At 40.8% G+C, this 72089-nt stretch overlaps 2 pseudogenes; both read right to left on the bottom strand.

The window, feature by feature from the left end:
• Positions 1-29728: 29728 nt before the first annotated feature.
• On the bottom strand, positions 29729-49636 carry LOC115930141 (zinc finger protein 100-like; annotated as a pseudogene).
• Positions 49637-53482: 3846 nt separating this feature from the next.
• Positions 53483-54596, bottom strand: LOC129528783 (uncharacterized; annotated as a pseudogene).
• Between the last annotated feature and the right edge of the window lie 17493 nt (positions 54597-72089).

The following is a 72089-nucleotide window of genomic DNA, read 5'->3' as shown; positions in this document are numbered from 1 at the left end:
ATTCGGAGTGACACAGAGTAATTAGCTTTCCTTTCCTGATTTCTATACCAAGATCATGGCCCCTTGCTCTAACTTCTTTGAAATTACTCATAAGGAGAGATAGGGGAGTGCTCTGGGTATTACCCATCCTGTAATAATTTGTAGTCTCTTCCTATAAAGGAATGTGGGTTTGAATCCCTGTAAAGGAAATCTGATTTGACTTATTGATATCTAATCGCAAGCGCACTTTGGCAGCCTTGGTCAGAGTTAGCTGCCTAGATTGTAGTCGCGCTGGGGCAGCCCAGATCAGCGACAGCCGCTGCCCGCCAAACTGGGGCAGTTCAGATCGCAAGCGTGCACCGGAAGCCCGGGTCAGAGTTAGCTGCCTGGGTCGCGGTCACGCTGGGGCAGCCCAGATCAGAAACAGCTGCTGCCTGCCAAACCGGGGCAGTTCAGATCGCAAGCGCGCACCAGAAGCCCAGGTCACAGTTAGCTGCCTGGGTCGCGGTCGCGCTGAGGCAGCCCAGATCAGAGACAGCTGCTGCCCGCCAAACCGGGGCAGCTCAGATCAGAGACAGCTGCTGCCTGCCAAACCGGGGCAGCTCAGACCGCAATATAGATCAGATGAGAGCCAGGGGACGTCTCCCACCGGTCTCCGCTGGCTGTCCTATAGCGCGTCTGCCAGGACTGTGCCAGCTCCAGTTTCAGACCTCGCGAGTCACAGATTCGGATTCAGAACAGACACAGACAGACAAACGGAGACGAGCCAGCTCACCTATCGGTAGATCGATCCTAGCAGATCCATTGACCAGGGGTCTGGTGGGCTTGGGGAATCCCGGACAGGCCCCCAGATGTTATGCCAAGATCATTAATTCCCCAAAGAAGACCACCAGAGTCCAGAGTCAAAGCCAAGCGGCAAGGATCTTTACTACAAGTTCGAACCTGGTCCCTCCATTCCACAGCATACAAGAGGGCCTTGAACAATGCGAGTGTTTGCTTTTTATAGCCTGAGAGTTACAGGGGAACAAAGGAATTCTTTTGGTTCCCGCTTTTTCAGTAAAACTTTGAACGGCTGTCTCCTTATCGGAGACTTTCCTGGTGGTGTTTGTACTGGGCTCAGGAAGTTTGAGAGATATATGGCGATATGTGGTGAGATGGGAGGAGGGGATGTGTTTGTACTTGGCTCAGGAAGTTTGAGAGATATATGGCGATATGTGGTGAGATGGGAGGATGGGATGTGTTTGTACTGGGCTTGTTTGTTTTGAGCCCGGGGCTGAGGAATGTGCCCAGCTCCTTTCAGCAGGAGAATTGGCTTCAACCCGGGAGGTGGAGGTTGCAGTGAACCAAGATTGGGCCACTGCACTCCAGCCTGGGCAACAGAGCAAGACTCTATCTAAAAAAAAAAAAGTATTTCCTTTTCCATTCATCTGCAGAGCTATTGGGGTTCCAAGGGTTGTCAAGAGGAACTGCTTCACTTCCTATTGGAAATGGTGTTTCTGCTATTTTTTCACTTTCCCTATATCCCTTTTTTCCTTTTTGGTGTATTACAGGAGTTATGTTGCTCATCTCCAAAATCCTCTGCTGCCTGCAGAGCTGCCTGCTTTTCAGCTGTGGTTGGGGTTTGGTTTAGAAGCAGCATAACATCCTTTCATGTGAGGTGAAACACCTGAGTTAAATTCAGAAATGCTTCTATATACCTATTGGGGTTGTCAGAAAATCAGCCTGTCTTCCTTTACTTGCCTAAGGTCTTGTAATGAGAAGGAAAGTTGAGGTGGCCCCAAATAAGGGACGCTCTTAGATGGTTCCACCAGAAGTTGCTTTCTAATTTGGGGGAGTTATTCTCTATGAGCCTGCCTGATATGACTATTAAAAAAAACATGGGTTGAGCCAGGCACGGTGCCTCATGCCTGTAATCCCAGCACTTTGGAAGGCCAAGGTGGGTAGATCTCCTGAGGTCAGGAGTTCAAGACCAGCCTGGTCAACATGGTGAAACCCATCTCTACTAAAAATACAAAAATTAGCTGGGCGTGGATGTGGGTTCCTGTAATCCCAGCTACTCAGGAGGCCAAGGAAGAGAATCACTTGAACCTGGGAGGCAGAGGTTGCAGTCAGGCGAGATCACACCATTGCACTCCAGCCTGGGCAACAAAAGTGAAACTCAAAGTCAGAACAAACAAACAAAAAAAAACTGGGTCGATCTTATGACACTTGCAAAAGTTTAGTATAAATACCATGCCCCATGCAAAAAATAAAAAAATAAATAAATAAAATAAAGTCACTTTTCTCTTCAAAGTTCTGAGGTTAAAGGAGTTCTGGTGTTTCAGAGTGCACTCCAGAGAGTTGCTGAAGTTGGTCTGTTACCCATCTAGATAAAGAAGTGAGAATAGGCTGGGCATGGTGGCTCATGCCTGTAATCCCAGCACTTTGGGAGGCCAAGGCAGGCAGATCACTTGAGGTCAGGAGATTGAGACCAGCCTGGCCAACATGGTGAAACCCCATCTCTTCTAAAAATACAAAAATTAGCTGGGCATGGTGGCACGTGCCTGTAATCCCAGTTACTTGAGAGGCTGAGGCAGGAGAATCGCTTGAACCCAGGAGGCAGAGGCTGCAGTGAGTCAAGATCAAGCCACTGCACTCCAGCCTGGCCAACAGAGTGAGACTGTGTCTCAAGGAAAAAAAAAAAGTAAAATAAGTGAGAATAAAAGCATTCTTTTAGTCTCCCTCCTTTCGATGTGACCCAGGGTGGAGGAAAAAACAGTTGAAGCATCTCCCTGACTGTTTTTTCTCCTTTGTTCCTGGGTCCCAGCACCATGTTAAATGTGCCACCCATGGTTATAGGTATGGCCCTCCAAGCCATGGAACTGGATGAATGAAGTGATGAGATTTAACAACAATTACCCACACAGCCTTAGTTATCCACTATGACTACCCTTTGACTTTCTAAACTTGTGTGATCTGCCTGGCACCCCAAAGAATGGATCTCTGGAGAAACTGTGTAATGGTAGCATGTAGGCAATGGTTACACCTTCCTCCTTAATGGAGGAAGTATGCTGGTTTGAACTCTATATCCTGCTATTACGGCCCATGCTAAAACATTTTCCCTTAGAAAACAGTTCCAATTAACTTCTGGACTTAAAATCGCCTTACTAATTAAGTACTCTTCTAATTGGAGACAGAATAACGGCTTTTATTTTATTTATTTTTTTTGCTAATGGGATAGCATTGGAACAAAATTTGGTTATGGAGGATATTTCTCTTTTTCTTTTTCTTTTCTTTTTTTTTGACATGGATTTTTTTTTTATTTTTTATTTTATTATTATTATACTTTAAGTTTTAGGGTACATGTGCACAATGTGCAGGTTAGTTACATATGTATACATGTGCCATCCTGGTGCACTGCACCCATTAACTCAGCATTTAGCATTAGGTATATCTCCTAATGCTATCCCTCCCCCCTTCCCCCACCCCACAGCAGTCCCCAGAATGTGATGTTCCCCTTCCTGTGTCCATGTGTTCTCATTGTTCAATTCCCACCTATGAGTGAGAACATGCGGTGTTTGGTTTTTTGTCCTTGCGATAGTTTACTGAGAATGATGATTTCCAATCTCATCCATGTCCCTACAAAGGACATGAACTCATCATTTTTTATGGCTGCATAGTATTCCATGGTGCATATGTGCCACATTTTCTTAATCCAGTCTATCATTGTTGGACATTTGGCTTGGTTCCAAGTCTTTGCTATTGTGAATAGTGCTGCCATAAACATACGTGTGCATGTGTCTTTATAGCAGCATGATTTATAGTCCTTTGGGTATATACCCAGTAATGGGATGGCTGGGTCAAATGGTATTTCTAGTTCTAGATCCCTGAGGAGTTGCCGCACTGACTTCCACAAGGGTTGAACTAGTTTACAGTCCCACCAACAGTGTAAAAGTGTTCCTATTTCTCCACATCCTCTCCAGCACCTGTTGTTTCCTGACTTTTTAATGATTGCCATTCTAACTGGTGTGAGATGATATCTCATAGTGGTTTTGATTTGCATTTCTCTGATGGCCAGTGATGATGAGCATTTCTTCATGTGTCTTTTGGCTGCATAAATGTCTTCTTTTGAGAAGCATCTGTTCATATCCTTCACCCACTTTTTGATGGGGTTGTTTGTTTTTTCTTGTAAATTTGTTTGAGTTCATTATAGATTCTGGATATTAGCCCTTTGTCAGATGAATAGGTTGTGAAAATTTTCTCCCATTTTGTAGGTTGCCTGTTCACTCTGATGGTAGTTTCTTTTGCTGTGCAGAAGCTCTTTAGTTTAATTAGATCCCATTTGTCAATTTTGGCTTTTGTTGCCATTGCTTTTGGTGTTTTAGACATGAAGTCCTTGCCCATGCCTATGTCCTGAATGGTAATGCCTAGGTTTTCTTCTAGGGTTTTTATGGTTTTAGGTCTAACATTTAAGTCTTTAATCCATCTTGAATTAATTTTTGTATAAGGTGTAAGGAAGGGATCCAGTTTCAGCTTTCTACATATGGCTAGCCAGTTTTCCCAGCACCATTTATTAAATAGGGAATCGTTTCCCCATTTCTTGTTTTTGTCAGGTTTGTCAAAGATCAGATAGTTGTAGATATGCGGCATTATTTCTGAGGGCTCTGTTCTGTTCCATTGATCTATATCTCTGTTTTGGTACCAGTACCATGCTGTTTTGGTTACTGTAGCCTTGTAGTATAGTTTGAGGTCAGGTAGCGTGATGCCTCCAGCTTTGTTCTTTTGGCTTAAGATTGACTTTGTGATGCGGGCTCTTTTTTGGTTCCATATGAACTTTAAAGTAGTTTTTTCCAATTCTGTGAAGAAAGTCATTGGTAGCTTGATGGGGATGGCTTGACATGGATTCTTGCTCTGTCACCCAGGCTAGAGTGCAGTGGCATGATCTCAGCTCACTGCAACCTCCGTCTCTAGGGTTCAAATGATTCTCCTGCCTCAGTCTCCCAAGTGCCTGGGAATACAGGCACCCACCACTGCGACTGGCTAATTTTTGTATTTTTAGTAGAGATGGGGTTTCACCATCTTGGCCAGGCTGGTCTTGAAATCCTGACCTCATGACCCACCGGGCATAGCATCCCAAAGTACTGGGATTACAGGCGTGAGCCACCATGCCTGGCTGACATTTTTCTTTTAATTGTTGAAGGTGGACCTTTCCCATTCACAGAAGAGGCATAGAGCCTGATTTTTAGCAGTGCAAAAAGGGAGGAGAATTGGGAAACTACAGTGCACGGCAAACGACTGACAATGTGCCTCATTAAGAGGATTTCTATTGCCACTTGGTTTCACTGTTGGCTTGGAAATACCACGTGCTCCCCATTACTGCAGGATTTACCAAGACTTCCTACACATTGCATACACAGATAGGATAGAAGACACAGTAACCACAGACAGGAAAGAAGAAAAATTTTGTGACAAGATAGTTGGAGATCCTTTACCAACATGTAGATGAGCTGTCAAAAGCTGGATTCAGTCCAGAAGACTTGAATAGCACCAGGATGTGCCCTGGCCAGAAATCCTCAGTTGTTCCGGGACTTCTCCCAGCCTCATGCAATGGTTAGGTTCTCTGTGAAAAGAAACTGGTCCAAAGCATTTTAACATGGAGGCTGAGAGCCTTGAAATTAAAGGACAGATTTGATGATCACTCCATACTCACCATTCCAATGATTCTATATTTTGTTCTGATCCTGGACAAGCCTCCAAATGAAATGGCTGCATTGTCTGGGGTAAATACCTGGGGTTTGTTTTCTCATGCCAGGAAAATTTATGACACAAACACACAAGAGGAATGGGTTGAGGAGCAGAAAGTTTAATAGACAAAAAGAAGAGAGAGAGAAAGCTACCTCATCCTGAGAAAGCAGGTTGCCCAGAAGAGTTTCTGGGTTTGGGGCAGAACATGATTGATTTTGTAGAGAGCCTTGAGGAGGCAGTGATTGATTTACATAGGGCCCGGGGTATTGGTTGAAGAGGCGTGCCATTTACATAGCCAGTGAGAAGACTGGCTCCCCGACCCTAGCCTTTTATTATGCAAATGTGGCTACTACCTAGCTGTCACCATGACATCTGCACTCATGGTGAAAAAGAAAAGAGGGGAAAGTTGCCATGTTGAAATATACCTGGCTTTTAGTACAGGAGCTTCCATTTACATATGCAACCCTGTAGCTTGCTTATAAGCTTGCAGATTGACTTTTTAGGCTGCTTTCTGTTAGGAATAAAATCATTTGGGGGCTGCTTTTTATTAAAGGAAAATTCCAGTAAGAACTCTTTTACCCTCTTTAACTGCCTAAAATAATTTCTTAATAACTCCTGTATTAACTCCTCATGAACTTCATTTCTATTGTGGCATGAATGATTTTGCAGTGCTTTAGCATCTGCCTTTAACTTCTGCTAATTTTCTTTGACTTTTTATTATTCTTGTCCATCTCTGATGGTTGCTTTGCTGTACCAGATTGAGAAGTGCAGGTGGCCTCACCCTGAGCTGCTCCAGCAGTCCGTTCATTTGGCTCAAGCTCTTGGGCAGTTTCTCCCCGTTCTTCTGTTTGTGGCATCTCATATTTGTCAGCAGGGCCTGGTTTTCAGGAACCATGGCTACCACCTCGTTCCACCTGCAGGGTGGCTCTTGCACTTCTGGGGGGTGCTGATTCTACAGAAACAACAGCAGCAGCCAGACCACCCACATCTGGGGTCACCCAGCTCAGGGATGCCCTGGCTGTAACCCTGGGATGAGGTCCAGCTAACTGCATAGAAATCCAAGGTCATCCAGAGCATTTCCCATAGCTGGGTGAACCCTCCTCAGTTTATGGAGCCAGGCTCTTCCACCAGCTTCCTGCTACCACCTCCTCTACCATCAGAAGGATGCACAGGATGACGCAGGGGCACGGAGTGACCACGGAAGAGTCCGGGGGAGTGAGGATGAGCTGGACCAGGCAGCCTCAGGCCCAGTGCATGGTGGTGCTCCTCACACCTGAGCAGAGATCAGATCAACCACTACCACTGCAGGGAGGACAGAGAAGCCCAGGCTTCCCAGCCAGCCTCCCTCTGCTCTAGTAGAGATGAAAACTATTTCCTAACAAAAAAGTATGGAATAGAACTTGCATATCTTACTCAATCACATTTTCATCTTTTTTTCTTTTTGTTTTGCTTTTTCCTCTTAGATTGTGCTCTCCTGAAGTCAGATTGGGGTAGGAGGTTTAAAGGAAACTTCAGAGGTATCCACTTCTCAGGAATGTATGAGGATTTTATGAAGTTAGACTGAAAGTTTCATGAGAGTAGAGATCAAAACTTTCCTTTCTCTATTTTATTTTCTAAGGCTACCAAAATGATGGCATATCATGTGTGCTCAACACACATTTATTGGTTAAAGGAATGAATACATATTCTTTGTAAACTGTGAAACTATGCAAATCAAGCCTTTATTATTTTTATTTTCTATAGTTTAGTTAACAGGATCAAATAGAAAATAATGAAGTGTAGAATTGAGAAAGCACTATTGAAAATTTAATGTTAACCTAGCACTCATGGGTAAAATACATTAACATTTTTAGTTTCTAAATTTGGGAACATTATAATTACATTTAAATTGCCACGTGAGGATGGAACATGAAATCTGACTTCAGGAGAGCACAATTTAAGAGAAAACGGCCAAAAAAAAAAAAAAATGAAAGAAAAAGAATGAAAATTTGATTGGGTCAGATCTGCAAGTTCTTCTCCATACTTATTTATTTATTTATTTTTAGAAAATAATTTTTTCCTCTGCTGGTGCAGAGTGAGGCTGGCTGGGGGAGCCTGGGCCCCTCTGTCCTCTCCGAGGTGGCAGTGGCTGATTTCTGCTCAGGCGTGAGGGGGCGCCACCATGCGCTGGGCCTGAGGCTGCCCGGCCCAGCCCCTCCTCACTCCCCTGGACTCTTCCACGGTGTCTCCGGGCCCCTGCACCATCCTGTGTAACTCTCTGATGAAAGCGGAGGTGGCAGCATAAAGATGATGGGGGAACTGCCCCGCATGCCGAGAAAAGCTCGCCCAGCTGCGCAAAATGCTCTGATTGACGTCGGGTTTCTGCGCACCAAGCTGCGCCATGACCGAGGGTTAGAGCCGAGGCGACCCCAGACGTGGGCGCTCCATCTGCTGCTGCGGTTCCCCCTGTGCTCGGCTAAACCGTGGCTGGAACCGGTGCCCGCCAGAGGTGCAGGAGCCGCCCCGCGGGCAGGAGGAGGCGGTAGCCGTGGTCCCTGAAAACCAGGCCCTGCTGACAAATCTCAGACGCCAGGAACAGAAGAACCAGGAAAAATGCCCGATAGCTTGAGCCAGATGGACGGACGGTTGGAACACCTGAGGGTGAAGCTGCGCAAACTCCTCAAAGAGGAACAGCAAAGCAGCCACCAAAATGGACCAGAAAGATGAACAAAGAAAATTAGCAGAAATCAAAGGCATATGCTAAAGCAGTGCAAAACCGTTCACACAACGATAGAGACGGAAATGAAGAAGTCTGAGAAATGAATGACAGAGAGAAAGGACAGCAGTGACCATGGTAAGGTGCTGACGATTCTGATCCACTGGATCCCATCATCCCTAGGACAGTAAATCTCATCACAGTCACCACTCAGCAAGTTACCACCGCAGCATTTCCTGTTTGTTCCAAAATGAATAAAAGTGATTCTCATCACAAGGGCAAATACAGAGTAGTTTATTATTATTATTTTTAACTAAACTGTAGCTGTAGCTGTTTAGTTTACTTATTCTAAGTTCTTATAATTTTGAAAATACAGTTGACACTTGTATGGCTTATGAGGTTTTTGATAGTCTAATGTCATTTGATGTTCAAAGAACAGTATATTTTAAATTAAGAAGAATAAACTGTGTGTATTTGTTTTATATATTTAAGGCTTAGAGGCACAATGCTTCTGCTTATAATTTTAAAACTTCAAAGGTTGGTTTTCCATCTGGTCATACACAAAACAGTGTATCATGGTGAAATGTTTGTTTTTTTTAAAGTGGCAGCCACAGTTCCTGTCTGTCTGGATATATTTTGGACTTTTGTATGTTAAGCAGAAGAAAGAAACTTCGTTTTGTTTTAGGTAATCTAAGATTGTTGTACACACACACAAAAACTTCACAGATTACTGTAGGGTTCAGCAAACTGTTTATATAATGTAACGTTAGTATCTCTATTTTCTGATGTCTAGATTTTTTTTAGAAAAGATTGTTTTCGTTTTTGTTTTTTTAACAAATGTCTCCACAAATTCTGGCTTATTTTATAAAATTACAGAATACTAAAGAAATGGGTGCTTTGCCATACTATATGAATACTGGCACTCAAAATACCAAATATTTTAATCAAAATTTAGTAGATTTAAATAATGTCTTGATTTTTCACTACAGTGATAGACATTCACAAATATTTCATATATTAAAGCTATCAGTGTTAGGTTTTACTTAGTAGTAATATATATATAAGATCAAGAATCTGTTCAAAAGGATATCTTTCATCAATAATTTGGTGCTTTCAAATACCCAGAAGTCTTGTTTTAATCAGATTGAGAATAATATACTAATTTCATTTTTGGAATAATGTGTTCAAAATTTTCCAGTTTAACCTAGTATTGACTGATGACGGGTAAACAAATCGATTTACTTTTCAAATCTCATTGGCCTATTATGTTGTTGAAGATGTTTTCAATTAAAATTCTCCCTTTCAATATTGTTTACAGGAATGCAGGTCTAGTCCAATCTGCTCAACCTGTTAATCAGTGTCAGCTGCCAGATTCCAATTCGTTTTTAGTGTGCCCGTACTTTTCTTTCCATAACCTCTGAATTAATTTCATTTACTGATTTAAATGTGATATAATACAGCTCATACATTTAAAACTAAACCATCAGGTAAAATGAGTTCTGGCTTAGTATAAAGAAGCTGTTACTGAGTTACATCATATGGGTGGATGCAGCTCCACAAAATTTTTGACAAAAAAAGTTGGACTGAACTATATTGTGTGTTGCTATGACTTAGCCTCTAGCGCCTTTAAGAATAAAGACAAATTTCAGCAAATTTATCCAGTTGCTTTCAGTATGTCTAAAGGTAACATATCAAGAATTCTTATGCTACTGTCTGAGAAAACAGATTCTACTGTTACCTAATAAATCAAAATCAACTGGATGGCATTTTTGTAACCTTGCACCACATAAAGAAAAACTGCAAGGTAGGACTAATAAACGCAGACTCCATCACAAGGAAAAGGGTAATCCAGAATGTCACTTTCAAAATTTAAGTATTTAAACTTTTAGTTGAAAAATGCGGTAAAAGAGTGCTTTTGGTAAGCTTCGTGTAGTTGAACATCAGCATAAAGTAGAAAAAATCTTTAAAAATGTAAACAAACAAAATCATACACCAAAAAAACTAATATTCACCAATGCATACATATTGATCTTTGTGTTGGGAGAGTCTAAAGGAGAACATTTGGTGAACTTGATAAAATTATTTTAATCACATTGGCATACTGATAAAATTATTTATATTTGGCCAGGCGCTGGGGCTCACACCTGTAATCCCAGCACTTTGGGAGGCTGAGGTGGGTGGATCACGAGGTCAGGAGTTCGAGACCAACCTGAACAAATGGTGAAACATCGTCTCTACTAAAAATACAAAAATTAGCTGGGCATGGTGGCTCATGCCTGTAATCCCAGCTACTCAGGAGGCTGAGGCAGGAGAATCCCTTGAACCCAGGAGTCGGAGGGTGCAGTAAGCTGAGATCACACCACTGCACTCCAGCCTGGGTGGCAGAGTGAGACTATGTCATAACAAAAACAATTATTTATATTTAATTTGACTAAAACATGTTCACATCTTAAAAATACTGCTTTGTACCATGAATAATAAATGTAAAGTCTTTATCCTCAAACGGATTCTGATTGTCAAATCAATACTTATGGCAACCCATTTCTCTGGTTTCTCCAAACTGAAGTCTCATGAAGGCTCAAATATGGAGTGAGAGGGACTCAACAACAGAGCATGAGAAGCAAGAAGGATGAGGTAGGATGGTCAGCTCTAAGGCTCAGGGATTCCTGGGGACCCCAATATAATGACATCAACTATGAAGTTTACTAGCTAAAAATAAACATAAACAGCTGAAAACTCCATGGCTTTGCTTCGGTGGGAAGGAGTCTCTGGAATTACAGTCATGCCAAAAGGATTGAGCCAGAATGACATGTATCTAAAGATTATTAGACGGGACTGTTCGTAAGCACATAAACATTTGTTCCAAATCTTATTACAGTAGCAATATCCTTTTCTGTAATATCAGCTTCCCCAAGATAGGGTTGCCATAAACAAATTAAGACAAGTGCCTAATATGTTGTAGGTAATTGGTTTCTAAATTTAAAAAACTTGCAATAATTTCATGAATCTCATTAAACTCTGTTTCATGTATAAATCTCACTGAAAGGCAGTATCCAGTAGGTATTTTCCTTAGTCCTTTTGGGATTTTCTGTTGCTTGATTCCAAACCAACCTTATTTTAATCCTAGTTGTTTCTAAATCCCCAGATGTAATAACAGAAAGACAGCAGAAATGAACCCAAGTTACCGCAAACAGTCAACGTCTAATATATTTTGTTCCCCAAATGAGCCAAAAACCACACAAGCTAAAAAACAGTGGGTTTAAAATTTAACCTAAATTTAACAGTAGCAGTTTTACCATATGTAAAAATTAGCAAAGTCATAACTTAAATATCCGTAGCCTGTTATTCTGGAAAAAATACAATTATTATGGCATTTTTTAGAAAAGAAAAATATATTAAATATGACAAAATGCACCCACTCACATCATATCTTTGAAATAAAAATGATTTTATTCTTACTCTTAAATATTTAATATTTAGATGAGACTTTCAAGTGTTATAGCTACCATTCATGAATTAAAGTAGCCTTGTGGGAAATAGTATTTTATATTAATAATTAAGATTGAAGCTCCTGGGATGTCAAATAATTTCTCTTGGATACACAGCTAGTGACCCAACAAGCTCATATATGTTTGATTTAAAAATTTTAATTTTCCCACTGTTGACAACGTTGACATAACAGCTAAATCTGAGTCTCAGAGTTGATTTTGGAATAAATCAAGCCAAGTACTACTGAGGCAAACTAGGTAGTCAAGAAAGTGACGATGTCCTTGGGATGTGGCAGCCATGGTGATTGCACGGTGACTGCATATTTTCAACACAATAAACCCCAGCATTTACACTATATTTCAGCCATTGAAGCAAAGCTCTCTTCAGTAGGGAAATTGCCCTGTAGAGAGCATGCACATTTTGATTTTACTTGTCCTCTAACTGACCTTTTACTCATTATAATAGTAAAAAACACACACGTGGGTAAAGATTTAAGATGTTAATGAGATATGTGACATATAAGCATGTACAGCCACTGTGTCTGTGCACCAAAAGGACCACCCAGAACATGCTTACTACTAACACCTCTTCCCACCTCCTTATAATTAATTATGTAAGACTCCCATAAATGGAGTCTCCCTAGTTCCAGTCTTTGCTGTCTCATTCTTATGGCAGCCTGCCCTGAATTCCTTCTTTCTCAGCAAATACTGGCTATTTTTCACCTAACTTTTAAAATAGTATTTCTACTCTGCAATAAATCACTCTATGCTGCATCTTCATTGTTTTGTGTCTCTTGTTTAAATATTTTGAAAGTGAGAAGAACCAAGGTCTTACAACAGCCATCAACACTATAATGCTTTGTTTTGTATTCTTTATTATTTCTTCTCTGATATGTCACCATTCACATTTAAAACCCAGACAACACTGCTGTTGGGAGCAAGACCCCCAAAATCTGGCCATAAACTGGCCCCAAGACTGGCCATAAATAAAAGCTCTGCAGGACTGTAACATGTTCATAATGGCCCTAACACACACCCTTGAAGGTTGTGGGCTTATGGGAATGAGGGCAAGGAACACCTGGCCTGCTCAGGGCAGAAAATCACTTAAAGGCATTCTTAAGCCATAAACAATAGCATGAGCAATTTAGGCCTTAAGGACATGCTCCTGCTGCAGTTAACTGGCCCAACATATTCCTTTAATTCAGCCCAGCCCTTAGTTTGCCATAAGGAATACTTTTAGTTAATTTAATGTCTATAGAAACAATGCTAATGACTGGTTTGCTGTTAATAAATATCTGGGTAAATCTCTGTTCACAGCTTTCAGCTCTGAAGTCTGTGAGACACCTGATTTCCCACTTCATACCTCTATATTTCTGTGTGTGTCTTTAATTCCTCTAGTGCCACTGGGTTAGGGTCTCCCTGACCAAACTGGTCTCGGCAAGTGGCGTCCATTTGTGGGGGCTTCAATCCAGGTCAAAGGGTCACTGGAGTGATGGTTGGAATGGAAAACTAGCTGGAGGACACCCGAGTACTCTTAAAGCAATCCCCATGGTGAGTAAGAAGGGGAGCTCAGAAGTGTCAGGGTAACAATGGGACAGGCATGGGGTCTGGTTCATTTTACCTTGGAACTTTTTCACAATGATGAGAAGGAGGAATGAGAGTATAGCAAAGTAACAGTAGAGGTTACAGACCAGGTTTATTTGCCAGCTAAAGCTAAAGTGGCAAAGGAAGGAGAGGTTCATCCCTACCCTTCTGCAGCCCCTCATTATTATTTTGAAGAAAAAGACCCTTCAGATCTTTCTTTTCCAGAGGACACTGGGTGAAAACTAGTTGCCCCAGTGACTGTTCGAGCAGCACCTCGAGCGACCGCTCTTAGTTCTATTCAGGCAGGAATTCAGCAAGCTAGATGAGAGGGTGACTTAGAGGCTTGGCAGTTCCTTGTTAGAATACACCCCCCAGATCAACAGGGAAATATTACAGCTACATTTGAGCCTTTTCCTTTGAAATTACTCAAAGAATTAAAACAAGTTATAAATCAGTATGGACCAAGTTCTCCTTTTGTAATGGGACTATTAAAGAATGTTACTGTTTCCAGTCAGATGATTCCTACTGACTGGGACACTCTTACTTGAGTTTGTCTAACTCCTGCTCAGTTCTTACAATTGAAAACTTGGTGGGCAGATGAAGCTTCCATTCAGGCTGCTTGCAATACCCAGGCCCATCCTCAAATTAATATAACTCAGACCAACTTTTGGGGGTTGGCGGCTGGGCTGGTTTAGATGCACAACGGGTCATGCAGGATGATGTCATAGAACAGCTTAGAGGGGTGTGCATTAGAGCTTGGGAAAAAAATCACTTCAGGTGGAGAACAATACCCTTCCTTTAGTGCTATAAAACAGGGACCAAGAGAACTATACATTGATTTTATAGCTCAGTTACAGGAGTCTCTTAAAAAGATGATTGCAGATTCAGCTGATCAGGTTATAGTATTGCAGTTATTAGCATTTGACAATGCTAATCCCGATTGCCAGGCTGCTCTGTGAACCTATCTGAGGGAAAGCACATTTAGTTGATTATATCAAGGCCTGTGATGGTATCAGGGGTAATCTGCATAAAGCTACCTTGTTGGCACAGGCAATGGCAGGACTGAGAGTGGATAAAGGAAATACTCCATTTCCTGGAGCTTAACTGTGGGAAGCATGGTCATACTAAAAAAGAATTTAGAAAAAATCACCGAGTCAGGCCACCAGATAGGGGAAAAAAGAAAACTGCTGATCCTGAAATAAGTCCAAAAGGAAAACAATGGGCTAATCAATGTCATTCTAAGTTTGATAAAGATGGGAACCCAATTTCTGGAAATGCCATGAGGGTCCCATCCCAGGCCCTGTTCTAAACTGGGGCATTTCCAGCTCAGGCCATTCCCTCACCCCTGTACAATGTCTGTCCTCTGCCACAGCCAGTAGTGCTGCAGTAGATTTATGCTGCAGAAAAGCTGTGAGCCTTCTGCCTGGGGAACCCCTGCAAAGTGTCCCAACAGGAGTCTGTGGACCCTTGCCAGCAGGGACAATAGGATTACTTTTAGGAAGGTCTAGTTTAAGTTTAAAAGGGGTACAAATATATACAGGAGTCATGGATTCGGATTACAATGGGGAAATTCAAATTGTTATATCTACCTCTGTTTCCTGGAAAGCAGAGCCAGGAGAGCGCATAGCACAGCTCCTGATTGTGCCATATGTGGGAATGGGAAAAAGTGAAATTAAACAAACAGGAGGATTTGGAAGCACAAATAAATAAGGCAAAGCAGCTTACTGGGTTAATCAAATTACTGATAAACGTCCTACCTGTGAAATAACTATTCAAGGAAAGAAATGTAAAGGTTTGGTAGATACAGGAGCAGACATTTCAATCATTTCTCTACAGCACTGGCTGTCCAGGTGGCCAACTCAACCCACTCAATTTAACATAGTTGGAGTTGGTAAAGCTGCTGAAGTATATCAAAGTAGTTATATTTTGCATTGTGAGGGGCCCGATGGACAACCTGGGAGTTTTCAACCAATAATAACTTCTGTACTTATAAATTTATGGGGAAGAGATTTATTACAACAATGGGGAGCACAATTTCTAATTCCAGAACAGTTATATAGCCCTCAAAGTCAACATACAATGCATGAAATGGGGTATGTCCCTGGCATGGGACTAGAAAAAAATTTGCAAGGTTTGAAAGAACTGCTTCAAGTGGAAAAACAAAGTTCCCACCAAAGATTAGGAAATAATTTTTGATGGTGGCCATTGTTAAGCCTCCAGAGCCTACACCTTTAAAATGGTTAACAGATAAGCCAATTCGGATAGAATGGTGGCTGCTAAGTAAAGAAAAACTGGAGGCTTTAGAGACTTTAGTTACTGAACAATTAGAAAATGGGCACATAGCTCCAATATTTTCCCCTTGGAATTCTCCAGTTTTTGTAATTAAGAAAAAATCAGGTAAATGGAGAATGTTAACTGACTTAAGAGCCATCAATTCAGTTATGCAGCCTATGGGAGCATTACAGCCAGGATTGCCTTCTCTTGCTATAATTCCAAAAAATTGGCCTTTAGTAGTCATAGATTTAAAAGACTGTTTCTTTACTATCCCTTTAGCTGAGCAAGACTGTGAAGGGTGTGCATTTACAATTCCTGCAGTAAACAACCTGCAGCCTGCTGAGCGTTATCATTGGAAAGTGTTGCCAAAGGGCATGTTAAACAGTGCAACAATTTGCCAGATGTATTTTGGGCAAGCAATTGAACATACTCATAAAAAATTTTCAGTGTTACATTATTCACTATATGGATGATATATTTTGTGCTGCCCCTACTTGAGAAATATTACTCCAATGTTATAATCACTTGTAAAATTCAATTTCTCCCACTTGTTTAATTAAAGCTCCTGACAAAATTCAGACTGCTAATCCTTACTCCTACTTGGGGACATTGGTAAATGACACTACCATTGTGGCACAGAAAGTAACCATACATAGGGATCAACTAAAAACATTAAATTTCTTACAAAAATTATTAGGGGACATTAATTGGATATGACCTGCTCTAGGCATTCCTACCTATGCCATGAGTAATCTGTTTTCTATCCTTAGAGGAAATCATAGTCTCACTAACCCTCAGCATTTAACAAAGGAGACTGAGGGAGAGTTACAACTGACTGAGAAGCAAGTCCATAAAGCTCAGATAAATAGAATAGATCCAGAGAAGACTCTGGATTTGCTAATTTTTTCAACTCAGCATTCACATACTGGTGTTATTGTTCAAGAACAGGACTTAGTAGAGTGGCTTTTCCTTTCACATACTAATTCACAGACTCTAACTCCTTATTTAGATCAAATTGCTACTATGATAGGGATGGGGAGAACTCAGATTGTTAAATTACATGGATATGAACCTGGAAATAGTATTGTCCCTCTCACAAAGGCACAAATATAGCAAGCTTTTATAAATAGTCTTACTTGGCAAACCCATTTAGCTGACTTTGTGGGTATTCTTGATAATCATTTTCCTAAAATGAAGCTGTTTCCGTTTTTGAAATTAACTAATTGGATTCTCCCTAAAATAACTAAATTTAAACCAATTGAAGGTGCTGAGAATGTTTTTACAGATGGGTCTAGTAATAGTAAAGCTTCTTATTCTGGCTCAAAAAGTGAAGTTTTCCAGACATCCTATACTTCAGCTCAAAAAGCAGAGCTTGTAGCTGTAATTGAGGTATTGACTGCTTTTGATATGCCTATTAATGTGATTTCTGATTCCTCATACCTGGTTCATTCCACACAGTTAATTGAAAATGCTCAGTTACAATTTCATACAGATGAACAACTGATGACTTTCTTTACCCAATTGCAAACAGCAGTTAGGAGTAGAATGCACCCTTTTTACATCACTCACATTAGAGCTCATACACCTCTTCCAGGACCTTTGACTGAAGGGAATCAAATGGCTGATTGCCTAGTTGCTACTGCAATATCTAATGCTGGACACTTTCACAATTTAACCTATGTTAAAGCCTCTGGTCTCAAACGCAGATGCAGCATTACCTGGAAGGAAGCTAAAGCTATTATCCAGCAACGCCCAACTTGCCAAATGGTATATTCCTCATCTTTTACAGGAGGAGTTAATCCTCAAGGACTGGAACCTAACTCTATTTGGCAAATGGATGTCACACATGTTCCCTCATTTGGGAGACTAGCTTATTTACATGTATGTGTGGACACCTTTTCTCACTTTGTCTGGGCTACATGCCAAACAGGAGAGTTTTCTGCCTGTGTTAAACGTCATCTTTTGCAGTGTTTCACAGTGATGGGCATTCCAGCTTCTATTAAAACAGATAATTCCCCAGGCTATACTAGCCAAACTCTAGCTACATTTTTCTCTATGTGGAATATTAAACACATTACTGGTATCTCATACAATTCTCAAGGACAAGCCATAGTGGAAAGAATGAATCTTTCCCTAAAACAGCAGTCACAAAAGCAGAAAGGGAAAAATGGAGAATATGGAACACCACAGATACAACTGAATCTAGCATTATTAACTTTAAATTTTTTGAGCCTTCCCAAAGGCCAGATGTTATCAGCAGCTGAACAGCATCTACAGAAACCAGCTGCAAAGACAGAAACAGAACATCTGATTTGGTGGAGAGATCCGACTACAAAAAGTTGGGAAATAGGTAAAATAATAACTTGGGGTAGAGGTTATACTTGTATTTCTCCAGGCCAAAATCAACAGCTGATTTGGATACCATCAAGACATCTGAAACCTTATCATGAGCCAGATGCTGAGGAAGAGATTCCGGGAGGATCCTGAGGAACCGCCAGTTGCAGCCATGTCCAGGCTGACACTGAGGAGGACCCCAACTGTCACAAGCAACACCCATCAAACACAGCCACCCACCTGGGGACAGATCAAGAAGCTGTCACAGATGGTGGAAGAAAACCTGAGGAAAGCAGGACAACCAGTCACAATGAATAACTTAATGGTAGCTATGATAGTGGTTATCACCATTGCTGTGAGTATTCCTTCAATAAGGGCTGGTAATAATGCCTGCATGCAATCACTCTATGACACAGTTACACATGCTTTCTGATCTCTGTATTTACCATAATAAATCTGCTCCTATAATTGAGACATACTGCCCTCAAAAATCTATTTGTAAACAGGATTGGACCCAGTAGAAAAAATGAACGTACTTGTTTAGGAAGATTGCTTTGCAGACCAGGCAGAGGTGCTGCAGAACGTTTCCTATGGAATCATTATTGATTGATCCCCTAACGGGATGTTTATCTTGAATTGCACCTCTCAGTCTGCATGCCACGGTCACATTATGTTCAGATGATCTGAACAAAATGGTCAGATGGTAGATATAATAAGAAGTATGGCAAAAGCTCCTATTATCTGGAACCATGGCGGTATAGTGGCACCTCAGCCTCAAATGATATGGCCTGCTCTAGGAGCTTAACATAAGGATTTAAAATTAAAAGAACAAATATTTAAAGCATCCCAGGCACATCTGACCTTAATGCCAGGAACTGGAGTGTTTAAAGGAGCTGCAGACAAATTAGCAGCTAGTAACCCATTAAAATGGATAAAAACACTTGGAAGCTCTCTGATTTCAATGATGGCTGTGCTTTTAATCTGTGTTGTTTGCCTTTGTATAGTCTGCAGATGTAGATCCCGACTCCTTTGAGAAGTAGCTCACTGTGAGAAAGCTGCCCTTGTTTTTATTGATTTGTAAATCAGAGAAGGGGGCATGTTGGGAGCAAGCCCCCTAAAATCTGGCTATAAACTGGCCCCAAGACTGGCCACAAACAAAATCTCTGCAGTACTGTAACATGTTCATAATGGCCCTAACGCCCGCACTGGAAGGTTGTGGGCTTAAGGGAATGAGGGCAAGGAACACCTGGCCTGCTCAGGGCAGAAAACCACTTAAAGGCATTCTTAAGCCATAAACAATAGCATGAGCTATTTAGGCCTTAAGGACATGCTCCTGCTGCAGTTAACTAGCCCAACATATTCCTTTAATTCAGCCCATCCCTTCATTTCCCATAAGGGATACTTTTAGTTAATTTAATATCTATAGAAACAATGCTAATGACTGGTTTGCTGTTAATAAATATCTGGGTAAATCTCTGTTCAGGGCTCTCAGCTCTGAAGGCTGTGAGATCCCTGATTTCCCACTTCACACCTCTATATTTCTGTGTGTGTCTTTAATTCCTCTAGTGCCACTGGGTTAGGGTCTCCCCAGCTGAGCTGGTCTTGGCAACTGCTAAATTAAAACTTTAAATGATCACAAAATGATTTGTCATAAAAGCATGTATATGGCCAGGCACGGTGGCTCATGCCTGTAATCCCAGCAATTTAGGAGGCCAAGGTGGGCAGATCATCTGAGGTTGGGGGCTCGAGACCAGCCTAACCAACATGGAGAAACCCCATCTCTACTAAAAATACAAAACTAGCCAGACGTGGTGGCACCTGCCTGCATTCCCAGCTACTTAGGAGACTGAGGCAGGAAAATTGCTTGAACTCAGGAGGCGGCGGTCGTGATGAGCCGAGATCATGCCATTGCACTCCAGCCTGGGCAATAAGAATGAAAGTCCATCAAAAACAAAACAAAACAATAAAACACAGTTAAAATGCCTTTGAAGAGTGAAAATAAAGGACTGATTAAACAGAGAGTTTGACATGGAAAAAGGCTGGTCAATTGTTTGAAAATTACATTGCTGCTGGGTGTGGTGGCTCAAGCTTGTAATCCCAGCACTTTGTGAGGTCGAGGCAGGCACATCACCTAAGGTCAAGAGTTCAAGACCAGCCTGGCTAACATGGCAAAACCCTGTCTCTACTAAAAATACAAAAATTAGCTGGGTGTGGTGATGGGAACCTATAATCCCAGCTACTCAGGAGGCTGAGGCATGAGAATCACTTGAACCTGGGTGGCAGAGGCTGCAGTGAGCTGAGATTCCATCACTGAACCCCAGCCTGGGAAACAGATCAAGATTTCATCTCAAAAACAAAACAGGTGGGGCGTGGGGGCTCACACCTGAAGTGTCAGCACTTTGGGAGGCCAAAGCAGGCAGATCATGAGATCAGGAGTTCGAGACCAGCCTGACCAACATGGTGAAACCCCGTCTCTACTAAAAGTACAAAAATTAGTCAGGCATGATGGCATGCATGTGTAATCCCAGCTACTCAGGAGGCTGAGGCAGGAGAATCACTTGAACCTGGGAGGCAGAGGTTGCTGTGAGCCAAGATCGCGCCACCGCAGTCTATCTTGGGTGACAGAGCAGGACTCCATCTCAAAAAAAAGAAAAAAAAAATTATTACATTGCCTGCATGGACTACAACTTTTACAATTAAGATGCATAACATAAACACCACACAACAAAATAGAATACAAATGATAGAGTCGGCCACAAAGGACAGTCAAAGCTCTATTACAGCAATAGAGAAAAATATATATCTACTGTCAGAGAAAGATAACTTGAAGTACTTGAGAAATGTTCTCCAAAAATGTAAAATTATTTTGTTTTAGTTTCTATAAAAAACGTTTCTTAAGCATTTTTAACTTACAAAAAAAGTTAAATGCATGCTGTGTCAGTTTCACTTTTCTGAAGAATTTAAATAGAAGAAAATATTACATATCAAAAGATAAACTTTTCTGATAATAAATTTTTAGACTAAAAGTTAAACTTTACAAACTTGTATGCTGATCAATTTGATCAGAAGCCTCTTTCTTAGAACTGGGAGAGATGACACAAAGATAGTGCTTTCACATTGGGTGGGAGAGAAAATGATTACCGGGGCTAGATAATATTTGTTTCATTAAGCAATGCTGATTTTCATTGCTATTATGTCTCAAATTATGTTAATAATTAACTAATGGCCTTAATTCAAGAAATTTTCTAAAAACATATTTTCAATCAGCCTTAATATTAGCCAAAAGAGGTATAGAAATGAAGATATTTAACAGCCATAATTTATATTTTAAAATTAAAATACTTCTGGAAATCTGTAAAGTTTTCTAGGTAGAGCATTATATCATCAGTGTAAGATAATTTAACTTCCTTTTTTTCTGTTTAGATGCTTTTTATTTCTTTAGTTTGTTGGATTGCTCTGACTAGGACTTCTAGAATTATGTTGAATAGGACTGTTAGACTGGATATTCTTGTCTTATTTTTATTCTAATGGAGAATGCATGCAGCTATTGCCTTTTCAGTATAATGTTGGCTGAGGATTTGTTGTAGATGGCTCCTATCACTTTGAGGTATGTTTCATCAATGCCTTGTTTGTTGAGAATATTTTCATGAATGAATATTGGATTTTCTTCAATGCTTTTTCTGCATCTATTGTGTTAATCTTATAATTTTTGGCTTTTATTTATTTTTACATGGTGAATCGCACTTATAACTTGCATATGATGAAACATCCTTGCATATGTGGAATAGAAATCACACGGTTGTGGCAAAATAACTTTCTCATTTGCTTATGAACTCAGCTTGCCAGTATTTCATGCAGGATTTTTGTTTTAATGTTTATGAAAAATATCGGCCTGGAGTTTTCTTTTTTAGTTGTGCCTTCACTAGATTTTGTTCACTAGATAATACTGATTTTATATAGTGAGTTAGGGTGGAATCTCACCTTGATTTTTTGGAGTACATTCAGCAGAATGTCTTTGTATGTGGGGTAAAATTTGGATGTGATTCTATATGATCCAGGGCTTTTATGGTTGGTAGTTTATTACTAATTCAATTTCATTATATATTTTATACACTTTTGCTCTGTTCAAGACCTCTTTATTTCTGGTTCAATCTTGGAAAGCTGTTTGTATCAAGGAGTTTATTTATTTTCTCCAATTTTTTTTTATTTTTTTGAGACAGAGTCTCACCCTGTCACCCAGGCTGGAGTGCAGTGGTGCGATCTCAGCTCACTCTCACTGCAACTTCTGCCTCCTGAGTTCAAGTGATTCTCCTGCCTCAGTCTCCTGAGTAGCTGGGATTACAGGTGTATGACAACATTTCTGGTTAATTTTTTTATTTTTATTTTTTGTTCTTTTAGTAGAGATGAGTTTTCACCATATTGGCCAGGCTGGTCTCAAACTCCTGACCTCAGGTGATCTGCCCATCTCAGCTTCCCAAAGTGCTTGGATTACAGGTGTGAGCCACCTTGCCCAGCATATTTTTTCCAAATTTTCTAGTTTGCCTGCATAGAAGGGTTCATAGTAGTCTCTCATGATTTTTTGTGTTTATGTAGGATTAGTTGTGATTTCACATCTCTAATATTTAAATAGATGCAGAGAACAAAAAGAAAAGAACAGAAGCAGAATAAAAGTTTGACAAAAGTTGACATTCCCTTATGATAAATCTCTGAAAAAATTAGGTATGGAACAAATGCTCCTCAGTCAATAAATGCCACATATAACCAAAAAATGCAGAGCTAACAACATACTAAACAGTGAAATATTGTAAGCTTTTACTCTAAAAGCTAAAACAAGACAAAGATGTCCATTCTAATCAGTCTTACTAAACATAGTACTGAAAGTCCATGACAAAGAAATTAGAGAATAAAATCAAAGGCATCTAGGTTAGGAAGAAATTACATTATCCCTGTATAATTATCTTTTATTGCTGTACATAATCTGAAATACAGAAAAGCCTAAGAATTTACTATAAAATATTAGAATAAACACATTTATTAAGCTTTCAGAATACAAAAGCAACATCCAAAAGTCAGTAGCATTTATGTACACTAACAACTATCTCAAAATGAAATTAAAAAATAATTCCATCTCAATAACTGTAGTATACTTTGAAATAAACTTAACCAAAAAGTTGAAACACCTTACATTACACTGTAAATAACATTGAATAAATTAAGTAATGCACAAATGAAATATTACTCATTTATTGAATTCCATTAATAAATTTCTGTATTACAGAAAATGATCTACAGGTATAACGCAACCTCTATCAAAATACCAGTGGCATACATCATAGAAAATGTATATGGTATCATGAAAGACCCTGAATAGCCAAAGCAATCAAGAAAAAAACATGAAGGTATTACCATACCTTTCAAATATTCTACAATGCTATAGTAACTAAAGCAGTAAGGTACTTGAATAAAAACAGACACATAGGCCAATGGAGCAGTAAAAAAGAGACCAGAAATATATCCATGTATTCAAAGCTAACTGATTTGGAATAAAGATGACAATTTCTTTTCTTTTCTTTTCTTTTTTTTTTCTTTTTTTAAGATGGAGTCTTGTTCTGTCACCAGGCTGGAGTGCAGTGGCACAATCTTGGTTCACTGCAACCCCCAACTCCCAGGTTCAAGTGATTCCCCTGCCTCAGCCTCCTTAGTAGCTAGGACTACAGGCGCCCACACCTGGATAATTTTTTGTATTTTAGTAGAGACGGGTTTCACCATGTTGGCCAGGATGGTCTTGATCTCCTGACCTCCTGATCCACCCGCCTTGTCCTGCCAAAGTGCTGGGATTACAGGCATGAGCCAAAAGAACAGTATCTTCAATAAATGGTGTTGAGATAACTTTATATCCACAGGCAGAGAAATAAGATGAGACCCTCATCTCACACCATATATAAAAATCAACTAAAAGTAAATTAGACACTTAAATATAAGGCTTAGGATGAACCTGGTGGCTCACGCCTGTAATCCCAGCATTTTGGGAGGTGGAGGCAGGCAGATTACCTGAGGTCAGTTGTTTGAGACCAGCCTGGCCAAGGTAGTGAAACCCTGTTTCTACTAAAAATACAAAATTAGCTGGGCATGGTTGCATGTGCCTGTAATACCAGCTACTTGGGAGGGAGGCTGAGGCAGAAGAATCACTTGAACCCGGGAGGCTAAGGTTGCAGTGAGTTGAGATCGCGTGCCATTGCACTCCAGCCTGGGCAACAAGAGTGAGATCTCAAAATAGTAATAATAACAAATAAATGTAAGACCTGAAACTCTGAAACTACTACAGAAAAATAGAATGAAAACCCCATAAAATTGTTCAGGGCTACTGGGCATATACCCAAAGGACTATAAATCATGCTGCTATAAAGACACATGCACACGTATGTTTATTGCGGCATTATTCACGATAGCAAAGACTTGGAACCAACCCAAATGTCCAACAATGATAGACTGGATTAAGAAAATGTGGCACATATGCACCATGGAATACTATGCAGCCATAAAAAATGATGAGTTCATGTCCTTTGCAGGGACATGGATGAAATTGGAAATCATCATTCTCAGTAAACTATCGCAAGAACAAAAAACCAAACACCGCATATTCTCACTCATAGGTGGGAACTGAACAATGAGATCACATGGACACAGGAAGGGGAATATCACACTCTGGGGACTGTTGTGGGGTGGGGGGAGGGGGGAGGGATAGCATTAGGAGATATACCTAATGCTAGATGACGAGTTAGTGGGTGCAGCGCACCAGCATGGCACATGTATGCATATGTAACTAACCTGCACAATGTGCACATGTATGCATATGTAACTAACCTGCACAATGTGCACATGTACCCTAAAACTTAAAGTATTAAAAAAAAAAAAAAGGGCCATCTAAAAAAAAAAAAATTGTTCAGGGCATTAGTAAGTTGGTTTTTTGTTTAGTTTTGAGACGGAGTCTCACTGTCGCCCAGGCTGGGGTGCAGTGGCATGATCTCGGCTCACTGCAACCTCCGCCCCTCCCGAGTTCAAGTGATTCTTCTGCCTCAGCCTCCGGAGTAGCTGGGATTACAGGCACCCGCCACAGCGCTTGGCTAATTTTTGTATTTTTAGTAGAGACGGGGTTTCACCATGTTGGCCAGGCTGGTCTCAAACTCCTGACATTAGGTGATCCGCCCGCCTCAGCCTCTCAAAGTGCTGAAATTACAGACGTGAACCACCGTGCCTGGCCAGTTTTTTAAAATTTAACCTCAAAATCTTAGGAAATAAAAGGACAAGTAGATGAGTCAGATGACTTCAAATTAAAAGCTGCTGCACAGAATATGATACAATCAACGGGATGAGACAACTAAAAAATGAGAGAAAATATTTGCAAATTATACATGTGACAAGGAGTTAATATCAAAAGAAACTCTGCCAGGTGCGGTGGCTCCCACCTATAATCCTAGCAATTGGGGAGGCTGAGGTGGGCAGATCACCTGAGATCAGGAGATCAAGACCAGCCTGGCCAACATGGTGAAACCTCGTCTCTACTAAAAAAAAATAAAAAATTAGCTGAGCATGGTGGCGCAGGTGCCACCGTGTTCACTTACCATAACTCTCTTAAAAATTTCTATGTTTTGAAGCAAATTTTATATTTGCCACAGTTTGTGTAAGAATCCAATTTTTTTTTGTTTTTACAAAGAAAAACCATGCTGATTTAATCCTCTCACCTGTGGACAGTGTATGTTTTTATTTATCTTAACTGATCTGAAAGTTATATTGATAACCAAACTCTTCAGTTAAAACCAATTTTTCAGTGCATTAAAAAATACCAACTTTCAGCTGGGTGCAGTGGCTCACGCCTGTAATCCCAGCACTTTGGGAGGCCGAGGCAGGTGGATCACATCAGGTCAGGAGTTTAAAACCAGCCTGGCCAACATGGTGAAACCCCGTCTCTACTAAAACTACAAAAAAAAAAAAAAAAAAAAAAATCAGCCAGGTGTGGTGGCAGGCGCCTGTAATCCCAGCTACTTGGGAGGCTGAGGCAGGATAATTGCTTGAACCTAGAAGGCGGAGGTTGCAGTGAGCCGACATTGTGCCACTGCACTCCAGCCTTGGCGACAGAGCGAGACTCTGTCGCAAAAAAAAAAAAAAGGCGAACTTTCTCATCAAAATTTACAAAGTACCATGTGAAATGAAACAGCATTAAGACAACACTGAGAAAACTGAAGCCATAACACAGAAAAAGGAGAAGGGCTGTGCTGCATACATAGCTGGGATACACATAATAAATACAGACAAATCTGAAGATAATTAAGAAATAAAAGATGCAGAACTTCTCTTTAAATTCAGCAAGATTCAGTATTGCAGCCTGGAAACTATGTCCTCTCCACATGAAGAATCAATCTGAATTCTTCACCACTGATGTTTTCCATCTCTAACTTGAAGTTACAAACTAACTTTAGCAGGAATACTTACGGCTTACTACGGAGCATCTGTTACACAGCAAGAACTGTCATGTATGTTTGCTACATTTATTTTTATTTTTTATTATTTTTTTGAGCCGGAGTCTGGCTCTGTCGTCCAGGCTGGAGTGCAGTGGCGCGACCTCACCTCACTGCAAGCTCCGCCTCCCGGGTTCACGCCATTCTCTTGCCTCAGCCTCCCCAGTAGCTGGGACTACAGGCGCCTGCCACCACTCCCTGCAAAGTTTTTGTATTTTTTAGTAGAGACGGGGTTTCACCGTGTTAGCCAGGATGGTCTTGATCTCCTGACCTCATGATCCACTGGCCTCGGCCTCCCAAAGTGCTGGGATTACAGGTGTGAGCCACCGAGCCCGGCCTGCTACATTTAAATATAAAAACATCCTCATGACTTATAAAGCTTCCCTAGTACTTATCTGAACAAATTAACTCAATAAATAAATTTACTTATGTCAATTATAAAAAGTGAAAAGAAAAATAACTAAAGGGCTATAGAGTTCTCCAATTAAAAACAAAATGGAGTGTTCTAACTAAATAAAATGTAACTTAATACACTAATTATGGAATTACATTTGAAATTTTTGTATGCACTACTAAATTTTATAAAATTATTCTTATAAACACAGACAAGCTCACATAATGAATACTTCATAAACTATAAAATATATATATAGAAAAGATACAAAGTAATTAGGGGTCTATCATGAGTACCAGACAAGTATAAACAAAATTTGCATGGGGAGATTCAGAACCAAAAGCCATTGATTGTACAGTAATAAATTCAATACAAAGCAGAGAATACACTTGCTTTCAGCATTTTTAAGGTTTTTAGTTTTCTAGTAGTCATCTTGTTGAAATGATTTGCCTTGTTCAATATTGTTTTCTTCTGAAAATAGTTACAAATTCATACTTACACAAACTCACTTACTCTATAATTTTCTTACACCTAAGGTTTATCTTTAGACTAACATATATTGAACTCTATGTAAATCAAAACTAAACGTCTGCATGTGTTTGTGGGCAGACAGGAAACATCTTCAAAAAATAAATATCAGAAAACTTTAAAAATATTTATTCATGACTCAGAAATGTATGGATTTTATTCATATTTCTACATAACTTTTATTTTGACCATAAAAATTACACTGTAATCAATAACAATTTAAATGTACATTTTTAAATAACTAAAAGCATACAATTGGATTGTTTGTTATACAAAGGATAAATGCTAAGCTGGGCACGGTGGCTCACATCTGTAATCCCAGCACTTTGGGAGGCCAAGGCAGGCAGATCATGAGGTCAGGAGTTTGAGACCAGCCTGACCAACAAGGTGAAACCCTGTCTCTAATAAAAACACAAAAATTAGCTGAGCATGGTGGTGCATGCCTGTAATCCCAGCTACTCAGGAGGCTGAGGCAGAAGAATCATTTGAACCCAGGAGGTGGAGGTTGCAGTGAGCCAAGCTTGCACCACTGCCCTCTAGCCTGGGCAGCACAGCAAGACTCCGTCTCAACAACAAAAAAAAGATAAATACTAGAGGTGATGGATACCTCATTTACCCTGGTGTGATTATTATATAGTGTATTCTTGTATCAAAATATGCCATATATTGCATGAATATATACTCATATTATGTACCCCAAATAATTAAGAAAAATAAATTTAAATAAAATAAAAATTTGGCTGGGCATGGTGACTCACACCTGTAATCCCAGCACTTTGGGAGGCCAAGATGGGTGGATCATTTGAGGTCAGGAGTTTGAGACCAGCTTGACCTGCATAGTGAAACCCTGTCTCTACTAAAATACAAAAATTAGCTGGGTGTGGTGGCGGGCACCTGTAATCCCAGCTACTTGGGAGATTGAGGCAGAAGAATTGCTTGAACCCAGGAGGCGAGGTTGCAGTGAGCTGAGATTGTGCCACTGCATTCCAGACTGGGTGACAGAGCAAGACTCCCTCTCAAAAAAAAATTAAATAAAATAGAAACAAAAATTTAATTTAAAGAAATAATATTGTTTAACTTATTTGCAGTCAAAGCCACTGGCAAAAGTCTTAGAGAAGTTAATCCATTATGTTAACAAATAGTATATTATTACCATATTTTATGTACAACCTTGAGTAAGGGGGAATTAACGTTTGTTACATAACACTTCACTGAATGCACAACAGTATTTAAAATGTTAAAGATGTTGAATATATTAACATCACATATAATCTGAAATTTTCAAAATACACTGCATTTTATATAAAAGTATAATTAGTACAATATACTAAATTTTAATTTACTTATGAAATTAAAAATGTTTTCTTCTCACAATGCAGAAGAATATGACTGAACACTTAACTCACACATTACTCAATATTATAAGTTAACCACAAAGGTCTCTTCACTTAGATTTTCATCATGCATCTTACAGTTCAATATCCTTACTTTTTCATAACTAAGTTTATAAATAATGCTCACCTAATAAAAAAGAATCTCTCATATCTTGGATGCAGCAACAATTCATCACATGCTTTCACATGTAAATAGGAATGAAGAAACAGCAGGAAATAATTTGAGAATTGAATTACATCATTATTCACTTTTCAAAAAATCTATGTTTTCCAAAAGTTAAGCATACTTTGAATGTAATTATAATTCTGCAAAAAATTCTTTTAAACTTATATATGAATAATTTTTCTACCAACTTTAGTTTTATTTTCTATCATGAGCACTGTGATTTAGTACAATATCTGAAGTGTCAGTGCCTTATATATTTCTACTGTAAATTCTCTGATATTTACATAGACTTAATTTTGGATTAAAATTTCTTTAAATTTTTACTGCATCTGCAAAAATATGTTTTAGTATGAACTTTCTGGTGTTTTCTAAGCTGCAGTTTTTGAAAAAGTATTTTTCCAAATTTATTACATTTGCAGGGTTTTTTTTTCAATATAAATTCCCTGATATTGAACAAAGTTTGAGCAATTGCCTCTGAGGTTTCCTCTAATACGAAATGTGTACAGTAAGATCTGTGACACAAGTAAACATATTACAATTCTACTACAATGTTCTTCTTCAAAATAATCTTCTTTACTTTAAAGGCTTCCATTTTCTTAAAGATATTTTGACAGTAGTTGCACATATAATATTTTTATTAAGTATGAACTCTCCGATGTTGAGTAAGATGTGAGCATATATTAATGGCTTTTTCACAGTCTTTATATTTGTACAATATCTCTCAAGTATAAATGCTTTCCTGTGAAGTAAGGTGTGAGCACTGGTTAAAAGTTTTGCCACACTGTTCACACATGTAGAAGTTTTCTCCAGTATAACTTATCTTACATACAATCAAGTGTGACAACCATTTAAAAGCTTTATCACATTCTTCACATTTCTAGGATTTCTCAACACTATGATTTCTTTTATGTTTAGAAAAGTTTGAGGTGTTTTCAAAAGCACTGTCACATCTTTCTGGTTTGTAGAATTTATCTCCAGTATGAATTATCTTATATCTGTTAAGAATTGAGAACTTATTAAAGGCTTTGCCATATTCTTCACACTAACAGGGGTTCTCTCTAGCATGAATTTTTTTATGTTTAGTAAGAGTTGAGGACTGGTTAAAGGCTTTGCCACATTTTTCACATTTGTAGGGTTTCTCTCCAGTATGAATTCTCTTATGTGTAGTAGGAGTTGAGGAGTGGTTAAAGACTTTGCCACTATCTTCACATTTGTAGGGCTTCTCTCCAGTATGAATTATCTTATGTGCAGTCAGTTGTGAAGACCAGTTAAAGGTTTTGCCACATTCTTCACATTTGTAGGGTTTCTCTCCAGTATGAATTTTTTTATGTTTGTTAAGAGTTGAGGACCGGTAAAAGGCTTTGCCACAATCCTCACATTTGTAGGGCTTCTCTCCAGTATGAATTATCTTATGGGCAGTTAGTTTTGAGGGCCAGTTAAAGCCTTTGCCACATTCTTCACATTTGTAGGGCTTCTCTCCAGCATGAGTTATCTTATGGGCAGTTAGGGTTGAGGATTGGTGAAAAGCTTTGCCACATTCTTCACATTTGTAGGGTTTCTCTCCAGTATGAATTCTTTTATGTGTAGTGAGGTTTGAGGACCAGTTAAAGGCTTTCCCACATTCTTCACATCTGTATGGTTTCTCTCCTGTATGAATTATCTTATGTGTAGTAAAGTGTGAGGACCGTTTAAATTCTTTCCCACATCCTTCACATTTGTAAGATTTCTCTCCAGTATGAATTCTCCTGTGTTCAGTAAGAATTGAGAAGCAGTTGAAGGCTTTGCCACAATCTTTACATTGGTAGGAATTCTTTGTAATATGAAATCTTTTATGTTGACTTAGGTGTAAGAGCATGCAAAATGATTTTTCACATTTTTTACATTTGAAAGATTTCTTTCTAGTATGTCTTATCTTATGTCTATTTCAATTTGAAAATGTATGAAAGACTTTTTCATATGGATCACATTGAAATATATTGCTCTCGGTAGTTATCAAACAAGGTTTAGTTTGTTATCATCTTCTTTGTGTACCTTACACTCATCCACACTTTTATAGCCTTTTTGTAACTGTAAATTGTCATGTCCACATTTTCCATATTTTTTCAGAATCGCTTCTTGAAAAGAATCTTTAATGTCCTGCTCTGCCCAAAGGTCTTGGGCAAAATGAGAACATATAACTGAAAGAAATAAAAACAACAAATTACTTGCTAGACACAAACAAATAAAGTTTTCAAATCTAACTTATTATACAAACTACATAAACAAGATGGCATAGGAAAATACCAAAGGCCCTCATTCCTTTAGACATGTAAATGTAACAAAAACATACCAACCAAATTACATCTGAAAAAAATTTACAAATGAGCTAAGTGTATGAAGTGCCCATGGTGAGAACAACGCAAAGAGCCGCCTGGAAGTGAAAGTCTGTTACATTTACCCAACACAGCTCTTTCTGCTCCCCAATATAACATAGTGTCTTTAGAAGTAAATTGCCAACTTTTTAACGACAAGTAAAATACTGGCACATTCATCTTTGTTACTTGCTTCTAGGAGCCTTTCCAAAACTGGTTTGTGTCTCTCTTGAAATATAATGCTGAAAGAAATGGTGGTATACTTTGGAATGACAGTTTAAGTTTGCTGAGACCAAAGGTAAATGTTACAGCACCAGAGAGACTACTGTACCACACAGAGAAAACAGGTGTAGCACGTGACTACTATTAAGAAGAAACATGAATAAATTCCTTTAACTAAAAAATAAAGAACATTTCAGACAAGACACGTTCTAAGAACATGTTTGAGAGACTCCCAGAATCTCTAACCAAGACAATTGTTCAGACTATGCCAGGACAAAGCTACATTATAAATATTGTGACAAGTAGCCTTTTTTAATGTCCAAATTTCAATCAAAGATTACAATGTATACAAAATAAGGCAATATGTTGAAGCTCAACAAACAAACTAGGAAACACACAAAGATATTTATAACAAACACATATATGAGCACAATTTCAAAAGTCACAGACAAGAGGAGAACTGTGGGAGCTGCAAGATAAAAGTGATGCGTCATTTGCAAGCATAGTCTTATGAGACAGCCAGTGAATTGTCAACAAAAATTTTGCAGGCCAGAAGGGAAATGTGTGATAAAGTCAAACTCCTGAAAAATACAGCGATCAAGACAGCATAATACCATCAGCAAATCTGTCCTGCCAAATAAAAAGAAAAAAACTTTCAAAAATAACAAAATTCTGAAAAGTATATTGGAACTCCATAAACCCTACATATAAAAAGTGCTGAAAGCAGTTGCTTCTTCTGAAAATAACATAATTCAACAAAAGCAACACATAATCATATAAAACTACATTATTTTCTGGGAAAGATTATATGCACATATATACTTTTACTTCTAAGTATATGCACATACACCAAAATGGAATTTCTTTGCATTATAATAATGGTGCGGAAAACATTTTTAATTATTATCTAAAAGTTGAAAGAGAAAATCATAGAAATCATTATAAACATCTGTTAATAAATATACAACATAAAAAGATATAACTAGCAAAATCAATGACAAATTTGAGGGAAGATGTAATGAGAAAAAAATTGTGCATGCAAATGAAGTTCCTTTTTACCAGATTGAAATATACTGTTTTATCTTTTAGAGGTTTATGTAATCCCCAAGGTACCACAAAGAACATATGTGTATAGATGCACAAAACAAATTAAGAAATAAGTAAAAGAAGCATATCAATATAAAACCAAAAAGACACAAAGACAAAGAGAAAATGAGTGACCAAGATATAAGAATCAAATAAAACAATAAAATAACATTAGTATGTCTTTCTGTTTCAGAAAGTTATTTAAATATATATCTTTAACTTTCCAATCAAGAAACATACTTTTAATAAAGAGATTTATTTAAATATTTTAAAAACTGAGGTCCAATTTGCCTTTCTACAAGAGTAAGCTGAGATCTATTGATAAAAAAAACTGAAAGTGGCAAGACGGATATAGATATTGCAAGTAAATATTAACCAAATGAGAGAAGAGGTCAAAATAATATGACATAAGCTATATCTTAAGTGAAAAACTTTCATATTTTATAAAATGTACTAAAAGTCAAAACTGCAAAGAGACAAAGAAGGACATTAAACAATAATAGATTCATTTACTGATAACCTAAGTCAAATGTATATGTGTGTGTGTGTGTGTGTGTGTATCTCACATTAAGTTTCCAAATATATAAAGCAAACATTGACAGAATGGAAGAAACACCTAGACAGCAATATAATTATGGTAAGACATTTCCATACCCTACTTTCCATAATAAAAATAAAACAAAACAGAATATTTGTTAGTGAAGAGGGGACTTGAAGGCAGTATAAAACAATTATTTCTAACAGATATATAGAGAAGACTCCTCAACAATATCAGGATACACATGCTTCTCAATTGCTCATACAACATTCTCCTTGGTAGACCACATGTTAGGCCGAAAAGGAAGTCTTAACTCATTTGCTAAGACTGAAATCGTATGGATTATATGAACAAAATGGAATGAGTATAAAACAATAATAGAAAAAGAACTAAAAATTTACAAATACATGGAAATTAAACAACACAATCTTGAGCATGCTCCTGTTTAAAGGTAGAAATAATTGATATTTTGAAAACATCCATACTTCTCAATGTAATCTACAGATTTAATGCAATGTTTTAAAAAATTTCTCATTGCATTTTTGAGGAAATAGAAACAACAACTCCAAAAATATATAAAATGTTGAGACAATAAAGTACCCAAGAGTCTTCAAAAAAAGAAAATGAAGGCATTATAGTTCCTAATTTCAAAACACATTACAAAGCTACAGAATTAAAACAATTTGGTATGAGTATAATTGGTAAAAAGTAGACTAATAAAATAGAATGCAGCACCTATATAAACTTTCACATATATGGTCATATGAAGAGTTATTTTCATACCCATAATTATTGCAGCATTTTTACTGAAAGCCAATAGGTAAAAGCAATGCAAATTTCTTTCTATTGTTTTTGTTTGTTTGTTTGTTTTGAGACTGAATCTTGCACTGTTGCACAGGCTGGAGTGCAGTGACACTTGGCTCACTGCAACCTCCACTTCCCGGGTTCAAGCAATTCTCCTGCCTCAGCCTCCCAAGTAGCTGGGAAAACAGGTGTGTGCCACCACGCCTGGCTAATTTTTTGTATTTTTAGTAGAGACGGGGTTTCACCATGTTGGCCTGGATGGTCTCGATCTATTGACTTGTTATCCACCTGCCTCAGCCACTCAAAGTGCTGGGATTACAGATGTGAGCCACTGCGCCTGGCAGCAATGCAACTTCCTGTCACCAAATTATCCAATACATATAATTTGCGACATAAAAGTACTGGAATATAACCCAGGATTTAAAAAGCAGGAAATATTCTAACAACTCTAAAAATAAAGCTTGATGACATTATGCAAAATAAAATGAGCTAGCCACAATGAGACAGAGATTGTATAAGACATATGAGGCAGTTACACTCTTAGAAAAAGAAAACAAAGTGGTGTTTGCAAAGTGCCAGAAAATCAGAAAAATTGGTTGTTGTTTAATGTACACTGAGATTTAGCTTTGCAAGATAAAAACATTCTAGGTGTATGTTGCATAACATTATCACTATAATTAATATGACTAAACAGATTATTTAAAAATATTTGATAATGGGCCAGGTGTGATGACTCACACCTGTAATCCCAGCACTTTGGGAGGCCAGGTGGGTGGATCACGAGGTCAGGAGTTGGATACCAGCCTGGCCAACACGGTGAAACCCCATCTCTACTAACAAAACAAAAATTAGCAAGGTGTGGTGTCGCATGCCTGTAATCCCAGCTACTCAGGAGGCTGAGGCAAAAGAATCGCTTGAACCCAGGAGACGGAGGTTGCAGTGAGCCAAGATGCCACCACTGCACCCCAGCCTGGGCAACAGAGTTGCCGTCTCAAGAAATAAAAAAGATAATATTTTATGTGTTTTTGACAAGTAAAAATGAACAATACATAAAGATATAATAGTTTCAATTTTATCTTCAAATCCCAAAGTATTTCTCCCACACAGAAGTAATGTAGATTCACAACAGATACTGAAATTAGGAGAATTTTATAACTGGTCACCTAGCCAAGACTAAACGACCATTCAAAACAAACCTACAAAACAAATATACAAGTGATAAAATAAACAGAGATGACATTTATAGAGGTAAACAAACACAGAGGTAATTATATTGGCAGTAGACTTCTGGCTGATTTATATTGATTTTGCTAGAGACTGTCTTAAATTGCACAGAGTTAAACACTGTCATATACAATTATAATATAAAATAAAACACCAAAACACAAGTAAATGGTGTGAGGTGGCATACCTTAAAATATATAACAGAAAAATATAACATCGCAAAACAAAATTCCATATTTTAATGGAATGTAAAATATATTGGACACCATCAAGTAGATCAATATATTCATGAAAGGAATCTTAGAAGAATATAGGGAAAAAGTAATACAGAGCTTACTTGAAGACAAAAAAGGCTGAGAACTTCCCAAATTTTGATGTTATAAAAGAATTTCTAACTAATACTTAATTCAAAATTATTTTACTTCAAAAACAAGATAAAAATAAAGACTTTCCGCAATAAAAGTTCAGGGCATTTATTACAACTACCACAGTCCTACATAAAATGTTAAATGGTAGCCAGGCACAGTGGCTCAGGCCTGTAATTCTACAGCTTTAGGAAGACAAGGTAGATAGATCACTTGAGACCAGTAGTTCAAGATCAGCCAGAGAAACATAGTGAGACTCTGCATACAGACAAAAAGAAATGCTAAAATGAGTCCATTATGTTGAAAAACAAAATGATACTAGACAGCATCATAAAACATATATAAATATAAAGTTCTCTATTAAATGTAAATACAGACACATATAGAATTTTTTACTATCATAATGATGCTGCATAAAACCCTTAAAGTTCTTCTACAGATATAAAAACAAGATATAAATCTGTATAAATCTGTTAATAGATACATGATGTAAGATAATATGGTTTTTAATATTAATAACAAACTGGAAAATATAACAGTATAGGTTTTGCATTTAATTGAAGTATGATGAGATTAAAATACGTTGTTTTAACTTTAAGATGTTTTATGTAATCTGTTCTTCAATATGGTTACATTGTATTTCAAGATTACATTATACTTATGGAAAGTATGCAAAACAAAATAAAAAATAAAGCATGTCACAATAAAATTAAAACAAAAATTAAGGCAGTAAAACAGGAAATGAGAAAAGACATATCTACAAGAAACAAAAGTGTAACAATGAAGTGGTTTCTGCAGATCAGCAGACTTAGTCTTTCCCCCTGCTGGCTCTGAAAAATCTGGGCAGTCCAGATGTATGGAATTTCTCCCAGTGAAGCACACCCCCTTCACCAAGAAGCAGCCAGAGTGTCTTGTTAAGTGGTTCCTGAATCCTGTGCATCCTGACTGAGTGAGACAATGCCCCCAACAGGCATTGTAAGACAACTTATAAAGAAGTATTCCCACTGTCATCAGCTCAGTGCCCATCTGGGATAAAGCTTACAGATGAAGGAGCAGGCAGTTCTCTCTGCTGTTCTACACACTCCACTGGTGACACCTCCAGGTGTGGGAGAAACCCAGGCAAATAGGATCTGAAGTGGATCCCAAGCAAATCACAGTGGCCCTACAGAAGAGGGGCCTGACTGTTAAAGGAAAAACAGAAAGCAACCACAGCAGCATCAACAAAAATGTCCCCACAAAAACCCCATCCAAAGGTCAGCAGCCTCAAAGACCAAAGCTAGATAAACTCATGATGATGAGAATAATCAATAAAAAATGTTCAAAACTCAAAAAGCCAGAGTGTCTCTACTCCTCCAAATAATCAAAACATGTCTCCAGCAAGAGGACAGAACTGGGAGCAGGATGAGATGGATAAATTGAGAGAAGTAGGCTTCAGAAGGTGGGCAATAATCAGCTTCGGTGAGGTAATGAAGCATGTTCTAAGCCAATGCAAAGAAGCTAAGAACCACGAAAAACATTACAGGAGCTGTTAACCCGAATAACCAGTTTAGAGAGGAACATAAATGACCTGATGCAACTGAATAACACAACATGAGAACTTCACAATGTAACCACAAGTATCAATAACTGAGTAGATCAAGCAGGGAAAAGAATTTCAGAGCTTGAAGACTATCTTGCTTAAATAAGGCAGATAAGATTGAAAAAATAAAAATAAAAAGGAATGAAAAAAATCTCTGAGAACTGTTGGATTATGTAAAAAGACCACTTACAACTGATTGCAGTACTCTAAAGAGATGGAAAGAATGTAACCAAGTTGGAAAACATACTTCAGGATATCATCCAGAAGAACTTTTCCAACCTAACAAGACAGGCCAACATTCAAATTCAGAAAATCCAGAGAACCCCAGTAAGATACTCCATGAGGAGATCAACCTCAAGACACATAATTGTCAGATTCTTCAAGGTGAAACTTCAGGAAAAAATGATAAGAGCAGCCAAAGGGAAGGCCAGGTCACCTACTATAAAATGGACCTCTAAGAAGACACCCTACAAGCCAGGGTGTCAATTGGGGGCCAATATTCAGCATTCTTAAAAGAATGAATTTCTAACCCAGAATACCCAGTAAAAGTAAGCTTCATAAGTGAAGGAGAAATGAAATCATTTTCAGACAAACAAATGCTGAAGGAATTCATCACCACTAGGCCTGCCTTGCAAGAGCTCCTGAAAGAAGCACTAAATATGAAAAGAAGAAACCACTACCAGCAAATGCAAAACACACTGAAGTACAAAGACCAATGACACCATGAAACAACTAGATCAACAAGTCTGCAAAATAACCAGCTAGCACCATGAGAACAGGATCAAATTCACACATAACAATATTAACCTTAAATTTAAATGGGTTAAATGCCCCAATTAAAAGAAACAGAATGGCAAGCTGGTTAGAGTCAAGACCCACTGGTGTGCTGTATTCAAGAGACCCATCTCACATGCAAAGACACCCATAGCCTCAAAATAAAGAAAGGGAGAACAATTTACCAAGCAAATAAAAGCAGAAAAAAAGCAGGGGTTGCAATAGTAGTTTCTAACAAAACAGACTTTAAACCAACAAAGATGAAAAAAGACAAGGAAGAACACTACATAATGGTAAAGGGATCAATTCAAGGAGCACTAAGATTTGTTTTCATTTATTGATTTATTTTTTGAGATGGAATTTCACTCTGTCACCCACACTAGAGTGCAATGGCACAATCTTGGCTCACTGCAAACTCCACTTCGCAGGTTCAAGCAATTCTCCTGCCTCGGCTTCCTGAATAGCTGGGATTACAGGTGCCCATGACTATGCCCAGCTAATTTTTGTATTTTTAATAGAGACAGCATTTCACCATGTTGGCTAGGCTGGTCTCAAACTCCTGACCTCAGGGCATCTGCCTGCCTTGGCCTCCCAAAGTGCTGACATTACAGGTATGAGCCACCACATCCAGCCAGCACCCAGATTTATAAAACATAGATACCTACAAAGAGACTTAGACTCCCAAACAATGACAGTGGGAAACTTTAACACCCCACTGCCAATATTAGACAGATCATTGGGAAAGAAAAATAACAAGGATATTCAGGACTTAACTCAGCTGTAGGTCAAGTGGACCTGATAGATATTTACAGAACTCACCAGCCAAAAACAACACAATACACATTCTTCTAATTGCCACGTGGCACTTACTCTAAAATTGATTATATAATTGGAAGTAAAACACTCCTTAGCAGATTCCAAAGAACTGAAATCATAACAGTTTCTCAGACCACAGTGCAATCAAATTAGAACTCAAGAGAAAGAAACTCACTCAAAACCATACGACTGAATGAAACTAACTCAAAACTACACAATTGCATGGAAAACATACTCCGGAATAACTTCTGAGTAAATAATTGTCAGAAATCAAAAAATTATTTGAAACCAAATTCTCTGGAATGCAGCTAAAGCAGTGTTAAGTCGGGTAAAATAGCACTAAATACCCACATCAAAAAGATAGAAAGACCTCAAATTGACACCCTAACATCACAACTAAAAGAAAAAGAGAACCAAGAGCAAACAAACCCCAAAGCCAGCAGAAGACAAAAAATAACCAGGATCAGAGTGGAACCACAGGAAACAGAGACACAAAAAAACCTTTCAAAAAAATCAATGAATCCAGGAGCTGTTTAAAAAATAAAATAAAATGGATAGACCACTAGCTAGATTAATAAAGAAAAGAAAGAAATAGACACAGTAAAAAATGATAAAGCATGTATCAGCACTGACCTTATAGAAATACAATCATCAGGGCTGGGTGTGGTGGATCATGCCTGTAATCCCAGCACTTTGGGAGGCCAAGGTGGGTGGATCACCTAAGGTCAGGAGTTCTAGACCAGCCTGGCCAACAAAGTGAAACCCCGCCTCTACTAAAAATACAAAAAAACAAAAAATTCACCGGGTGTGGTGGCAGGCACCTGTAATCCCAGCTACTCGGGGGGCCAAGGCAGGACAATCACTTGCACCCAGGAGGCAGAGGTTGCAGTGAGCCGAGATTGTGCCATCGTACTCCAGCTTGGGGGACAAGAGTGAGACTTCGTGTCAAAAAAAATAAAAAATACAATCATCAGAAAATACTATAAACACCTCTATGCACATAAACTGGAAAATCTAGAAGAAATGGATAAATTACTGGACACATATACCCTCCCAAGACTGAATCAGGAAGAAGTTGAATCCCTGAATAGACCAACAACAGGTTCTGAAATTGAGACAGTAATAAATAGGCTACCAAACAAACAAACAAAAAGCCCAGAACCAGACGGATTTACAGCTGAATTCTACCAGAGGTACAAAGAAGGGCTGGTACCATTTCTTCTGAAACTATTTACATGAAAGAAAAGGAGAAACTCCTCCCTTAACTCATTTTATAAGATCAGTATCATTCTGATACCCAACCTGGCGGAGATATAAAAACAACAACAAAAACTTAAAACCAATATCCCTGATAAACTTCAGTGCAGGCCAGGCACATTGGCTCTCGCCTGTAATGCCAGCACTTTGGGAGGCCGATGAGGGCAGATTAGTTGAAGTTAGGACCAGCCTAACCAACATGGTGAAACCCCATCTCTGCTAAAAATACAAAAATTAGCCAGGTGTAGTGCTGCAAGTCTGTGATCCCAGCTACTCAGGAAACTGACTCAGGAGAATCACTTGAACCTGGGAGGTGGAGGTTGCAGTGAGCAGAGATTGTGCCACTGCACTCCAGCCTGGGTGACAGAGTGACACTATGTCAAAAAAAGAAAGAAAGAAAGAAAAATTTATGGAGAATGAGAAAACTATTTTAAAATTAATATGGAACCCAAAAAGGCCCCATATAGCCAAGACAATCTTAGGCAAAAAGAACAAAGCTGGAGGCATCAGCTATCCAACTTCAAACTATACTACAAGGCTGTAGTAACCAAAACAGCCTGGCACTGGTATAAAAACAGACACATAGACCCATGAAACAGAACAGAGAACTCAGAAATAAGACTGTATACCTACAACTGCCTGATCTTTGAAAAACCTGACAAAAACAAGCAATAAGGAAAGAACTCCCTATTTAACAAATGGTTCTGGGAGAACTGGCTAGCCATATGCAGAGAATGGAAACAGGACATGGTAAGAAAAAGAGCAAGTGTGAGGTGAAAAAGCTAGGTTCAGGCCAGGCACGGTGGCTCAAGCCTGTAATCCCAGCACTTTGGGAAGTCGATGAGGTCAGGAGTTCGAAATCAGCCTGACCAACATGGTGAAATCCCATCTCTAATAACAAACTACAAAAATTAGCTGGGCATGGTGATGGGTCCCTGTAATCCCAGCTACTTGGGAGGCTGAGGCAGGAGAATCACTTGAACCAGGGAGGCAGAGGTTGCAGTAAGCTTTGATTGTGCCATTGCACTCCAGCCTAGAGTACAGAGTGAAACTCCATCACAAAAAAGAAAAAAAGCCAGGTCCTTTTAATGAAGCAGCTCTCATTTGAATTAATGGAGTGTAAACTTTCTGATTATCAAAAGAATAGTGCCAAGGCATTTATGAGAAATTTGCCCCCATGATATAAACACCTTCCCACCAGCTTCTACGTCCAAGATTGAGGATTACATTACAGCATGAGGTTTGCAGAACATGGACATCCAAACCATACCACAGACAAACTAAGCTTAACAGACATGTACAAAACTTTTTAGTTAAAAGCAAAATAATACACAATATTCTTATTTGCACCTGATGTATTCTGTTAGAACACATAACAAGTCTTATTAAAGAATACCAGCTGGGTGTAGTGGCTGATATGTATAATTTCAACAATTTGGAAGACAAAAGTGAGAGGATCCCTTGGGACCACAAGTATAAGACCAGTGTCAGTAATATAGTGAGAGCCTGTCCCTAGAAATAATCAAAAAATTAGCCAGGCATGGCAGTGCATGTCAATAGTCTCAGCTACTCAGGAGGCTGAGGTGTAAAGATCACTTGAGTCAAGGAGGCTGAGGTTGCAGTGAGCCAAAATTATGACACTATACTCCAGCCTGGGTGACGGAGTATGATCCTGTCTGAAAACGACAACAAATAAATTTAAGAAGACCAAAATCATGCACTGCATGGTATCTGACCAAAACTGAATAAAACTAGGAATTAAAGGCTGGGCACAGTGGCTCACGTCTGTAATCCCAGCACTTTGGGAGGCCGAGGCAGGCGGATCACCTGAGATCAGGAGTTCAAGACCAGCCTCAACATGGAGAAATCCTGTCTCTACTAAAAATACAAAATTAGCCAGGCGTGATGGTGCTTGCCTGTAATCCCAGCTACTTGGGAGGCTGAGTCAGGAGAATTGCTTGAACCTGGGAGGCAGAGGTTGTGGTGAGCGCAGATCACACCATTGCAATCCAGCCTGGGCAACAAGAGCAAAACTCTGTCTCAAAAAAAAAAAAAAAAAAAAAAAAACCTAGGAATTAAAAGCAAAAGTAAAACTGGAAAATCCAACAATATCTAAAAATAAAACACATGGGCCGAGTGCAATGGCTCACATCTGTAATACCAGCATTTTGGGTGACTGAGGCAAGAGAACTGCTTGAGCCCAGGAGCTGGAAACTAGCCAAGGAAACATAGGAAGACTGTCTCTAATAAATAAAATTAAATTAAATTAAAATAAAACACATTCCTGCTCAAGGGTCAAAAATTTTAATTTTGTTAAGGTGCCAATATAACCTACAGAGGTGAACAAATTCAATGAAATCTCTATAAAAATCTAAATAGCACAGTTATTACAGAAATATTCTTTAAAATTTTTAAATTTGATTGTGAACTATAACTAACCAAACACCCATGAAAAGAACAAAGAGGCATTATACTTCCTGATTTTAAAACATTAAAAGCTACAATAACAAAATCGGCATGGTACTGATACAAAGACAGATAAACAGATGAAAGAGCATAATAGAGAGTTCAGAAATGAACCCTTGTGTATATGATTAAATGATCTTCCACAAAGCTGCCATGTACATACAATAGAGAAAAGATAATCTTTTCAAAAATGTTAAAAACTAAATATCAACACTGATAAAGTTGGATCATTTCCTTGAACCATATATAAAAAATGTTTTCAATAAAATAATTACACTCATAAAAAACTAACAAATCTCTTGAACAAAATAGAAAAAAGTCATGACATGGGTCTTGGCATCATTTTCTTAGATACAACACTAAATGCATGAGCAGCAACAAAAAAAAAAAACAGAAAAATTTACACTATACTTCAAAATTTCTCCACATTAGAAACTAAAAACATTCAATTGAGTGAAAATGCCTCATAGGAAATGGGGGGAAATATTTGCAAGTTACACGTGATAAGAGTTAATATTTGGGCCAGGTGCAGTGGTTCAATCCCAGCACTTTGGAAGGCCGAGGTGGAGAAGGCTGAGCTCAGGAGTTGAAGACCAGTCTGACCAACATGGTGAAACCCCATTTCGACTAAAAATACAATATTATCTAGGCATGGTGGTGCATGCTTGTAATCCCGGATACTTGGGAGGCCGAGGCAGGTGAATCACTTAAAATGGGGAGGCAGAGGTTGCATCAAGCCGAGGTCACACCATTGCACTCAGACTAGGCAACAAGAGCAAAACGCCATCTAAAAAAAAAAAAAAAAAAAAAAAATGGAATATAGAGACAACTCTTAAAACTGAACAATAAATTTGAATAACTTGATTTAGAAATGAACAAATAATTGAACTAAATTTTTATCAAAAAAGATACACAAGGTCATGTGCAGGGCCTCATGCCTGTAATCCCAGCACTTTGGGAGGCCAAGGCGGGTGGATCACCTGAGGTCAGGAGTCCAAGACCAGCCTGGCCAAGGTGGTGAAACCCTGTCTCGACTAAAAATACAAAATTAGATGAGCGTGGTGGCTCATGCCTGTAATCCAGCTGCTCAGGAGGCTGAGACAGGAGAATCACTTGAACCTGGGAGGTGGAGGTTGCAGTGAGCTGAGGCCGCGCCATTGTACTCCAGCCCAGGCGATAAGAGTAAAACTCTGTCTCAAAAAAAAAAAAAAGATACACAAATGGGGAAAACCATTTGAAATGGCACATAAAATTAACAATTTGTAGAGAAACGTGTAAAAATAAAAATGAAAAAAATGAAGTCACTTCACATCCATTACAATGGCGCTATAAATTTTTCAGACAACAAATCTGTTGATGATGCAATGAAAATGAAACCTCTGTTGATTGTTGGTAGAAAACAAAGATGCAGTCATTATTTTAAAATATTACGTTTCTCAATTAAAAATAATTATTATTAAATTCAGCAATTCCATTAATGAATCTATATTCAAAATATGCAAAAAAGACCAGAAGACATATTTGAACATCTATGATTATTGTACCAGTACTCACAAAAGTCAAAAGGCTGAGGCAACCCAGGTGTCTCTAGATTTATGAACACATCAAAAATGTAAACTATACATAAAATGGAATATTATTAGGTCTTTTTTTTTTTTTTCCAAGACGGAGTCTCGCTCTGTCACCCAGGCTGGAGTGCAGTGGTGCGATCTCGGCTCACTGCAGGCTCTGCCCCCCAGGTTCACGCCATTTTCCTGCCTCAGCCTCCCGAGTATCTGGGACTACAGGCGAGAGCCACCTCGCCCAGCTAATTTTTGTACTTTTAGTAAAGACTGGGTTTCACCGTGTTAGCCAGGATGGTCTCGATCTCCTGACCTCATGATCTGCCCACCTCAGCCTCCCAAAGTGCTGGGATTACAGGCGTGAGCCATTGCACCCGGCCTATTCAGTCTTAAAGAAGAAAATCTTGTCACATTTTAAGATAAACTTTGAGAATATTACATCACCTGAAATAAGCCAGAAACAAAATGATGGACACTGTATGATTCTACTTATATGAGATATCTTAAATAGTCACATTTAGAATAACAGAAAGTGGAAGGGTGTTTGCCAAAGGCTGGGGAGAGGGTAAAATGGGTTATTGTTACTTAATGGGTATTTAGTTTCAGTTTCACAAGATGTAAAATTTCTAGAAGTTTTTTGCATAAGAATGTGAATATACTTAACATGGCTAAAATGCAATTATTTTTATTATTATTATTTTTTGAGATGGTGTTTCACTCTTACCCAGGCTGGAGTGCAATGGGGCAATCAGCTCACTGCAACCTCTGGCTCTTGAGTTCAAGAAATTCTCCTGCCTCAGCCTCCCAAGTAGCTGGGATTACAGGCACCTGTCATAGGCCCAGCTAATTCTTGTATTTTTAGTAGAGATGGGGTTTCACCATATTGGTCAGGCTGGTCTTGAACTCCTGACCTCAGGTGGTCTGCCCACCTCAGCCTCCGAAAGTGCTGGGATTACAGGAGTGAGCCACTGTGCCTGGGCTGTAAAACTTTTTTTTTTTTTTGAGACATTCTCACTCTGTCACCCAAGCTGGAGTGCAGTGGCACAATTATGGCTCACTTCAGCCTCAAACTTTCAGGCTCAAGTAATTCTCTTCTCTCAGTTTCCCAAGTAGCTGAAACCACTTGTGCATACCACCATGCCTGGCGATTTTTAAAATAATTTTGTGGAGAGGGAATCTCCCTGTATTGCCCTGGCTGATTTCAAACTTTTGGGCTCAAGTGATCCTCCTTTCTTGACCTCTGGAAATCCTGGGATTACAGTTGTGAGGCACCACCAGGTCTAGCCCTGAAATGTACACTTAAAGAAATTTAAGATGGTAGGCTGGGCTCGGTGGCCCATGCTGTAATCCCAGCACCTTGGGAGGCTGAGTTGGAAGGATCACTTGAGGTCAGGAATTCAAGACTAGCTTGGCGAACATGGTGAAACCCTGTCTCTCCTAAAAATACAAAAAATTAGCCAGGCATGGTGGTTGGTGCCTGTAATCCCAGCTACTCAGGAGGCTGAGGCAGGAGAATTGCTTGAACTCAGGAAGAGGAGGTTGCAGTGAGCCGAGATTGTGCTACTGCACTCCAGCCTGGGTGACAGAGGGAGCCTCTGTCTCAAAAAAGAAAAAAAAAAGATTTAAGATGGTAAATTTTATGTTATGTGTTTTTACAACCATTAATTTTCCTTTTCTTTCTTTTTTTTTTTTTTGGAGACAGAGCATCACTTGAACCCAGGAGGTGGAGGTTGCTGTGAGCCGAGATCATGACACTGCACTCGAGCCTGGGCAACAAGAGCAAAATGCTGTCTCAAAACAAAACAAAAAAAACAAAACAAAACAAAAAAAACAACTTGAAGAAGTGTTTGCTCTATCAAATTCACAGACACCAATGCAAAACTATATTGTGCCTATTGTCAATGCTTCTATTTTAATGTAGGACTGGAAGTAAGTGGCAGAATCATGAGTCAAAAACATTTTTGAAAAGCCACTGAAATTGAAGACAAATAAGTAAAAAGTTACTGTTTGTGGATCATATGATCTTATATATAAAAAAACATAAACATTGCATTGAAATTTGTCTATACTAATAAATACACTCAGTAAATTAGCAAAATATAAAGTTAACATACAAGTATAAGTTATTGTTCCATACACTTAAACTATCTGATACAATAAAGAAAATCTTATTTACAATAGCATTAAAATAATAAATTTCTGAGAGCAAATTTAACCAAGAAGGTAAAAAATCTTTACAATAAAAGATATAAGATAGGCCAGGCATGGTGGCTTATGCTTGTTATTTCAGCACTTTGGGAGGCTAAGGGGGGCAGATCACGAGGTCAAGAGATCAAGACCATCCTGGCCAACATGGTGAAACTCCATCTCTACTAAAAATACAAAACATTAGCTTGGTGTGGTGACATGCGCCCGTAGTCCCAGCTACTCAGGAGGCTGAGGCAGGAAGATTGCTTGAACCCAGGAGGCAGAGGTTGCAGTGAGCCAAGATTGCACCACTGCACTCCAACCTGGCAAAAGAGTGAGACTCCTTCTCAAAAAACAAAACAAAACAAAAAAGATGTAAGATGCCAATGAAATAAATTATTGAAGAGACAAATTTTAAAATATTTCATGTCCATGGATTGAAAGAATAAATATTGTTAAAGTGTCATATTATCTAAAGGAATCTACAGATTCAATAAACTTCCTGTTAAAATTCCAGTGGCATTTTTTCCACAGTAATAAAAAATACAATTCTAAAATTTACAAGAAACTGCAGTAAACTTCGAAAAGCCCAAGCAATCTTGAGGCAAAAGAACAAAGCAGAGGGGTATTATACTTTATAATTTAACTCTATTTCAAGAATATAGTAATTAAAAACAGATGAAATGTGCAGAAAGATTAACAAACAAAACAATGGAACAGAAACCACTACTTTCACACATTTCAGACATGATGAAAAAGGAAAACTAAAAAATAGTTTAACATAGAGTTTCCCAAAATTATGCTGATATCTGTGTGTCCCCCCAAATAATGGAAAAGCAGGGAGATTGTACAGTCTTTTACATGCCAGGAAAAGGGCTTTGGCTCTCACTGTACACTTGAAGGAAGATCACCAAAGGGAAAGCAGAATCTTTAAAGAATTTAAAAGCATAAGAGAGAAGATGCCCCTATGTGACAGCAAAAAATACTCCCAAAAAACAAAAACACTCAGGCATCCCAGAAACTATTTCCTTTGGAACACAGCTTCCCAAATCACATTTTAAGGACCAGCTTTCTTTTTGACCTTTGGACATTTCATCTGTGTCATCTGTTGTATTCACTCTCACCTACCTGGGGATTTGGCTACCATCTGTCTCTTTATATTCTCGGGCTCTTTTCCTTGCTCCAGACAGGTGACCAGGTCTGGCTTAGTGACAGCAATACCTGCTTTATTAGAAATGAATAACTTGAATGTTTCTCTTATTCTCCAATTACCAGCCTAGTAGTATGATTAGTAAATAGGAGGTAATAGAATATTCCCAAAATTAATCTCAAAATATACTAATTAATGAAATTTCTAAGTGTTTAGAAAATATTTTAAATTTGTAGCTCCTTGATTTCACTACCCGGTACTCACGATGGTGATGAATAGATTTTAAAATACGGGCAACTATATATAAATACTTTTTTTTTTTGGGCGGGGTGGGACAGAGTTTCGCTCTGTTGCCCAGGCTGGAGTGCAGTGGCACGATCTCGGGTCACTACAATCTCTGCCTCCTGGGTTCAAATGAATTCTCCAGCCTCAGTCTCATGAGTAGCTGGGACTACAGGCATGTGCCACCATGCCCGGCTAATTTTTGTATTTTTCATAGAAATGGGGTTTCACTTTGTTGGCAAGGCTGGTCTCAAACTCCTGACCTCGTGGTCTGCCCACCTTGGCCTCCCAAAGTGCTGGGATTACAGGAGTGAGCCACCGCGCCTGGCCTAAAAACATTGACAACAATATTTTATGCCACTACATTTCTGGAATTACCACTAATCTAGAGTGAAGGATACAGATCAGCTCAGGAATGTGGAAAGTTCAGGTCAAGATGAGACATCTTGAGTACCTTCTTTTCCACACAGACAAAGTCTCAAGATTTTCTTGAAAAAATGGATCAGAAACTCATTTATGCAAAGCGTAAATTACCAAAAATCATTCCACAAAAAAAGAGAAAGGAAACCTTTAGGGTATATTAGAAATTGCGTATTAAAGTTATTCTCACCCAAGAAGACCAGGTTTCTGTAGTTCTCTAACATCACTTTCCTATACAAACCCTGCTGAGCAGTGTCCAGGCAATGCCAGTCCTCCAGAGAGAATTCTATGGCCACATCCCTAAATGACAATGGCTCCTGAAAAACGCAAGCACACAGACAGACATATATTTACCAAATGGTCATGAACAGAATTTATCATTTGAATTAAAATAAAATGACAGAGTAAAGAGAATTGGTTCTGATTAATAGAAATGACTGAAATTCTCCAATAATTTTTAACACAGAAATATTCTCTAAAATATTCTCTAACTCTGAAAGAAGAGAATAGCATAAGGTCCACAACACCAATGTACATATGACAGTTTTCTAGATAATAAAGTATAAAATTAAGAGCATATAGGCAGTAGGAATAAAATAGCCACAGGTAATAAACAACTGCTGGTCACCTGTTGCCCACCTTTCTTTTAGAGACCAGATAGTGAACAAAGGATGATGGGGCTACAGGAGAAAAACAGCTGTCTTCAGTTCTGTCCACACACTTGAACTCCAGTATTTAGAGATGGAGAAAATACATTAAAAGCAAACATATTTTGCTATTTGGTCTTGGCCCTAATGGTCAGGCTGTATTTATCTGTTTTCTCCTGGTGTGGGGGACTATGTGAGTCTAAGCACCAATCACACGCGTACATGTCTACAGGTATTTCTGCATTACCCAAAATTCTCTCAGAAAACATCGAACTTTAAATCAGGGGAAGAAATCAGTACCTAGAGAGTGTCCACTGTTACAAGCCAACTCGTAGTCAACCTGTCTCTGAATCCTGGCAACCTATCTGCACTGGGTGCATGTATTAGCTATTGCAGCATAACAAATCATCTAAAACTTATTAGTTCATAATTGAAATGATCAGCCATTTAGGCCGAGCTGAGTGGGGCCATTCTTCCAGTCTCAGCTGAGCTCCTTCAGACATGTATCATCAGCTGCTTGTTGACTAGACAGCTCTGCTTCTGGGGGTGAGTTTCTTCTTCTCGGCCTGTCAACAGGGGCACCTTGCTTCTCCTCCTCATGGTATCTTATTTTCCAGCTGGCTAACATGGGCATTATTCATGGAGATGGCAGCATTCTAAAAGAAAAACAGAAGCAGTCAATACCATTTGAGCCTGGGCCCCAAACTGGCCCACTGTCATGTTCACAGGTTTCTACTGACCTGAGCAAATAAGGGCAGCCAGATATAGGGTTTTGAAAACAGATTCCGGATCTTAAGGAAACAGCTGTAAAAGCACCTGGCTATGGGCATAGATACAAGAGGGATGAAAAAATGTTGTCACTTTGCAATCATTTTGCAATTTGTAATATTCTACCTTTTTTACATATGTGGTATATAGAACTCTTCCACATCAAGAAACTTGTGCAGACCTACGGCTACTAAGTGGCTGGGCTGAGAATCAGGATCAACTTTATCTGACTCCAAAGCCCATACACCTCCATAGATCACACTACTAAAGTAGCTGCCCTGCCCTAGACTCTTGAAATCCTGGAGAGTGACACTTCTACAGAAGAAGTCAGATTCCTTTTAGATTTGTGCTCATAGAGTACTTTTTATCATTGGGAATAATCCTCACAAAAATTACAGAAGCACACGGTGGCTCTCACCTGTATTTTTAGCACTTTGGGAGGCTGAGATGGGAGATTTATGTGAGCTCAGGAGTTCCAGTGCTACCCGAACAACATAGTAAGATTCTGTTTCCATGACAAAAATGAAGTTAGCCACCCATGGTGGTGCATGCCTATAGTCCCAGCTACTTAGGTGGCACAGGCAGAAGGATTGCTTAAACCTGGGAGGTCAAGTCTGCAGTGAGCTATGAGTAGTTACACCACTGCAATCAAGACTGGATGACAGAGTGAGTCCCTGTCAAAAGAAGGAAAGAAGAAGGAAGGAAGGAAAAGAAAGAAAGAAAGAAAGAAAGAAAGAAAGAAAGAAAGAAAGAAAGAGAGGGAGGGAGGGAGGGAAGGAGGGAAGGAAGGAAAGAAAGAAACTGGAGAAGCATTTTGAAAAGACATAAAATAATTTGGAGAAATAGCTTAGGGATGAGTTTAGAAAATCAAAGTCCAACAGCTCATTATTAGTTTTCATCATAGAAAATATTTGAAATCTTTTAAAAGAAAAAACCTTTAGATACATTAATTTTTTTTTAAAGATGGAGTCTTGCTTTGTCACCCAGGCTGGAGTGCAATGGCGTGATCTTGTCTCACGGCAACCTCTGTCTCCCCAGTTCAAGCGATTCTCTTGCCTTAGCCTCCTGAGTACCTGGATTATGGGCATGCGCCACCACACCCAGCTGATTTTTGTAGTTTTAGTAGACACAGGGTTCCACCATGTTGGTCAGGCTGCTCTTGAATTCCTGACCTCTTGATCCACCTGCCTCAGCCTCGCAAAGTGCTCCCAGATGTGAGCAACAGAGTTCAATTGAGCATGGAATGATTTGCAGATTGGGTAGCCTGTGGATCCAGAGTAGGCTCAGAGAGAATCTAGCCCAGCCACATGATGAAAACAGATTTATAGACAGCAAAAGCAAAGTGACATACAAAAAATGAAAGTGAGGTACAGAAACAGCCAGATTGATTACAGGTTGGGATATGCCTTATTTAATCATGATCTGAACACTTGTTCTTTTATTGGCAAAAACACAGAGGTTTGTACAATAATTGGTTGATCTATTTATATACCCAGTTAGATTTCAGTTTACTATGTACAAAAAACCTAGTGACCAAAGTTAAACAGGAAAGGGGGCAGCTTTAGGCATAATTAATTTAACAATTTCTCTCTTTTGGTCAACCTCTCAATTTTGAGAGATAGACCAAAACTTTAGACATTGATATTACCCTGTCACCATCAAAAATGTACTTATTTGGTGGCGGCAGCAGCAGTGGCCGAGGCTGAGGGAAGATGGCAGACAGCGTGGACCACATAGACATTTACGCAGATGTGGGTGAAGAGTTAAACCAGGAAGCTGAATATCGTGGGTATGACCAGATAGATTTGTATGACTATGTCATATCTCCATCTGCAAATAATGGAGATGCCACAGAAGACTGGGATTACATGGATACTCTCCCACCAACTGTTGGTGATGATGTGGGTAAAGGAGTGGCACCTATTGTTGTCTATACATATACTGGAAAGAGAATTGCATTATATATTGGAAATCTAACATGGTGGACAACAGATGAAGACTTAACTGAAGCAGTTCATTCTTTGGGAGTAAATGATATTTTGGAGATAATTTTTTTCGGTTTTTTTTTTTTTTTTTTTGCAGTTGCAAGATTTAATAGAGTGAAAACAGAGCTCCTATACAAAGGGAGGGGACCCAAAGAAGGTAGCAGTCACCAGCTCGAATGCCTGGGTTTATATCCTGACCATTGTCCCTCCTGCTGTGCTCTCAAGCAATAGATGATTGGCTATTTCTTTACCTCCTGTCTTTGCCTAATTAGCATTTTAGTGAGCTCTCTTTACTACCTGATTGGTCAGATGTGAGCTAAGTTGCAAGCCCCGTGTTTAAAGGTGGATGCAGTCACCTTCCCAGCTAGGCTTAGGGATTCTTAGTCGGCCTAGGAAATCCAGCTAGTTCTGTCTCTCAGTGCCCCCTCTCAACAGGAAAACCCAAGTGCTGTTGGGGAGATTGGCTGACGACCACTCTAACTTCTTCCTGCTGAATTGGGGTATAGTAGGGGTCGTGCAGTTGAGATTTCCTTGAGAAGAGTGCCTTCAATGTCATCAACTTTGGACTGTATCTGGGGCTCCATTTGAAGAACCATTTGTAGCTTTACAGCTTCGATTCTGGAGGAGACAAACTTAACAAGGAGGTTAAAGATACAGAGTCCAAAGAGGAGTAACAATATTATAGCTGCTAGAGGTCCTAAGAAGGGGAGAATCCAGGGCATCCATTGGCTGAGGAGGCCCCAGGTCCAGTGTTTTGAAGCTCCTCTGCTCTACATTATATTTGATCTCAAATTTCTTTAACTTTCTTGGTGACAATTCTGGATTGATTAACATAATAACAGCATTGTTCCCGTAAAAATAAACAAATTCCCCCTGTTTCGGTGGTTAGCAAGTCTAAAGCTCTTTGATTTTGAAGAACTACTGCTGCTAGGGAGTGAAGCTGATTTTGCACTAACCTCCACTATCTGTTGGGTTTCTGTACTCCTAAAATTGGAGTATTGTAGGGGCTATTGCATGGTTTTACCAGGCCTTGGGCTTTTAGGTCCTTAACAATCTTTTGGAGTCGTTGTTAGGCCTCGGGTTTAAGGGGGTACTGCTTTTGGTAGGGAAAAGAGGTGGAATCCTTTAGTTTAACTTGAACAGGATGGGCATTCTTTGCTCATCCATATTGTCCTTCTGTTGCCCAGACTTCAGGATTAATTCCTTCCTCAAGTAGGGGACACCAAATGGGTGTTCCTTGTCCTATGTTCAGATGTATGATTGCCCTTGCTTTTGCTAGAATGTCTCTCCCTAACAAGGGAGTGGGGCTTTTATGCATAATTAGAAAAGCATGTGAAAAGAGTAAATTTCCCCAGTCACAACTTAGTGGCTGGGAAAAGTTTCTAGTGACTGGCTGTCCTAGGACCCCTCTGATAGTGACAGATCTGGAGGACAGTTGTCCAGGACAGGAGAGTAAGACTGAGAAGGCTGTGCCAGTGTCCAGGAGACAGTTAACCTCCTGGCCCTCAATGGTCAAGCATACCTGGGGCTCTGTGAGGGTGATGGCATGTGCTGGCACTTGCCCCAGGAACACTCAGTCCTGCTGCTGGATCATCTGATTAGTGGCTTCTGACTCAGAGGACCTTCATCCCTTGGGGCAGTTGGCCTTCCAGTGATTCCCTTGACATAAGGGGCATGGATGAGGGGTTGGCTTATTTCTACTTGGACAATCTTTTTTAGTGTCCTTGTAGACCTCACTGGAAGCAAGCCCTATTAGGCATTTGATTTGCCCAGCTTTTCTCTCTTCCAGAGCCTCCAAAGTCTGCTTGCCTGAGGGCCATGACTAAAGTGGTGGCCTTTTTTTTGTAATTCTGTTTGTCCCATTCTGTCTGCTCTCCTGATCTCTATTATAAAAAACTGAGGTTGCCAAGTTCAATAGGGTTTCTAAGTTTTGCTCGGGCCTAAGGCGGACTTTTGAAGTTTTTTTCTAATGTCCACAGCTGACTGAGTGATAAACTTATCCTTTAAGATTAGTTGGCCTTCAATAGAGTCAGGTGACAGAGAGGGATGCTTTCTCCATGCCTCCCTTAATCTCTCCAGAAAGGCAGTAGGATTTTCTTCCTTTCCTTGTGTTATACTGGACATCATTGAATAATTCATAGGCTTTTTCCTAGTTTTTCTTAGTCCTTCTAGCATGCAAGTTAGCAAATGTCTGTGGCACCAATCTCCATGTTCTGATTCTGTGTCCCAGTGAGGGGCTACACTGTCAACTGCCTGCTGGCCTGTGGGGAATCATTCTCTTTCTTCTGTTGTCATCCTATCATTGACCTGACTAAGATACCAGAGATCACCAAGCTCTCAGGCTGCAGTAATGGTGGCACTTCTCTCATTTGTGGTTAGTGTCTGATATAGCAGTAACATTATATCTCTCCATGTCAGATGTTAGGATTGTCCTAACCCTTGTAAAACATCAATATAGCCATCAGGGTTATCTGAGAATTTACCTAGGTCTATTTTAACTTGTTTTAAGTCTGAGAGAGAAAAAGGTATACACACACTGGCTGGGCCAAATTCTCCTCCTCCCACTGCTTGGAGTGGACATAATGGGGGAATATTGGCACTCTTTGACTCATTGTTTACCCCTTTGTATATCTCCTTTTGGACCATTAGGGTTGAAGGGGTGTCCTTATTAGTTGGGGAAGGATTTGGGGGGACACTGGGGTAGGGAGGTAGACTCTGAGGGCTTCCTGTAGGGCTTTTTACATAATTGCACTTTTTACATAATCGCAAGTTGTCCCTTAATGAAAAGAAAGTTTGCACATATGGCACTTCACTCCATTTGCCTTCCTTTTTACAAAAGAGGTCTAGCTGTAAGATGGTGTTATAGTTTATACTTCCCTCAGGAGGCCAGGCTTTTCCCCTTGAAGAGGATATCATGGTGAGGTTGTACTGCAGAAGAATATAAGTCATTTCTTTCTTAGTGTCTGAGGGTCAATTGGCCCCAATTCTCCAGAATATATCTTAGGGACATTTTTGCCTTGGGGGGAATATTTCCCATCTGAAAAAAGAACATAGGGATGCCAGCACCCCTGGTCATTTTCCGATAAGCATTAGTCATAGAGCGGCCTCTATGTTCCTAATGCTTATTCCTTTCCAGGGTGCATAACCACCCATGGGCCTCTGCTTATCAGATTAGTTATGCTCACTGATGTAGCAGTCCTGCACCTCTTTTCCCACCTCTCTTGACCACAAAGAAAGGGGTCCAGGCTGCTGGATTCTAGTGGCCCTTTACCAACTTGCCCAACATTGTCTTTGTGCTCAGGGGTGAGTACTAGACCTGGGCTAGGTTCCTAAGTATTTCATAACAACCCAGCTGCCCCATCAAGATGCATTCCCATAAACAACCGTTCTTATGCAAATTCATTTCAGAGAGGGTGTAGGTAACCCTTTGAGTCAGGATTGAAATAGTCTTTTTTGATTCTGTAAGTACTTTAAGGCTTGGCTGAGTGCAAACAGCTCGCGCATTTGAGCAGACCAATTATTAGGCAATTTTTCCAACTCTGCTTCCACAAGAGTCTCCCTATCAATTACTGAATACCCCCTTTTTTTTTTTCTCAGTCACCTGGGAGGAACCATCTATCATCCTGTCCTGAAGGGATTTCCTCTTAGGTCTGGTTGGACCTTTGTATAGTAATTAAGATTTAAATCCCCTGTAAGGAAATCTGCTGGGTTAAGGGAATTATCAGTGGTTAGTGTTAAATTACCTTTTTCTAACAGAATAGCCCCGTATTTTAAGACTTTTTGAGTTTGTAAGCTACTTTTTTCTTTTTTGGCTTAAACTAATTCTGAACTGGTGAGGTGTGCTCACAATGAGGTTTCCTCTAAAAGTTACTTTTCTACTTTCTACTGCTACAAAAGCAGTTGCCACTATAGATTGAATGCACTTGGGCCATCCGTCAGTCACTGGGTTAAGGATTTTTGATAAGAAGGCTATGGGTTGTCAGTGGTCTCAGTGTTTTCAGGCTACGCCCTTGTTTACAGTGACAACAGGGTAGTATTGGAGTGTTATAGGGTCATGGATAAGACCTTCATTTCTCAACTATAGGTTTTAAATTTACCCTGGCTTTTAAAGGAATAGGGCACACTTTTTTCTTCTACTTCTATCTCTCTCTTTCTTTCTCTCTTTGACTCCCTCTTTGTCTCTCTGCCTCTTTCTCCTCTCTCTCTCTCTGTCTGTCTCTCTCTCTCTGTCTGTCTCTCTCTCTCTGTCTGTATCTCTCTCTCTCTGTCTCTCTCTCTCTCTCTGTCTCTCTTAGCCATTTACAAAGTTGGGGCCCTTGCCAGGGTGGTGGGGAACAGGTCACACGTAACTGCCCATGTTGAAAGCTGTATACCCATGTTGAAATCAGGAGGGGCACCAGGGACAAGACTCCCTGGGTTTATAGCCTAGATACCTAAGGATGCATCATAGAGTTTCCTTAGATCCCTTTGGAGATACAACTTGCTAGAGGAAATGAAAATCTGAACCATTAGTACCTAGGAGGCAGGGATCAGAGGAAGTAGATTCAGAGGTAAGGAGAATTTTGGGGCTACATTTTCAAGAAAGTCATGCTCAGGACCCAGGAGTTATGGGTCAGAAGGAAAGGTAGGGGCACACACGTGGGTGAGTGTTGAGTAGAGACTTCTGGCTGTGCCATAATCTCAACTGGCTAATGCCAGGACTTCAGGATGACAGCTTTCTGCCTCTAGTTGGCCCTCAGCTTCCCCAAGAAAATTGAAAGTGGAAGCTGGTTCCAGGCAGGCCAACATTCCCAACCCAGAACGGTTGGGGGTTGTTAGAAAGCCCTTCCCCAGACAGCCTCACACCTGAGTCTTAAGTCCCTTGGCCAAGCTAATTGTTTTTAACCAGCTGACAGGTGCCCAGTATTTTCCTCCAATTCTAAGGAAGGATAGGACAGAATAGCAAGCGAAAGTGGTCCAACGTTACTCACCACTTTGGAGGTCACTTCATGGTCACCAAAATGTTGCCGGGGAGTCCTTGCTCCCAGAGCTCCCAAGATGGTGGCAGGCCACTTCCAAAATGGCAGCAGGCCACTTCCAAGATTGTGGCAAGCCTTATGTTCTCTGACCTGGGGTCCTTGGCTTCATGGATTCCAAGGAATGGAATCTTGGGCCATGAGGTGAGTGTTATAGTTCTATTAGAAGCCATGGGTCATGGAAGAGAACCATGGAACCCAGTGACTAGTGTTCTGCTTGATTAGAATGAACCCAGGAACTTAGCCATGCAGGAACAATGGCAAGCCTTTAGCCTGATTAGGAGCAGCAATGGGTGCCTTGCTGGATCAGGAGCACAGTGGACACCTTGCTGGATCTGGAGGGATGAAAGTCAGTGGCAGGTCTGCAATGGCGGCAAATAGCAGTGGTGGACAGCAATCAAAAGCTCAGCTCGAGCTGTAACAAACATAGACCAGAAAAGAGTGCAGTTGTGAGATCTAATAGAGTGAAAACAGAGCTCCCAGGCCAGGCTCAGTGGCTTACACCTGTAATCCCAGCACTTTGGGAGGCCAAAGCAGGTGGATCACCTGAGGTAGGGGGTTCGAGACCAGCCTGGCCAACATGGAGAAACCCTGTCTCTACTAAAAAATACAAAATTAGTCGGGCATGGTGGTGCATGCCTGTCATCCCAGCTACTCGGGAGGCTGAAGCAGGAGAATCCCTTGAACCCAGGAGGTGGAGGTTGCAGTGAGCCAAGATCATGCCATTGCACTCCAGCCTGGGCAAAAAGAGTGAAACTACATCTCAAAAAAAAAAAAGAAAGAAAGAAAGAAAGAAAACAGAGCTCCCATACAAAGGGAGGGGACACAAAGAGGGTAGCCCAACATAATTTTTTTTTTTTTTGAGACAGAGTCTTGCTCTGTCACCCAGAATGGAGTGCAGTGGTGTGATCTTGGCTCACTGCAAGCTCCACCTCCTGGGTTTACACCATTCTCCTGCCTCAGCCTCCTGAGTAGCTGGGACTACAGGGGGCCACCACTACACCTGGCTAATTTTTTTGTATTTTTTAGTAGACATGGGGTTTCACCATGTTAGCCAGGATGGTCTCAATCTCCTGACCTCATGATCCACCTGCCTCAGCCTCCCAAAGTGCTGGGATTACAGGCGTGAGCCACCGTGCCCAGGCCTGCACTCCATTATTGACCACACTAGCTTTTAATTCTTTTAGTAATGTAAACTCTACAGGAGTGTGTTCATTTAAAAGATTTTGCGGATCATTCAGGTCAGGCCTTATGGTAATAGGAAAAGTGCAAGGTCCTAAAGGTTCCCTAGCCACAGCAGCAGTGCACAAAATTTTTTGTTTGGGGGTTTCTACTTCTGTTATTGGAGGGTGTGGCAGCGGCCAATTCTCCTCTCCTGTTTCCTGCTTAGCAAGTGGCCAATTCTCCTCTCCTTTCTCCTGCTCATTGTTTTCAATAGGTGCAGTCGGAGGAACAAATAATTTTTTTAAACCTTGAGACTCAGAACCAGGCTCCTGTTGTGTGACAGAATAAGGAGGAGACAACAGCTGTAGGACCGTGCGAACAAAACCCCAAGAGGAAAAAGCAGAAGGGTCTACTTTGGGACCTTTTTGATGAGCCCATTTCAATTTGTCTCCTACTCTGTCCCAATTTTCCACATTGAGAGTGCCTGCCTGCAGAAACCATGGGTTATGTGTAATAACCTCCTGCAGAAGCTTAGTTAATGTCTGTGAATTAACTTGAGCTCCAGACTGTTTCAATAAAACTTTAAGCAACAGCACATAATGTTTTTCTTCAACAGACAAATTCTACCCCATGTTACCCTGATTCAGAAACTTCCCATTCTCAGTACTTCTTTAGAGCACTGGCCTTATATTCCCTGCTGACAGACTCGTCCTGGGGTCCCGATTCATCTGGTAAATTTCACTTCCTCTGCTCTAGCAGACCTTCTTCGTTCATGTCTTTGAAGTCCCTGCTGGTGGTGCCACTTGTCATGGAGCCTGGAAGATGGAACAGAGGACAAACACGGGAATAAAGACAAAGACACTAGAGTATGTTTTCAAGAAGGGGTCAGGGGGCTCCTTGCTTCTAGTGAGCAAGGCCCTTGAGCTTCTAGAGCCCTTTGTATTTATTAAGTAAAGGAAATAGGGAGAAAGGGGTGGTTGTCAGTCAGCTGCTTGATTTAGTGCAGGCCTGCACGAATGCTTTCTTTGAACAGTAGACTCCAGATGTTCCAGTAGACAACTGCAAGGAGCACAGTGCCAGGGAGTGACTGCCCTCAGCATATCTTCTGGTGGCAGGCACAGATGTGAGTTTGCCCACATCCTGCATTCATGATAAACAGTTTGCTCTTTAATCGTATAGCCTCCAGTGGAATGCTGAGTTGGTCACGACCCTCAGGCTTTTGGCTCCTAACAAGAACAGTTTGCTGTTTGCTCATATAGCCTCCAGTGGTATACTGAGTTGGTCACGACCCTCATTCCTTTGGCCTCCAACAGTAGCAGGCAAAGTGAGAGAATAAAAAAGGTTAATACCCTACAAGAGTTGCAAAGTACAACAGAAAGCATAGCAAGGAACAAATTATCTGGAGTGAATGTGTCTGTGTCTGGACCAGGATTCACTCAGCCTCCTGAGTTATCTTCTTCAGCATAATGTCCGAGGTCTGTGTTGTCCGAGGAAGCCACATGGTCCAGGGCTGTGAGGTCCTGCAGTGTCATTTCCTTCATTTCTGATACCGAGTTGGGTCCTAGCCAAGCCATGGTAAGGTCTGATGCCTCGTGCTGGAATCCAAAGAGGACCTGAGGGGGTGTGAACACAAGCATACTATCTTCCCCACGTTAGCAAATCATCTGGACCACACCATACATTACTATTTACATCTTTCCATAAAACTGAAGGTTTTATATCTTGAGTGATTTTTGCAAGGTGCTTGTCTATAGCTGATTGAAATTTATCATCTAAATTTAAGAAACTCAGGGTAAATAAGGCTTGTGCCAAAAGTGTTGCAGGGTCCTTACTCATATTTCCCGTTTTTTGTTTTCTGAGCATATTTAAGGGCAGAGTGGACACTCTTTATTATAGCCTGTCCTTGGGGGTTATATGGGATGTCTTGGAATGTTGGATGTTCCATGTGTGACAAAATTGGTGAAACTGTGAGCTGGCATAAGCCAGACCATTATCAGTCTTAATTTTTTGGGGGCCGCCTCATAAATGCAAAAGTTAAGAGAAGATGTTTAATGATATATTGGATGGACTCTCCAGGAAGAGCATGAGCGCTAATTAGGTGGGAATAGGTATCAGTGGATACATGTACATATCTCAGTTTTCCAAATTCAGGGACATGTGTAACATCTGTTTGCCATGCTGATTAGGTTCTAGTCCTCTAAGGTTAACACCTGTTGAAGGAGGGGATGTGCCTGTGAGCTGGCAATCTGGGCATTGCAGGATAATTTGTTTAGCTAGTCTTTGGGTAAATTGAAATTGTTTAGTTAAGTTTCTCCAATTTTGGTGGAAAAATTGGTGTGATTGGGTGGCTTGGTCAAGCAAGTGATGTCATAACCTGCAGGTCTGCTTGATCGCTGTCATGAACTAGTGGGCTGGGCAGCAAGCTTTGGGCCCAAATGTGTGTGATAAAAACAGGATGTGTTTGTTAATGTAGCAATTTCTTAAGTCAAAGAAAAAGGGCACACAGAGTGGGCTCAAGAGTTGACTTAATGAGGACTGTTTCAAGGTTTTGCAATAAATAAATGGAGTAAGCAGAGTCATTAACAATATTGATAGGCTGAGTGGAAAAGGTTTCCAGGACCAATACTAGGGCTCCAACCTTAGCTGAGTACTAGTAAATCTAGATCAAGTGAGGAAGTTATGTGGTTCCCACCAGATAGCTGCTTTTCCATTTTTACCAGAGCCATCAGTGAAAACTGTTAAAGCGCATTAGGTATGGGGGAGTGAACTACCTTTGTAGGCATACTTACAGGAGTGTAAGTGCTAGAGTAGTTCGTCAGTGGGAAGGGTACTTTCTATATGGCCCACATAATCAGAGAGTGCTATTTAAAGATCTAGAGATAAGGGGGGGTGTGGTGGCTCATGCCTGTAATCCCAGCACTTTGGGAGGCCAAGACAGACAGATCACGAGGTCAGGAGATCGAGACCATCCTGGCTAACACAGTGAAAGCCCATCTCTACTAAAAATACAAAAAAAAGTTAGCCGGGTGTGATGGCGGGCCCCTGTAGTCCTAGGTACTCAGGGAGGCTGAGGCAGGAGAATGGCGTGAACCCAGGAGGCAGAGCTTGCAGCTTTCAGTGAGCTGAGATCGCACCGCTGCACTCCAGCCTAGGTGATAGAGCAAGACTGTGTCTCAAAAAAAAAAAAAAAAAAAAAAATCTAGAGATAAGGGCAGGACTCCTTCGAATTGTTTTTTACTTAAGGGTATTCTTATGACATCAGAGTCATAATCTTGCAATCGATTGCATCATCTGTGGCCTGTATAAATGACTTTACCAATTAGCTGGATATAGGGGGACAGTGTTTTAGTCCCAGTGTGTGAGCAAAAACCCATTCTAGGAAGCACAGCCCTGGGGCCATCTGTCGTATTAATCCTGTTGGGGAATGTTTTGTAGGAGAAACAAACAACTGGACTGAATATTGTGGGTCTATGCAATCTAGTTTCCTATGAGAAATAGCTTGCTCTATTTCCTCAATTTCCCTATTTGCAGTGGGGGTTAAATACCTGGGGGAGTCCAGGGTTTCATTGCCCTTTAGGATAGAAAACAGGTTCTGCAACTTATCAGTAGTTATGCCCAAGGTGGGGTGAAGCCAGGTAATATTGCCTAGTAATTTTTGATAATCATTTAAGGTATATAAGTTGCCAGTATTTAACATTTTGAGGTATTACTGACCGGGAAGTTAGTATGTATCTAAGATATTTCCAAGGGCAGGACATCTGTACCTTTTCAGGTGCTATGATTAAACCTCTTAACTGTGTATTCCTTTTGACAGGGGCATATAAACTCAAAAGTATTGGCTCCATTGGGGCCACCAGTAAGATGTCATCCAGATGATAATGCAATTAGGAAATTCTTTTCTACTGGGAAGCAAAGCCTGATTTACATGATACTGACACATGGTAGGACTGTTTAGCATTCCTTGAGGAAGTACTTTCCAATGAATTGGAGGAGCTGGCCTTTCATTATTTATAGCTGGTATTGTAAATGCAAATTTTTCTCTTTCCTGTTCTGCAAGGGAAATAATATAAAAGCAGTCTTTTAAGTCAATAATGAATATAGGCCAATCTTGAGGAATCACCGTGGGGAAAGGGAGCCCCTGTTGAAGGGGCCCCACAGGTTACAAATTAGCATTGATAGCACATAAGTCATGCACAAGTTTCCATTTACCAGACTTTTTGGGAATGACGAAAATAGGTGAATTCCAAGTGCTGTCTGATGGTTCTAAATGGCCAGCTTTTAATGGCTCCTCAACTAATTTATGGGCTCATTGTAATTTCTCTCCCTTTAAAGGCCACTGTTCTACCTAAATTGGATCTTGAGAGAGCCACGTCAGGGGTAGGGGAGGAATAACAACAGTGGCCATTATTAGAAAGAGGTCTGCAGAGTAACCCCCCATTGGGCTAATAGGTCCCATCCACAAACATTAACTGGGATGGAAATGATTTGAGGTTGTATAACTGCTTTCCTTCTCTCTGAATCATGACATATTAAGGGGTGCATGCTCTGCTTGGCTGTGAGCACTTCCCTGATGACGACAATTTTTTGTTTCTGAGTGACCCAAGGCCAAGTTTCTGGCCAGTTTTCATCACTAATGATCAAAATGTTCACCCCTGTGTCCAATAGGCCAGTAAAATTTTTATTTTCAATTTTTAAGGTAATCATGAGTCTCTGATCAGTGATTGATTGGTTCCAATATACTCCTGTGGCTTCCGTGTTTCCAAAACCTCCTTGTCCCCTTTCCTTTCCCTGGGCATTGGGAACCCAGTATGGTAAGAGTAGTAACTGAGCTATTTTAGATTTAGGGGGAAGAATATGTAGACCTTTACATTAAATCATAATTAATATCTCACCTTGGTAATCACTATCAATTACCCCAGTGAGCACATTGACTCCTTTACTGGATAGGTTTCATCGCACTAGGACCAGTCCCACTGTTCCCAGAGGCAGTGGACCCCAGATCCCTGTTGCAACCCTTTAGGGTGTTCTCCTTCTTTTAGCACTAATTTGTCAGGGCAGAGTAAGTCCAGTCCTGCACTCCCCAAGGTGGCTGCTCTGAAAGAGGGGACTGTGGGCTTTCCATCTAACCGAGGAAAGCCACTGGCATTGCCCCAGTGTGGAATGGGGTCTGGGGCCAGCCCCTCGTGAAATGTCCCACCTGATTGCTTAGGGGGTTGACATTTTTATCAAATTTGGACTTGCATTGATTTGCCCAGTGTTTCCCCTTTTTACATCGGGGGCATGTAGAAGGGTTTTTTTTTTTTTTCCTGAGTTACTTTGGTCTTTACTATCGGGGCATTCCCACTTCACATGACCTGGCTCTCCGCATAGAAAACAATTTGGGTTTTTCTCCCTTTTCAATTTAGGAGGCTTTAATACAATAGCCTGCATTGCCTGCTGGCAGTCTACATTAGCATTTTCATAAGCCAATTGCAACAATAAGATTTCAGCAGCCTGGGTGTGACTAATTTGTCTCTTAATTGCCTGTGTTAACCGACTGATAACAAATGGCTCCTTAGGCCCTTGTTGAACATTTACAAAAGATCCCTGTTGAACTCCATCTTCAGGAATTCAGTCCCAAGCCCTGCAAGCACACAAAAACACTTGCGCATAGGCCTGGGGAACAAAATTAATTGTTCTTGTACATTGACATAGGGACCCCTCCCCTGGAGCATAGCGGCCGTTATGTTTTGCCCAGCCAACTGATTCTGGTTGGCTTGTTGTTAGCACAACTCATCATATTCTGCCTTCCAGAGGAGACATTGACTGGCTTCTAAAGTTGTTTTAGCTAGCAGTGGCCAGTCCCACGGGGTGATATGGAAGTTGGCTGCTGTGGCAACTTTATAGGTGTTAAAAGTAATGGGTTCATGTACCCAATTGCCTTGTTGATCTTGCATCACCGGGCATGCCAAAAGCTCCCCTTCTAATGCTGCTTGCCTAAGACAGGGTCCCATAACTGTAGTGTATCCCTTGTCTTTTTTCCAATTTACTGGGGGAGGGGGCACAGGGAAAATCTCTGTCTCCTCTGTGGCACCTTTACCTGGTAACAGCAGGGCTGGGGGAGGAGGAGGAGGTGGTAAGGTAGATGATGGTTCTTCCTCCCTTCCCTTTTTAGGCACTTCTGTGTAGAGCGGGGCCCAAGCAGCCCTAACAAAGCCCCTAACATTAAAGATGTTACTGGGACCTGTTGCCCTTGCGCATGATGTCATCTAAGATTTCTCCCCACTTGTTCCCAGAGCTCTAGGTCTAGCGTGCCTTCCTCTGGGAACCATGGGTTATGAAAAACAACAGTTTGCATTAGGTCCCTTAATTGGGCTTCCAAAACTGAGGCTCCACTAGCTTGAAGCAGCTGTTTCAATACTTTTATATGCTGTTGCTGTTGAGCTGATAACTGTTGTCCCATGATGAAACCCTAGCTTGAAAATCCCCTCAAACTTGGAAATCCTGAACGGGCACTGATTACTTACTGCACAGTCTCTTCACCTTTGTTTTTGAGGGTTCCGTTGCAGCTTTGTTCACATGGGGCACCAGCTGCCGGGTCTGTCCCATAGACCCTGGCCAATTGAATGAAAGGAGTACTGAGACACAGGTATGCAGTGTAAGAGCAGCTAGAGGACTGCCCAGCACTTGTGGTCAAAGACAAGAGCAGCCCCGAACAGCTGGAGCTGCTTGCTTTTATTCAGTACAGACAAAATACAGAAAGCCTGGAGCAAACACAATCTGCGGGTAATTAACATTATTGTTCCCCCTTTCAGAGAGCAGTCATGCGCATGGATGATCAAAGGTCAGCTTCTGGACAACATGAGCAAACAAGCCTATTTAATATAAATTCCCCTACATTCCCTTGTACCTACTCCTCACCCTCTGCCTCAGGGTAAGAGAATGGCTGCCATCAGCTTATTCTCCCCCAGAGTTTTGCAGAGCCTTCTGACCTTTCAAAAGGCCTGCTCCTTTCCCTATAATTTCTCCCCGCATTTTGACTAATCCCCCACAATCTGTCATTTAATTATTTCTATAAAAAATATTTAAGGCCAGGCGGCATGGCTCACACCTGTAATCCCAGCATGTTGGGAGGCCAAGGCAGGTGGATTACCTGAGGTCAGGAGTTCGAGACCAGCCTGAGCAACATGGATAAACCTCATCTCTACTAAAAATACAAAATTAGCCAGGCGTGGTGACGCCTGCCTGTAATCCCAGCTACTCAGGAGGCAGAAGCAGGAGAATCACTTGAACCCAGGAGGTTCAGGTTGCGGTGAGCCAAGATTGCGCCATTGCACTCCAGCCTGGGCATCAAGAGCAAAACTCCGTCTCAAAAAAAAAAAAAGTTAATATGTACAAACCATGATTAATCAATAGGACAGCCCCCAGACATAGTTTGTGGTTTGGGGGCTGTAGGGAAAAGAAAGAGAGATCAGACTGTTACTGTGTCTATGTAGAAAGGGAACACATAAGGGACTCCATTTTGAAAAAGACCTGTACTTTGAATAATTGCTTTGCTGAGATGTTGTTAATTTGTAGCTTTGCCCCAGCCACTTTGACCCAGTCACTTTGACCCAACCTGGAGCTCACAAAAACATGTGTTGTATGAAATCAAGGTTTAAGGGATCTAGGGCTGTGCAGGAAGTGCCTTGTTAACAAAATGTTTACAAGCAGTATACTTGGTAAAAGTCATGGCTATTCTCTAGTCTCAATAAACCAGGGGCACAATGCACTGCGGAAAGCCGCAGGGACATCTGCCCTTGAAAGCTGGGTATTGTCCAAGGTTTCTCCCCATGTGATAGTCTGAAATATGGCCTCATGGGATGAGAAAGACCTGACTGTCCCCCAGCCCGACCCCTGTAAAGAGTCTGTGCTGAGGTGGATTAGTAAAAGAGGAAAGCCTCTTGCAGTTGAGATAGAGGAAGGCCACTGTCTCCTGCCTGCCCCTGGGAACTGAATGTCTCAGTATAAAACCCGATTGTACATTTGTCCTATTCTGAGATAGGAGAAAAACTGCCCTATGGTGGGAGGCAAGACATGTTTACAGCAATGCTGCTTTGTTATTCTTTACTCCGCTGAGATGTTTGGGTGGAGAGAAACATAAATCTGGCCTACGTGCACATCCAGGCATAGTACCTGCCATTGAACTTAATTATGACATAGATTCTTTTGCTCACATGTTTTTTGCTGACCTTCTCCTTACCATCACCCTGCTCTCCTACTACATTCCTTTTTGCTGAAATGATGAAAATAATAATCAATAAAAACTGAGGGAACTCAGAGACCGGTGCTGGTGCAGGTCCTTGGTATGCTGAGCGCCAGTCCCCTGGGCCCACTGTTGTTTCTCTATACTTTGTTTCTGTGTCTTATTTCTTGTCTCAGTCCCACCTGACTAGAAATACCCACAGGTGTGGAGGGGCAGGCCAACCCTTCAGGGGCTACCAAAGGGTCTTGAAGAAAAGAATTCTATAATGTGTATGAGGATGGAATGCAAATTAAATAAATGATTGGGTACAGTTAGGTAGTCGCTTCATTTGGAGTGTCCAGGAGAAAACTTTCTGGTAATGTAATCAGGGATTAAATGGAAATTTATGGTACATAAAGCCTGAATCTTGTTTTCTCCTAAGGTAGTAACTTACAAAAAATGCATTTGAGTTGGTTTTTTTTCTTTGTTACATAGAAACCTAGACCACTAGAGCCACATCAGTCTAATTACCTGCTATCTAATTATTTTAACTTTAATCAGGAACTCTAGCTAGGTGTAGTAGCATGTGTCTATAATCCCAGTTACTTGGGAGGCTGAGGCAGGGGAATTGCTTGAACCAGGGGGGTGGAGGTTGCAGTAGCCAAGATTCTGCCACTGCACTCCAGCCTGGGTTTCAGAGTGAGACTCCTTCTAAAAAAAAAAAAAAAAAAAAAAAAAAAGGACCAGGTGCAGTGCCTCATGCCTGTAATCCTAGAACTTTGGGAGGCCAAGGCAGGCAGAGCATGAGGTCAGATCAAGACCATCCTGGCTAACATGGTGAAACCCCATCTCTACTAAAAACACAAAAAAAATAGCTGGGTGTGGTGGTGGGCATTTGTAGTCCCAGCTACTTGGGAGGCTGAGGCAGGAGAATGGTGTGAAACTGGGAGGCGGAGCTTGCAATGAGCTGAGATTGTGCCAATACACCCTAGCCTGGGTGACAGAGCAAGACTTTGTCTCAAAAAAAAAATTAGCTAGGCGTGGTGGTGCATGCCTGTAATCCCAGCTACTTGGGAGGCTGAGACAGGAGAACCTCTTGAACACTGGAGGTGGAGGTTGCAGTGAGCTGAGATGACGCCACTGCACTCCAACCTGGGTGACAGAGTGAGACTCCGTCTTGAAAAACAAAATTTAATAAACAATTAAGTTAATAATATGTAAATGCTTCTAGAAGGTGCCAAGCACCATCTTATAAAATTTAGCTTCAGCCAGGCATGGTGGCTCACACCTGTAATCCCAGCACTTTGTGAGGGCAAGACAGGTGGATCACCTGAGGTCAGGAGTTCAAGACCAGCCTGGCCAACATGGTAAAACCCCGTCTCTACTAAAAATACAAAAATTAGTCAGGCATGGTGGTGGGCACCTGTAATTCCAGCTACTCGGGAGGCTGAAGCAGGAGAACAGCTTGAGCCTGGGAGGCAGAGGTTGCAGTGAGCCAAGATCGCACCACTGCACTCCAGCCTGGGCAACTGAGTGGGACTCTGTCTCAAAACAACAAAAAACAAAATTTAGCATCAGACTCACACATTCAGGTGACAAGATACAGAAAAGAGATTCAAAATATTAAAAATTCTGCAGCTTGCAAAAAAGAGAAACTAATGTAATCATGCCCCAAAAAGGACAGACCAAAGAAATTTAACTGCACTCACTCTGGTGGAGAAAGAAGTAAATAAGAATTTCTACTAAGTAAAACATATGACCAAATATTTATTTTTTTCTGAAATTAACCTCTTTCATGCCCTTTGTAAGTATGTTTTTTGCCTTTTGAGTTCTGATGATAAAATTTAATTTACATCTAATAAAAAACCAAAGTTGAAATAAGTGAACAAATCTATTCAAGGTGGCAAACTCAGGGAGTAACAGTGTTTATTGCAACAGACACATATCTGACTCAAGTGTCAAATCAGGCAACCCTATCACTTGGGACATTCTCCCACCCTTACCCTACTCACTGAAGTGCTCAAAGATCACCCTCCCAGAAGACACTGCACTGTACCCCACTCTGTGTCCCTGGTACTCTTTTGCTTTGCAGTTTCTTGCGTTGCCTCCATGGGGTGGGTCTATTTTGTCTTTCAGCATAGTTTTTCTCCCTTCACAAATATGACACTATTCTGAGGACAGACATGATTTCTGCCTTTTTCTCTAAATACCACCATCTGATTGGCTAAGCAGCAAGAACTGGAATTGGGAAAAGAAAATCTTAAAATCCCAAAAGGTTCTGTTTTTATGGGAAGGGTAAGCCAGGATATTTATCTGAGCCCCAGGGCATTCAGTTGCTCTCCTGAGAAGCTACATTCCCATACGTCAGGGTGTCCTCTGGAAGGAGAAGATGAAGGGGCTGATAGTCACCAAACCTTCCAAAAGACATGGCTGTTGTGTGTATCTTGGGCCATCCCAAGACAGTTCTAAAACTCAAGACTAGAAAGAGATCAGAGTGTGGCTGAGGACACACGGCCCCATCAAGTTTTCAAAGGGAAACCTCAATCCAACGATGTCCTGATAAGGCATTTGTGCCTAGGGAAGATAAAAGGAGAAAAGGCAGAAAGATTTTTGACAGTGGAGTGTAAGGGGATGATTTTATGCTTTCCTCTCATGAAAAAATTTACAAATAGAAAACAACTATTTTATTGGGAGGCCAAGGTAGGTGGATTAAAATGTCAGGTGTTAGAGACCAGCCTGGCCAACATAGTGAAACGTGTCTCTACTAAAAATACAAAAAATTAGCTGGGCATGGTGGCAGGTGCCTGTAATCCCAGCTACTCATGAGGTGGAGGCAGGAGAATGACTTGAACCCGGGAAGCAGAGGTTGCAGTCAGACAAGATTGCATCGTGCTGCTGCACTTCAGCCCAGGTGACAATGAGAGACTCCATTTCAAAAAAAAAAAAAAAAAAGAAAAAGAAAGAGAAAAAGAGTGCCATCCACAGCTCTGTGAATAAGTGATTAATTAAAATGCTGTTTCTAAATGTAAAATAAAGGACAAAAATAGTTGATAATGTTGTGAATTGGAGGGGAGGAGTTGGCTCTGGGAAATGTTTGAAAGAAACTGGAAATTTAAGATTTTACTGGCCTGGCGCAGTGTCTCATGCCTGTAATCCCAACACTTTGGGGGACCCAGATGGGCAGATCACCTGAGGTAGGTTGTTCGAGACCAGCCTGACCAACATGGAGAAACCCCATCTCTACTAAGAATACAAAATTAGCCAGGCATGGTGCCGCATGCCTGTAATCCCAGCTATTTGGGACGTTAAGGCAGAAGAATCGCTTGAATCCAGGAGGCGGAGGTTGTGGTGAGCCGAGATTGAGCCATTGCACTCCAGTCTGGGCAACAAGAGCGAAACTCCATCTCAAATAAAAATAAAAATAAAAAATAAGATTTTACTGCAAGCCAAGTTTGGCTGGCAGAACAGAGTAGTGGACTTGAGGTCCTGCTTGCCACACATTTGGAAAATGTAGGGGGACACCAGAGCCCCTGAATAAAGTTAAAATAATTAGATAGCAGGTAATTAGACTGGAATGGCTCTAGTGATCTAGGTGCCTATGTAACAACAACAACAAAAATCTAACTCAAATGCATTTTGTGTAAGTTACTACCTTAGGAGAAAACAAAATTCAGACTTAATCAACCATAAATCTCCAATTAATCCCTGATTGCATAACCAGAAAATCTTCTCCTGGACACTCCAAATGAAGCGACTACCTAACTGTATCCAATCAGTTATTTAATTTGCTTTGCTTTCTCATACATCTTATAGGAGCCTTTTCTTCAAGACCCGCTGGTAGCCCCCAAACCACAAACCATGTCTGAGGGCTGTCCTATTGATTAACACTGTTTCTGCATATTAACTTTTTTTTTTTTTGAGACGGAGTTTCACTCTTGTTGCCCAAGCTGGAGTGCAATGGCGCGATCTCGGCTCACTGCAACATGCGCCTCCTGGGATCAAGCGATTCTCCTGTCTCCGCCTCCCGAGTAGCTGGGATTACAGGCATGCGGCACCACGCCTGGCTAATTTTGTATTTTTACTAGAGATGGGGATTCTCAAGGTTGGTCAGGCTGGTCTCGAACTCCCGACCTCAGGTGATCCACCCGCCTTGGTCTCCCAAAGTGCTGGGATTACAGGCATGAGCCACCATGCTCGATCTCTCCTGTTAAAAATTAAAGGGAGTCAATGTTAAAACGTTAACGAGTTTATTTGAGCAAACAGTGATTGGTGAAATGGAAAGCACCCAGCCATGATTTGAGGTCCACCTGAGGGGCATAAAGAAAAGGGTTTTATAAAGTGTGTCAGAAGGCAAACCAGATTCAATAATTGGTTACAGTTATGTTGTCACCTTATTTGTATGATCCAGGTAGAAATTTCCTGGTTATGTAATCAGGTTAATTGCAGGTTTATGATTGGATAAGCCTGAATTTTGTTTCTGCCTAAGAGTAATTTATAAGACATGCATTTGAGTTAGGTTTTAGATTTTTTACCAATGAACACAGGGCACTAGAGCCACTTCAGTCTAAGTTCATGCTCTTTAATGATTTTAACACTCCACAGAAGGACTGGTTTTCTTTTTTTTTTTTTTTTTTTTTTTAGTATTTATTGATCATTCTTGGGTGTTTCTTGGAGAGAGGGATTTGGCAGGGTCATAGGACAATAGTGGAGGGAAGGTCAGCAGATAAACATGTGAACAAGGGTCTCTGGTTTTCCTAGGCAGAGGACCCTGCGGCCTTCCACAGTGTTTGTGTCCCTGGGTACTTGAGATTAGGGAGTGGTGATGACTCTTAACGAGTCTGCTGCCTTCAAGCATCTGTTTAACAAAGCACATCTTGCACCGCCCTCAATCCATTTAACCCTGAGTGGACACAGCACATGTTTCAGAGAGCATGGGGTTGGGGGTAAGGTTATAGATTAACAGCATCCCAAGGCAGAAGAATTTTTCTTAGTACAGAACAAAATGGAGTCTCCTATGTCTACTTCTTTCTACACAGACACCGTAACAATCTGATTTCTCTTTCTTTTCCCCACATTTCTCCCTTTTTCTATTCGACAAAACCGCCATCGTCATCATGGCCCGTTCTCATTGAGCTGTTGGGTACACCTCCCAGACAGGGTGGCTCCTCACTTCCCAGATGGGGCAGCTGGGCAGAGGTGCCCCCCACCTCCCAGATGGGGTGGCTGCTGGGCAGGGGCTGCCCCCCACCTCCCTCCCAGGTGGGGCGGCTGGCCGGGCGGGGGCTGCCCCCACCTCCCTCCTGGGTGGGGTGGCTGGCCGGTGTGGGGGGGCTGCCCCCCATCTCCTGGACGGGGCGGCTGCCAGGCGGAGATGTTCCTTACTTCCCAGACGGGGCGGCTGCCGGGCGGAGGGGCTCCTCACTTCCCAGATGCAGCAGCTGCTGGGCGGAGGGGCTCTTCACTTCTCAGATGGGCGGCAGGGCAGAGACGCTCCTCACCTCCCAGATGGGGTCGCGGCCAGGCAGAGGCGCTCCTCACATCCCAGACGGGGCAGCGGGGCAGAGGCGCTCCCCACATCTCAGACGACGGGCGGCCGGGCAGAGACGCTCCTCACTTCCCAGATGGGATGGTGGCCGGGAAGAGGCGCTCCTCACTTTCCAGACTGGGCAGCCGGGCAGAGGGGCTCCTCACATCCCAGATGATGGGCGGCCAGGCAGAGACGCTCCTCACTTCCCAGAATGGGGTGGCAGCCAGGAAGAGGTGCTCCTCACTTCCCAGACTGGGCGGCCAGGCAGAGGGGCTCCTCACATCCCAGACGATGGGTGGCCAGGCAGAGACGCTCCTCACTTCCCAGACGGGATGGCGGCCGGGCAGAGGCTGCAATCTCGGCACTTTGGGAGGCCAAGGCAGGCGGCTGGGAGGTGGAGGTTGTAGCGAGCCGAGATCAGGTCACTGCACTCCAGCCTGGGCAACATTGAGCACTAAGTGAGCGAGACTCCGTCTGCAATCCTGGCACCTTGGGAGGCCGAGGCTAGCAGATCACTCGCGGTCAGGAGCTGGAGACCAGTCCGGCCGACATGGCGAAACCCCGTCTCCACCAAAAAATACAAAAACTAGTCAGGCGTGGCGGCGCACGCCTGCAATCGCA

The sequence above is a fragment of the Gorilla gorilla genome, chromosome 20 (genome assembly GCF_029281585.2).
Source record: "Gorilla gorilla gorilla isolate KB3781 chromosome 20, NHGRI_mGorGor1-v2.1_pri, whole genome shotgun sequence".
NCBI lineage: Eukaryota > Metazoa > Chordata > Mammalia > Primates > Hominidae > Gorilla > Gorilla gorilla.
This window is presented reverse-complemented; position numbering and strand designations above follow the sequence as displayed.